Source organism: Daucus carota, chromosome 1 (genome assembly GCF_001625215.2).
Source record: "Daucus carota subsp. sativus chromosome 1, DH1 v3.0, whole genome shotgun sequence".
NCBI classification, from domain to species: Eukaryota; Viridiplantae; Streptophyta; class Magnoliopsida; order Apiales; family Apiaceae; genus Daucus; species Daucus carota.
The window spans coordinates 23,885,737-23,957,825 of NC_030381.2; the positions used below are offsets into that span (position 1 = coordinate 23,885,737).

A 72,089-nucleotide genomic window follows, 5' to 3' on the forward strand; every position below is an offset into this window, starting at 1 on the left:
CCTAATTTCCAACAATTAGCTATAATCCTTAGGGCTAATTTGCTGCCTAAACCCCAAGGCGATCAGTATTTCGACTTTATCGACTTAAAAATCATGTATCAACTAGTAACCAATAGGCTTGAATTTAACATGGTTTATGTGATTATACTGAACATGTTTCTTGCTTTTCAACTGGACTACATGCCTTACGGTTTACTGCTCACTGTTGTTTTTGACTTATTCAAAATTCCTACCCCACGTGTGTTTGCTCAACGTGTAGAATATTGTAGGGTAGAGAATTTAGTTGTTGAAAAAGTTCCCCTTAAGGATATAGTGCCTTATAAGTATGGTCCCCCTACCCCACCTATGGATTCTGCTAATCGGGATTATGCTAAAGAAAATGAAGTATTAAGAGCTGTTGTCAATGAGCTTAAGATTAAAAATGAGGATAATTTGCATGAGATTAAGGCTCTTAAAAATGAACTCTTAGAAGCTTCTTCTAAAGTTACAGATCTAGAAGGCAAAATGGGGATTGAGCATGTAGACAAAGGGAAAAAGCCTGTTATTGATTTAGATGTTGTTGATGACGTGGACTTTGAGAATGTGTGTGCTGGAAATATTTCTGTGACTGCTAATCTGCCGAATCTGACAGATTTCAATGCTGACTTGGGCTTCGTGGCTGCTGGACCGGTTGTTTGAACCGGTTGACTTTTTAAAACTGATGTTTTCTGTTATTTCAGGTTGTTTTTGTGTGGGGCCAGTAATGTCTGTTTCTACTGGTGTACAAAAATAAACTTGTTGTGGGTTTCTGTTCCAATATAATCAGTGAACCACACTGATTACTAGGAACATTTTGATTGTAATATAAAACCTACAATATTTCGGATACATTTGTCTCGTTTATTTTTCAGCAAACACGAGAACACACACTTTTATTTATTTCTCGATATTAATTTTGATAGATTATAATCTCAAAATTAATATTCCGAAAACAATATTTAATTCACGATCGAATGATTTAAAATCTCGACTTGAATAATATTAATATTATTAACGAGCAAAGATTTAAATACTGCTCTCGAATTATTTAAAAATTCAGCAAGGTAAAAATTAAAACTTGACTGCAATTGTTATATGAATCGATAATTCAATTCGATTTTACTGAAAAATTAAAGAATAATTCGAAAAATCGAGTTTAAATTCTCGACTTGAATCGAAATTGAGGACACTATTCAAAAAGAAAAATATGTTAAAATAAACTTTACATGGAAATCTTTTTGGTCTTTATCAACCAAAAGGGGAAGAAGAACGTTATATAATTTTAAGCGTTTACTCCAAAGAGAAAAACGTATGAATATTGACGGGAAGAAGACGTTATTATATAACGTACACAATTTAAAATTTTAAGACCTTCCCAAAATAAAATGCAAAAATCACTTTCTAACAATCTCTGGTCTATTTCAGGATCTCGGAAGGATTATGTGCTAAGTGCTTCGTGTGAGAAAATGTATTTTCTAAACTCATGCATACACGTAGGGGAAGCACACACATTTTAAAATTTAATTTTGTGTTTGTTTGACAAATACCAAAAAGGGGAAGATTGAAAGGATATCTTCGATATATAATTATTTATATATTTGTTTCGGTATTTGTGACAAACATTAAAATTAAATTCACCTAGTAATCCTCCCAAATAGGTCATTAATTTATTTGATTAATTAAAAGTGGAAAGTTATTTTTGGCAAGTAATTTTAATCTCTAAATCTTCCTTCACATCAAAATTCATTTATTTTAAAGGAAATTTTTCTGATTACGCAATAATGGCGCAGAGGCGTTTCGTGAGATTACGATTACCTCTTTCTTGCTACTGCAACATTAAATTACATGAAGCTCGAAAAAGGACTATCACTATTTGGTATTCTCTAGAGTACTCATGTTACATTATTTACAAAATTTATATTTAAAGTAATTTATTCCATATTTAAACATTTATTATCTCTCGGAATAAATTATTTTAAATCTTTCAAAAATTATTAAATCCTTCATTCCTCAAGATTTATTTTATTCAAGGAAGGATTTATTTTCTCCATATTAATATTTGTCTCTAAAAATATTAATATCATGTTTATACCTCTTCTGGAATATTTTCTCCCGGTCTCTCAAATTCAGTATTTTTCGGAGAAAAATATTCGCAATACTTAGAAAGTTCTTTCAACGTATCAAAATCATGATTCATCATGAACAATATTTTTCTAAGTATTTTGGTATCAAAACCTTCGTCAAGTATCCTTCTCTGTTTTCCCAAAGACGAAGTGTTTCGGTTTTTCATAAAACGGCTTTTGTCTTTGAAAATCGGTTTAAATACCTTAAGATTATTCCCGTCCCTCAAGAGTATTTTATCTTTATGGGAATATATTTTAAGTATTTATTCAAGTTTTAAGTTTGGCCATAAACCCTCTCTGATAATTTCGAAAGAATTATCGTATTTTATTTGAAACCCGAAAACTTGATTTATCGTTTTAAATTCAAATAAAATACTTCCACTTGCCAAAATGACTTGAAACTTGAGATTAGCCAATTAAATATTATTCTTAGTGCATGGTTAAATTTTCGTAATTTTCCGAGAACTTTCTTTTCGGAGCGTTTTCTATCTGCCGACCCGATCACTCGCTGAACGTTTGACCAAGCTAGGGTTGACCAAAAATTACCAAAATTTCCAGAATGCCATTTTCTAATATTCTAAGATTTATCATATTTTTTCCGTAATTTATTTCGCACGTTCGAAATATCACGTTTTTAATGTAACGGTTTTTATCGGCATCTCGTAAAGCGTGTCTGTCTTCTAGTGCATTAAATGCCCTGAATTTTTAGTCCAAGATGCTGGTCAAGAACACCTTTTTAGGTGTGGGGGACAAGGGGACAAAGTGGAGTAGTGGCCAAGGTTTGCTAAATTACCATTTGCATTTTTACTTCTACTTTTCTTACATTTACCCCACCCATTCTTGCCTATAAATACACCCCTCCACCCATTCATATTTCCTAAGCTAATAGCCAAATATATGCTGAGATTTTAGAGAAGAAACACTCTCCCAAAGTTCATTCAAGTGCCCACTTCTTCTACTTCATCTTTAAAACCTTCGATTCTTCATATATTCCGATATATACAAGGTTTTAAACCCCGAAGCTTCGTTCCACCCAACCAAGCTCCGCTCATCTTAGCATTTTCATAAACCACTCTTTTCAACCTCCCGAAGGGCTGCCCAAATTCGTTCGTGTGCTTAAAGTCGTATCGAACCTCCGACGAATTTCTCCGGCGAACTTTCGTGCATTAATCGTGTAAGTGGTTTCTTTTAGCTTCAATTATCCGAGTCTTAATCGACCATTTTCAAAGGGCTTTTTAAACAAATTTCTCTTCATCTTAAGCTCTCTTGATTTCAAAATACTCGAGTTGGCCACTCGTTATTATCGGGAATATTGTGCACTAACCTTACTTGCTCACTAACTCATATTTGTGCTCCCATTCCCATCACTCCCTTACCCTTCTTGTTTTAGTGAGAAACCCATTTTTCAGCCATGTGCTCGGTGGGGATATCATTAAGATAAGATACGTGGTATTACGTGTTTATTTTCCAAACGTGTGTGCCGAGTGTGATATTACTTGTTTCGGTGGTAAACCCCGTTTGGGCCTTCTCGCTATCGCGGGGTGTTATCCGAACAAGCTACTTGGTTCAAAATCCGTTAGTGTGAGTGTGCGATATATCTTGCTCGACTTCGACTCCGTCTTTTCAAAACTCACTCATCACTCGATCTTATTAAAATCAACAACTTATATTTCTCCGCGCGATATAATTTGTTAAAATTGAACCAACGACTTAACCACCATACTAAAACGTAATAATCGACTAATTTCAACGTGGTTAAAATTGGACTAAAACTTGCGGAACCAAAACTTTTATAAAACAAGGATATATTTGTTTGTGGATATTGTGTTTAAACTTTTGCAGTGAGGTGAAGTGAAGTGAGGTGATCTTCGTTCTAAGACCCAAGTCTTTGACGTATTGACGGGGAGTTGATAGTCATCGCACCGTGAAGAAGAGGAAAGACCCAAGATCTAATACCTAAGACCCAAGACCGGCGAAAGGTTTAGAAGTACAAAGACCACTGGAGGTGCAACGACTTTGAGGAAGTAACAAGGATAGTTACGTTCCGAGACAAGTCTTGTTGTTTACATTTATAGTGAGGAGGTAACGAAGAGTTACGCTCCAAGAAATATATTTGTAAAGGCTTCTCCGCCTACTGTAAAGGAGTTCTTTATAGTAGAGAAAATCTCGAGTCCGGGGAGGAGCTCGGGGACTGGACTAGGGGTGAGTGGACTCCAAGGGTTGAGTTAGCCACCGCGAACCAGGATAAAATCGCTCGTGTGATATTTTCCTTTTCTTTTCTTACACTTCCGCACGTAACTGCCAATACTCTCGAGACAAGTTCTAAAGAAGGGGTGAAAACTTTTTAAAAACGACATAAATATTTTTAATTGGTGATTAAGCTATTCAACCCCCCTTCTAGCTTAATTAAACCATCTATCGGGATCTAACACAATGTCTGTAGCACAGACACGGTATGACTTCTTGAAGTCATGCTGAGAAAGTCTAAAACAATGACACGGTATGACATTCTCTGAGAATGTCATGCCGAGTCATTTACTCAATAAAACCTTTATATTTAATTGAATAAATACTCAATAATCACTCACTTAATTATATTAATTATATAAATTCATAAATTAAATTAATTCGAAGGTGAATTAATTTAATAAATAAATTATACAACTAATTTAATTATTTTGATAAGTGAAATAATTAAAGAAATATTTATTAAATTATATTTCTTCAACAGCAGGGACTAGGGGTGTTAACGAAACGAATTCGAAACGAATACTATAGTTTTTGTATTTGTATTCGGTTTAAATATACATATTCGGATTTGTATTCGTTTATTATCCGAATAGTTATTTGTATTCGTATTCGTATTCGGTTAAGTTCACGAACTATTCATATTCGTTTAAGGCACTCATTTAAAAGAAAATGAAAAAAATAATTAAACTGCTGACACGTGACAAAAGTTATAAACTCCCATACTTCACCAATTCAAGCAAACTATAAAAAGTACTAATAATACAGACTACAGTCATCCAACTCAAATAATATAAAAAAAGTTCAAATTACTGATTGAACAAACCAGAAGGTATAAACCAGAAGGTGTGACATTTTGTTTCTTATTTGCCGGTCTGTGGCTATAACTAGAAGAGCTCCCCTTACCTGTACATAATCTTATTAAATAAAAATATAATATTTTTCTATATAATATAAAATAATATATATATATATATAATTTAATTTCCGAATAATTAAGCGAATAGCGAATACGAATATTTATCTATTCGAATTTGTATTCGTTAACAAACCGAATATTTTTTAAGATTTGAATTCGTATTTGTATTTGCTAACAAACGAATACGAATAATGTTAAACGAATTCGAATACCGAATATTTCATTAAATATTCGTTTCGTTAACAGCCCTAGCAGGGACTCCAGGCTTTGATGAACGTTGTAGATCTTCGTCTTGATTGAACGGCCACTTATAGTTGATGCAGAACACTTAATTTGAGTAGCTGACACACAAATGTACTGTCTGGTTCATCTGTATCTAGCTGAATTAAATATTCTTTATCAAATAAACATTTGAGATGTGACTTGTTCGTCGAGTCTTTGTCTTCGTAGTTCTTCTTCATTAGTAACAATAGTATGGAATCTTCTGAATAAATAAAGTATTAAAACTTTATACCTTCTGGACTTCTAGACGTGCTACAAAAGATTATTTGTACACTGAGGCTTGAACATATTAATGAACTTCTTCCAGTGGTGTGCAGCAGCATCCTGAAATTCTTCAGACATATAATTTCAATAAATCACTTGACGTTCTTCGTATGGATTCCTTCAACAGTACTTGCTATTTACCTTGCTTTCTTATCAGAGTTGAGTTGGTACCTCTTTAATTACAAATAGGCCAAACATATGCCTTTCAAGAATTTTATGATAGTATTTAAATTGGCTTCCTTATTTGTGCATGGATAGTCATTTTGTAAATTCGCTTATTTATTATAATGAACACTAATTTTGCAAATTTAAATGTAAACAGTTTTGATTATATATATATATATATATATATATATATATATATATATATATATATATATATAGTTCGTCTCCAATAGAAACCAAATTAGCCTAAAAACTAAAAACCAGTTTCTGGACAGTTTTTTTATCACTATTTTTAACTAAACATATCACTAATTTATATATAGTATATCTCGCGGATATAAATATATATATATATACACATATATGCAACGTATATGACCATCATCTTCACCCAAATCGTAATAATAGACCTCTAACCACCATTACCAGACGTTTCCATGACTTGCCACCTTTGTCTATTATCAGCAATAGTCACATACACTTGTCATCATAACTTACAAAACTAACGACTACTTACCATCATCATACAACTTCTCTTGCGGCTTCTTACCTTCAAGAACCTTCCTACGGATGAAATTGATCATCTATAATCGATTATCAATAGTTTAGATAAGTAGATTTTCTCAATTTTGATAATAAAAATCGCTGTTTACATACTGTATAAAAACAGTTATTAGTGCAGTATTAATTAGTGATACCCGTAGTTATAAATAGTGGTAGGGAAACTGGTTTCTAGTTTTTATTTTAAAATTGGTTTCTATTTGATTATGAGCCTATATATATATATATAACATCAATAAAAATTCGATTAAATATGAGTAAAAGTTGGGTAAAACATGGGTGAAAATCGCGTAAAACTTGAAATTGGTAAAAATATGGGTAAAAGTAGATTGCTTCAACAGCAATCATTAAGAATATATAGAATATAGATATAAGTCCCTTTTTAGTTGTCACATTTCTATTTTTGTCGGTCAAATTGACTAATTGTTGATCAAAGATTATAAGTCAATTTGTTGGTCAAATTGACTGTTGTTCATTATTTGCTATGAAAATTTTTTCACAGCAAAGAAAACCCCGTGGTTTGATTTTTTGGGACCACAGGTATATTTTCAATCGTTGTCTCATGACTGTTGTGTGAATGCGAATTTCTTGTAGTGGTTATTTACGGTGACATATTTTTTTTTTATTTTTTCACTTGATAAAATATTAATAAATTTCAGTTAAAGTTTGGTCAATTTGACCGGCACAAACCCAAAGGTGACAACTAAAAAGGGACGGAAGGGACGGAGGGAGTATATAGATATATAGATATAGATTAGTAAATATATCAATATACCTCTTTTTAACATATTAATTACAATAACACTGTCACCTTAAAAAAACTTGTAGATTTACGTTTATTTTTAAAAGCCTACCTTTGGTTTGCAAATATACGGTACTTTCTCTCCCCCTCTTCTCATTCTTTACGCCTCTCTCCTCTCTCTCCCCGCCCCTCTCCTCACTCTCTCTCACTTTATGAAATGAATTAGGCTCTATTTTCTCTACCTCTCTCCCTTCACTCTCTCTAAATCAGTAAGATGAATTGGGTTTTAGATTCTCGAGAAATCAAAAATTGATTAAAACTCAATTAAAGGTGACCGTACTATGTGTATGATTGTAGGTGTGATCATGTTGTTGGTGGTTGATGGGTGTATGTATTTCTGGGGTTGATTGTTGACGGTGGTTCCTTGTTTGTTGGGGTGCGTCAATGTTGATGGGCCGTTGGAGTTTGGCAAAGTGACAGGGTCAAGACGAAGGAGGCGAGAAAGGAGATTGAGAAAGAGAAAGAGAGAAGCATAGAGATATAAATAACTGTAAGTATTGGTTGGTGATGGTTGCTTGGAGTTGATTTTTGAGTTGTTATAGTTGATTTTTTGTTTTTGAATTGTGATATTATTATTAGCCCCTGCAGGGGTGCAGGGGTGCTCATCAGACCTTTGCAACCAGTTAGCAACTTATTTTGTGATTAATTGTAATCTAAACAGTTTTTTCTAAAAGTTATATTTATGGTTGTTCTTAGTTGCAGATACGGTTGCATATGCAAAATCGTTTTTTTTTTTTTTTTGCAATTTTTTTTGAAAGTACGTATTTTTCCAATTTTTCTTTGGAAACGATGGTATTTTTGCAGCAAAAACTTTATAGACTTGAGTATTTTATGAAAAAGTGTCATAAACATTATATATATATATATTTAAAGTTATATATATATATATATATATATATATATATATATATATATATGAAAACTATATATAAAATCATGCATGTGTCAGAAATTTCTAGTTTCACAATTAATATTTATGATTGATATTATTTGTAATATTTTTTATTATTGTTATACGTGCGTGCGTGTTAAATTACATATTCAATAAATTAAATAAGAAGCTGTAAATGTGTCAAACATTTATAAATTTTATCACAATTAATATTTATGACTAGAATTATTTTCTGTAATGCAACATCGGGAATGACGATTCTCTTTATGATTTTTTATCATCGTTATGGGTTGAATCTATTGAAATATATAATTGGACCAGAAATACAAATTATATTGTAATTATGATTTTTTTTCACATTGAATAAAATAAGTTTCATAAAATTTAGTAAGTATTATTATTTCATCTTATATCTTTGTAGAAATAGGTTTTTTTTTTTTATAAAGAACTATAAATATCAAAGTGAGCAAAATCAATACTATGAGAAGTAAGTAAATAATTAATATTTTATGAAGTTAATATCACCTAAATTGAGTATGTCAAAGAATTTTAAAATCTAAAAATAAGCATAAATTGAAATAGATTAAAATATAATTTAATATGTTTTTATTAGATAAATTTAACAATTTACTTATGAGAGAAATCTATGTCACTTACATCAATTGGATTTTTTGTTAGCTATTAAAACTTTATCATTTTGTAGTCATGAATATAATTTTTTTTTATTTTGATTGATAATTATATAAATACCTATATAACACATCGATAAAAAATAAAATAAACATTATTGTTAGTGGTTGAACATTTATATTTTTAAGATTTACTAATTTTCAGTTTAATAATTTTTAATAATAAAAACGAACGTATCATGTTTTTTTTGATATAGTTAGTTAAATAATTTTTTTATAATGTTTGATATTAGTTAGATATTAATTTTTGATACAATAATAATCAATAATGGCATAATATATAATAATAATAATAATAATTTTTTAAGTAATATTAATTAATAACTTAATTTTTTTAAATTTAATATATTGATTTGAGCACATAACCAAACACATAATTAGGGCTGTCAAAAAAGTCCGAAAAATCCGATATCCGTCCAAAAAATCCGCATTTGTATCCGAGATAAAGCGGATATTATCCGCATCCGAATCCGACAATTCCGGATACGGATACGGATATAGGCATATTCGTATCTGATAATATCCGAATCCGAAATTAAATATATATGATATTAAATATTATATATTATTATTATTATTATTCAATAACTCTATAATGTGTGTATTTATATATTTATACATAAAATAATATATTTATTTAAATTTTGTATAATTTTAAAATATTATAGACATATATCATAATTTTATTTGAATTTAATATTTTAAAGTTAACAAATTTATATTGAAAGATAAATAAGAATTAATTTTTTAATTAATATAAACCTTCTTTAATGATTTTAATTTTTTTACTCAGTTTTTAAAAATTAATTTTTAATTTTTACTATTTTTTATGATTTTTTAGAAATTTTAATAGAAAAATAAAAATTTCGATTAAAAATCAGATCCGGATCCGAATATTATCCGAATCCAGATAGTATCCGTCGGATCCGGATTCGGATATCATCCTTTAAAAAGTTTCGGATTCGAATACGGATACAGATATGAATTTTCGGATTCGGATCCGGATACTGGCAAATCTGTATCCGAATTATCCGTTTTACACCCCTACACATAATATCACGTATGATATCCTAAACCATACCACCTCAACCCGATTTCTCATTTTAACCTCGTACCCCTCCACTAACAAAAGACCCCTTTAATGATACTCTCTGTGTTTTACAGGGCTTTCTTGATCTCAAAAAAGTTGGGTCTTTCCTTGTGTGCATTATCAACATCTTTTGCCGATGCAACTACAACCACGACCCCGTTATCTTTTATTGACTTCATTCTTTCCGCAAATTCCTTGAAGTCAGCCAAGCTTCACAAGATGATATATATAAAACCACAACTGTTAGGTCACACAATTTCCTGGAGGAATTAGGTAATTGGACATTTTGCAAATGAAATAGAGTGAAATTATAGAAAGATCTTATTTATCCCCCAAAGCCTAAAGGGAATATAATAACAGGGACTTGAGGAAAAAACAGGTACACTCCTAATAGCAACCATGAAAGGGACTCACTTGAAAAAGCTAGGAACAAAAAAAAAACCTTTGTACATTATTGGAAAAAGTAGTTACCTTGTTGATAGTATTTCTTCCCGTCTTTTTTGTCTTTCTTCTTCTTCGATGCCCATTAAGTATCGCACTAAACTGGAAAATCATAGAAATCATCAACTATGATGCAAACAAATAAAAAAATACAAGCATATGCTATCAAAGAGCTCTTGATATGTGGAAAGTAACAGTTCATCTTAATTTTCAGAACAGTGAAATATCTCTTCTTTTATATGTCCCCTGGGTGAAATATAAGTTTAAGTATAGTAATAAAATACTCCCTCTTTTCCATTTTAATAGTCTTATTGGCAAATTTCACACATATTAAGATATATCAAATGTGATGTTTTATTATTGTTGTCATCACTAAAGTCGCATTAATTGCATATGAATGACCAAGTTTTCATCCATACTACAAGAATTACATAGTTCTTTGCTTGAAAAGTTTTGAAAGTTGTTTGAGTTAATTATAGTGAATGTTGAAAATAGTATAAAGTTGCATTTAACAAAGAAGAGGATAGATATCATGGGAAAGTTTATTTTGACAAACAAGACTATTAAAATGGGAAGGAGGGAGTATCCGAAGTTATCTGTTTCGCACAAAGATCATACCATGAGACCAAATAAAAGGTGAAGAAGATCGAAGGGAAAAGGGATCTAATTAGAATAAAGGAATTACGAAAAAAAGTAAACAATCAAAAGGAACAAAAGATTTGACATTTTATAGTAAAGAATATTTAGTTTGGAACTCCAAAAAGACTGTTGAGATTGTAATAAATAACAAGTAAAAACTCCAGCTCACCTACTATAACCTTTAACATCAGGTAAGTGGTAGGAATCTTCATCTCCGATAGTCCCAATAATTGCTTTAGTAAGAGCATCATCATCCATTTCTAACTCCCGCAGAAAATCACTGGTCCCGTCATACACATTTAGTGTCTTTAACAAATTCGGATCGCAATGAGACATGAATGAAAAGACTCCTGCACAAAAAATTTCAAGGAGCAATATATTGGAGTAGGGAGCTCATATTACGCGTACACATGAGAGGGGCAAAGTACCTGAATGATCGTCAAAGTCACAGTATCCTTCATAAGCCCCGCCACTAACTCGTACACGATCCCATAACCATGTATTGCTTATATGCTTAGAAATGACATGCGCACTCCCGTTAAATTCATATCCAGTTTCATAGAGGTTCACCGCTTTTCCTACATAATTTACCTGCTTAGAAATTGGTTTTAGCTTCCCAACAAATGCATTCAATAGGGAAGAAAATACTCATTCAAAGCTATTTTTTACTTAACCTGGGTTGGGATCACAATAGCTTCACTAGTTGAAGGAAGTTGAGCATTCCAGATTTCTGATTTGGCCGAGGAAGATGTTGGAAGCAAATCAAGAAACTTGCCAACATGCTTCTCTGAGTTTGTGAGGTTCTTCCCATCAGCCGTAAGATTTATTAAGCAGCCTGATTTTGTAAATAAGGTTCTGCGTATCTCTTCCAATGATGATGAAATCTCATTCCAGTTCAGATTAACTTTCTCTTCAAGAGATTGTAAAAATTCTAGATAGCTATAAATGTACACAAGATAAAAACTACATTAAGCCCCGCTCTGATCATCTACAATGCTATATAGGTCTCAGATCAGTGAATGTATGAAATTATAATACAAAAAATGGAACTGTACAATAGAAGCTATATACGTGCAGCCAAAATAATTATTAACGGGGACCTGAGTAAATTGAAAAGACCTCAATGAATTTACATAAACTTGTAACCAAAAAACTATAAAAACTGTTTACCGGCATTACAAAGACCTCAAGGTGCTGCGAGGTGGGAAAATTTGGATCATATGTTATGTTTAATGGTTCCCCTTTCGAGGAGTGGATCACTAATTTTTATCCTTAATGTCCAGACTGTATAACTGAGGCAAATGGCGGTAGAAGGTTTAAAACTGATGATATAATTATATACATGACTGAATCATATATTACATATAACATGAATCTGAAAGGATCCCAACTGAAGTCAGCATAAATAATATGTTATTTGCGAGCCTTTTTAATCTGATACATTTGTCCTATTTAGGCGTTAAAAACTAAACTAGTACACTAAGCACTACAGCATACTCTGTTTCTCGCTTTCAATGAAAAATTAATAAACCATCACTAAATCATCTCAAATTACTATTCATTGTGTATGTCATCTCTCATATTTGTCTAAACCAAGCTCAAAGGTGCTCTTACTAAGTTTTTAAATAAGCAGGTGAAAAGCCGACATTCTGTTGGAAGTTAGAGGCTTTTAGTTCTTTATTTGGTTATATATACCAATTTATGTCATTCCGCAAGAAAAACTAATCAGCAGATAAGGTATATAGGCAAGTTCATATGATATCTTGTATCAAAATAGAGAAACACAGAACCGATATGTTCTGCAGTCTGCACAATCTTCTTTATTAGGTTCTGAAAAATTTGTTGCTGCAGTTATATATTCTTATCAGAAAGTTTTTTTAAGAACCCTTTCATGTTTCCCTAACAGGAACTGTTTCCTCCAGTTTTCCATCTAAAGTGTCTCCAATTGACCCTACTCATATGTATATCAATATTTACCTTACACCACCCATTTGTTCGCCTATCCACCCTGCAACATTCAACTTCGCTTCAATCCTTGCAGCCGCAATTTTATGACCACTGGCTTGGAGTTGGTACTGAAACACATCAAATTTGATTATACAAAAAATCACGGAAAGAGTACCACCCGTAATATCATAACAACAAATACCTCCATTCGAGCTTTGCTCATGGAAATGAATCGCTTGAAACGCTTCTGGTCTGTAAACTGAACGCCTTGGATAATGTGGTTGATCTACAGTAAATATGTTCACTGAATCACTTTTGCTGTATAGGAATTCTCAGAAACGAAAGTCACTTATTACAGTCATTACAGTAAGACGTCTTTAAATTTTAACTTCAGTGGTTAACAATATAGCACGTTACATGAAACATTGCCGCAATTTTACCAGATACATGCTCAAAGATTGTAGGATTTAGGGCCAACGTAATCATAATTGTTTTATTTCTTAACCAAACTGGAACAGACTTTAGCCTCAGCAAATGTGCTAGCATATATGGTCAATCATGGAAACCCTGATGAAGAAGAAATCGGTGTTGATTCTATTAAGAAACGAAAGAGCATAGTTGTCTGCAACTACAACATCATATGTAGTCCAATTTACTGTGCACTTCATTATGAGAGCCAAAAAAACATGGAAACAACTAATGTATAGGGGGTAGAAAAATCGATTTAGTCCTATATCTATTTGGCATAAATTAAAATAGCTCATGGCTACATTTATTTTTTTTTGGAAACAATTTTGGCTATATGTTAGTTTGTGTATTTAATAAATCCAAAAAAATATTATGAATAGCTTTATTTCTTTTAATCATATGTGCATATATCATTAATGATTAAAGCAACACATTTTCAAGCATTACAACTAATTTCCTAGGCTCTGTTAATTTCTGAAGTTCAAAGGGAATATACAGTTTTTCTTACAGTAAACCAGAGATGCATACATTAAAAAGACTCTTGAAGGATCTGGAACACACAGGAACTAGTTTGCTTACCAATATGACACTAAATCAGGGAGAACAACCAGCATCCATAGTCACTAATTTACACACACAGAAATATGCAGCTAAGTTCTTCAATAATATTTTCTGCAACACCCATTACTGATTGCCCTACACGTTTCTTACAGTGAATCAAAAATATATACATCAAAAGACTCTTGAAGGATTGGCAATATGAACTAGTTTGCCTACCAAAATGACACTAAATTATGGAGAACAACCAGCTTCCAAGTCCCTAATGTGTGCGTGCACACTGTTCCTACATTATATTACACGGAAATATACAGCTACCAATGACCTCTTGGTTCAATGGTAACTCTTTCGCTCCCTTTATAGGATGTCGAGGGTGCGAACATTGTCAAAGACAAGGGGGTGCGTGAGTGTGTTAATCATCAAAATAAAATAATAAATCTATACAACTAACTTCTTAAATATATCTTGTCAAAACAAAACTTCTTATAAAATATTTTCTGCATCAGGTATTAGACAATAAACTTGATGCCAGAGAGTGGATACACAAACAAACCACATAAATTCTAGAAATCTATCTCTTCAATAATGTGAGATTAGATGAAAATTCCTCATAAATTAAATAATATGAGAGCTTAGTGAAGCAAAATTAAAATTTTCAACACAGTTAAAGAAAAGGAATACCTAGAATTCGGTGTTTGAAGAAATTAAAATAAATGACTAGACTTGATGGATTTAAATTTGTGATATAAAATTGTATGTTTAATCTTTTAATTTATCATGCAATATAATTCTGAAAGAGCAAAAACATAATAAATATTTAGTTATTATAAAAAATATGTAGTTATTATAATTTTTATCTGTGATAGATCCTCCATATCCTCAATCCAAATATAAATTTAAAACACACCAATAAGAGCATGGCTTGATTTACCATTCGTGCCTAAGTATTAGAATATATAAACACCCTAAGATTAAAAAGGAAGCAGACAAACAGTTGTGTAACACACCCACTACTGAAATGGCAAGAATAATAAGGTAAACGATGGAAACTGTATTCACTAGAACAATCAAAAGAACAAGGATAATCTGGCAATTTGAGAGGCCAGTCTCTCCCTAGCTATTACAATACTCAATTCTCAGATCCCTAATAACGTTCCCTTCCTTCTCTTTTATCCCAACCCTATCTTCTTCTGTGCTTTTACTCTAATGCCCCTGGACACCTGTCAACTGCTCAGCTGTAGAATCTATGCTCCTTTTACTGATTTGCCCCTGCTTATGCTTCTTTTTCCTTGTGTACACTAACGATCCTTTAGTTGTCACAGAGTGTATCACATTACTCCGCCCCCAAAAACTCACCTTGTCCTCAAGGTGGAAGTCCGGAAATTGGTTAGCTATCAGTTCTGCTTCTTCCCAACTGGCTTCGTATTCAGACAACCCCTTCCACTTGATCAAAACCCCCAGGACCCCTGCATCTCCCTTTGTTAACTGTCGCACCTCAAACAACTCTTCAGGCACCACCACTAGCTCCAGTTCTGCAGTCAACTGAGGGGGTAACAGAGGCGAAGTCACAGCTGCGCCTACTGCTCATTTAAGTTGAGAAACATGAAAAACCGGATGTATTTTATTGTCCTCCGGTAATGCCAGTTTATACGCCACTTCACCGACTCGCTGAAGCACCTGAAATGGTCCATAATAACGAGGAGCGAGTTTATCAAACGGCCTCCTTGCTAAGGACTGTTGTCGGTATGATAAGCCCAGCTGGGGCTTGCTGTGACTGCTTGTTACGCTGGTATACTTCGCAGGCCTGCACATATTTCATAACATCCTTACGCATTTCTTTCCAGAACCAGTCCTGGGCAAGGCGAAAATAGGTTTTAGTTTCACCCGCATGTCCTCCAGTTAATGAATCATGGTACTCTTTCAACAAAATAGGTACAAATTCTGACGTTTGAGGGATCATGTAATGCCCTTTGTACAGCAACTTACCATCACTGCAACTAAACCAACTTCCCAGTTGATTTCCCTTAATCGATCCTGAATGGCTTGTATATCTGGGTCTGCTGCAATTTCATGCTCCAGACGAGACCAATTCACCCCGTGAGTTGAAATCAAAGAGCTGAGCACCACTTCACCTACCTCCTTTCTCGACAAGGCATTAGCCACCCTATTGGCCGCCCCCGGTTAGAACTGAATTTCGAAATCAAACCCAAGGAGCTTAGTCATCAACCTTTGATACTCCGGATTAATTTCACGTTGCTGTGTTAAGAACCGTAAACTTTCCTAGTCAGAACGAATCACAAAGTGTCTCCCTAGCAGATAATGCCTCCATTTCTGTACGGCCAATACAATTGCAATCAACTCTTTCTCATACACTGACTTTTGTTGGCCTCTGGCTCCAAGCAACTTAGCACAGGGGGTTGGACCAATGTCTGTTTTAACTGTTGAAACGCCTTGGTGGCCTCGGGTCCCCACCCGAAATTATCTTTCCTCAGTTGCTCTGTCAAAGGCTGAGCTATTTGTGCGTAACGATACACAAACTTCCTATAGTAGCCTGTCATACCTAGGAATCCCCTTAACTCCTTAAATTTGCTGGTATCGGCGACTCCAAAATTGCTTGAACCTTGTCCTTATCGACTTGCACCCCTTCTTTTCTTATGACATGGCCCAGATAACCAATAGACTCTTTTCCAAATTCACTCTTTTTTCGGTTAGCATACAGCTCATGTTCTGCTAGCTTTTCCAAGACCAGACAAAGGTGTTCTTTGTGATGTTCTTTATCAGAGCTATACACCAATATATCGTCGAAGAAGACGAGTACAAATCTCCTCAAAAAAGGCCGGAATATGTCATTCATCAAAGATTGAAAGGTGGCCGACGCGTTCATCAAGCCAAACGGCATGACCAAGAACTCGTAGTGACCGTCATGAGTTCTAAATGCAGTCTTGTGTGTATCTTCCTCATTCACTCGAATCTGATGATACCCTGCCCTCAAGTTTAACTTGGAAAACATCGTTGCGCCATTCAATTCGTCCAATAACTCATCTATCACTGGAATTGGGTACTTGTCCGGCACCGGCACCTTGTTCAAGGCTCTGTAATCAACGCAAAATCTCCATGAGCCGTCCTTTTTTTTCACCAACAAGACAGGACTCGAGAAAGGGCTGGTCGAGGGCTTAATTATTTACTGCTGTGAGCATCTCCTGAATAAGTCTCTCGATCTCGTCTTTTTGAGACTGTGGGTATCGGTAAGGTCTCACACTTACCGGGTCACTTCCCTCTTTAAGCACAATGGCATGCTCGTGTTGCCTCTGTCTTGGCAGGCCTTGTGGTTTGTCAAAAACTCAAGTAGCGGCCTGAATAGTACTGTGGAGAAACTCTGGAATATCTGCCACACTGCCTTGGTCCTCTGTAGGCGCTACTACCATGCGATTGCACTCTACTAAGTAGCCCCCTTCTTCCTTACGAATTAATTTACGCATTGCTCTTAAAGAGGCTTGAGAGCGAACCAAAGATGGGTCTCCCACCAACGTAACAGGTTCTCCTCTGAATTCATACTTCATGATCTGTTTCTGCCAATCAGTTGTTACAATCCCCAATGTCTGAAGCCACTGCACTCCTAGAATCACATCTGAACTTCCCAAACCCAGTGGAAGAAAATCAGAAACAATTTCCACTCCATTTTCCAGCTTCAGAGTCACACTCCTACACATTCCTTCCCCTCTAACAGCGTCTCCATTCCCCAATGAGACCCCAAAGCTGCCTGTATTCTCGACCTTCAACCCAGCTGCCCGAACAACCTCCAAGGACACGAAATTGTGAGTTGCCCTGGGGTCAATCATGACTATGACCTCGTGATCCCCAATAACCCCTCTCAGCTTCATGGTCTGTGGGCTAGACAATCCAATCACAGAGTTTAAGGAGACCTCTGTCAAGACTTCCATAGCTGTGTCGGGTGAATTGTCGCCCTCTTTTCCCTCGGCGCCTTCATCCTCTTCCTCAATCAACAGGACACTCAGTTCTTTGTTTCGACAACGGTGCCCCACCATCCATTTGGCATCACACCTATAGCATAAGCCTTTCGCACGCTTGTCCTGTAGCTCCTTTTTCATGAGATGCTTAATCTCGCCTGTATAGGCAGCGGCCTTTGGAGATTGGACAGAACCTTGTGACTCTCTTGGGCTCACACTCCACCCTCTCGAGACAGGCGGACTAGTAGATGTTCCATAAGATAAGCCAGACAACGTAGATGGATTTCTGCTGAAATTACCCAAAACCCCCGTACGGACAGTCCCAATACCCTGCTTCCTCAGTCCGATAGCACAATGCTTTTCCTCAACACGAATGGCCAGTTCCATGGCTTGTTCCAAACTAATAGGGTTAAGTAAGCGTACCTCCATTTTAACTTCTTCCTTGAGCCCATTAACAAACTGACCCAACAACATCTCTTCAGAATTCCGTTCTAGAGGGGACACCGTCTCAATAAACTTGCGCCGGTACTCATGCACTGTAGTGGTCTGCGTGGTTGACAGCCACTGTTCGTAAAGAGAACCCCCACTTACTGGACGGAATTGTCGGAGCAAGAACAACTTAAGATCCTCCCACCTCCGAATCGGATGCCGTTTGTTCTCCCACTGGTACCACCTGAGGGCATCGCCTTCTAACGCAACTGCAACGGCATCTAACATCTATTCTTCCGAGAGTCGGTCAGAGGTGAAATAGCGTCCCACTCACATCACCCAACCATCTGGGTCACTGCCATCAAAGACCGGCATATCCAGCTTCCTGAATCTCCAATTACCCATACCACCGCCCATGCCAGTACTGCCCGGCCCATCGCCATCAAGGCGTCGGCCCCCACCGCCAAGGCCAGAACCGCCTAAAGGAATATGCCCCGTCTGATTGAAACTAGACTCACCCCTTTCGTGCAGACTCGCCGGAAAAGACTGAAATTCCAACATAGTCTTATGCATCTCAGATTGGAACTTCGTCTGTTCATTTTGAAGCGAGTTGATGAGAGATTCGTGGTATTCACGACTGTGGTGGCCCCATCGGAAAGAGGCTCTGATACCACTTTGTAACACACCCACTACTGAAATGGCAAGAATAATAAGAAGGTAAACGATGGAAACTGTATTCACTTGAACAATCAAAAGAACAAGGATAATCTGGCAATTCGAGAGGCCGGTCTCTCCATAGCTATTATAATACTCAATTCTCAGATCCCTAATAACGTTCCCTTCCTTCTCTTTTATCCCAACCCTATCTTCTTCTGTGCTTTTACTCTAATGCCCCTGGACACCTGTCAACTGCTCAGTTGTAGAATCTATGCTCCTTTTACTGATTTGCCCCTGCTTATGCTTTTTTTCCTTGTGTACACTAATGGTCATTTAGCTGTCACAGAGTGTATTACAAGTTCATTCAAGTTGTTTGAATACAACTTGCTTATAAACATTATCTGCTTAGTTTTATCCAACGGCTTTGATTAACTGTTTATCTGATTATTTCTTTTTAATTTTAGGGTGTTTATATAATCTAATAATTAGGCACGGATGGTAAACCAAGATCGCCATGCTCTTATTGGTGTGGTTAAATTTAGATTTGGATTGAGGATATGGAGGATTTATCACAAATAAAAAATTATAATAAATAAATACTTATATATGTTTGCTCTTTCAGAATCTAGTTTATCCTTTAAGCCTAGTCATTTTTTTTTTGAAAATTTTCTACAAACACCGAATTCTATGTGTTCCTTTTCTTTAACACTGTTAAAAATTTTATTCCAAATTTATAATAAACAACCGTCAAACATCACTTATAATTTATATATAAAACCAACAAAACTGGTTCAGAATCAACATTTTTGTTATCATATATATGCAACTAGAGATGCTTGATGCTCAATATAAAGTCAAACAAATCATACATAACAATCTTCTTTTAACTTCCCTTTTGGGTAGTTCATCAACGATAAAAGTATGTACATTGTATAGTAGTATAAACATAAGCATGCATCTATTACTAAGTTCTATAAATATTTATTTGAGCTCTAGAAACACAAGTCTTGCATGTTTAATTAAAACAACTCATTTTAACACGCCCAAAATCAAAATTTAAAAAGTAAAAAAAATAGTTCAACAACAAATCCAGGAGCATATATAAAAATGTTAGCAAATAATACATGTTTTTAAACTTTTAGTTTAAAAAGGAAAGTATACCAGGTTAAAGAGATCTTCTGTGTGCCCAGACATTGCTTTTCCTCGAACAATCATATGGCTGCATGGATCAGCTTTGCCTCTTACTGATGAGGTGAACGGATATACTGATATTCCTCCGGTTTTTCTTCCAATCAACTGATTAAGTTGTACAAAATCCATGTCTTTCGTACCCGTTCCCATCAGTGACTGACTGTCAACAATTTCACCACACTGGATTCAGAATATCCATATATTCATGTACCAATGAGAATACATAGGTGACCAACTCATGCCCCCCCCCCCCCCCACACACACCCCCGGCTTCCCCTCCTTTCCAAGGCTATCAGGTAATGCAATCTAAATTATGTAAAAGAGACACAGCAAGCATAACTCAACACATACTATTTCACTTCCCTAATTAAATGTCATGGATTAGAAAGTCTAATTCCTTTTTTAACACTCCAATGAAAAACTCTTTCTGGTCAACGGGGTCATATAACAGTACAAGAAAACAAGTTTCAAGGTGCATTCTAAGGAGCTGGTAAAACTTAAAAAAGGTACCAAGACTGGTGAAACACAACATAAAAAAAGGCCGCACTCAGCACTAAGCACACAATTCATTACATATATGATAGTATATAATTACAGAGCAAATAAACATTTGCAACTCACCAGAACAAAGGTACCAGAGGAACAAGCTCTTGCTTTAGTGAACTCATGTCAAACACAACTTCACTGTATAACACATCATTAGTGAATAGGTCATGCTGCAATACCTTTACCCCATTAATATCCCCGATCTGCTATTCCCGAAGTTTGTAAGACCATCTGAACATAATTACATTTTGGATTGACAAAGAAAGATATATATGCAACTACAGCTACCTTAATTGGGATCTGTATAGGTTTTTTAGGTATGTCTTGAAGAGATAGGCTTGGCACACTCTTCAAGGCTTCCGGCGGGTCAGGGGTTTCCTGCCTCAATCGTAGCTGCCGAGTAGCATGATCCAGTTTAGCAAGATCCGCTTCAGTCATATTTGCCTTTAGTTCATCCAAAAATGTTTTCTCCGATGCTTCATCACAAGAAGCCTTCTCTGCATCGGGCTGACAAGAATACCAGATGTTATAATTCAACAATTCCAATTTAATGTGCTTTATACCTATAATAATAATTTTGCCTTTAAGTTACCTGCATCTCAATTGTTACACGATGAGGATTATTCAAAATATATTTCTCTATCAATGGTGAAAAAACAGCCTTGTTGCCTTCCTCAGCTATCCTAGCTTTTAGAGCCAACAATGGTTTTTGATATTTCAAAGGTTCAAATGGATCCATGTCATATATCCATTTCCCCTAAAACACAAATTCTATATAAGAATTCATTCCACAATCTAGGTGGAAAAGAAGTAGACCTGGCTTCTTAAACAAGAGCTCAATACAGTAGCATTCTTACAATGGACTGAAGCATCAAGGCCAAACCACGAGGAAACGACCCAGTGTTGTTTTCCCTCAAAGAGAACTCTACTGTATTCATAGATGCCTCCACAGCATCTGTGTCAAAACCTGTCTCGGCCAAAGATTTTATAGTATCCATTACCAAATCCTCAACCCTTTTAATATTCTCTTTGGAAACACACCATCCTATGCTAAATTGGGTCTGAAGTAATTCATACTCTGCCCCTCCTCCAACATTGCACTCTCCCGAATTAAGGCTTCCCAACAATAGATGGTCCAGGAAAAGAAGGGCAAGCTTAGATTCCATGTCAAGTGGTTCATCAGAGATCAGCCAATTAAGGCAAACCATGTGCTTCTTTTTCAAAACGCCACCTTCAGTGACAGGATATTTCTTGACTATCCTTACTGGCTTTAGAAATAGCTTCTGGAGTTTAACTATTGATTCTTCGGGAGCTGTACTCACATCAAACATATCTAGATACTCTGCAATTGAAAATGAAAAGTATCAAACCATGTTAAAGTGATGGCCATAAGAGTTACTTTCAATGTAAGCGGATAACAAGATAGTTATACATACATATGTAAAAATAAAGCATAGGGGAGGAAGGTTTTTTTTACCAATAATACTGCATATCTATACTAAACTATAATAACCAAACGTAGGAATAATTTGAAGTAGTTTGGTTAGATATGTTTGGTCATCTCTTAATTAACCTTTCCTCAACCTTTTCTGAAAAAACAAACAGAAAATATTATATAAATAATGAGAGAAGGACCAACATGTTTCTTCCTATTGTAACGTGTTCTAGTTTCGAACTCTGACATGTTATACTCCATGACAAACATGACGCCAACACATGATAAACAATATTGTTTTCCTCACAAATGAATAAACAAAAAATAGGATTTAAAATTATAAAAAAAACACAATAACACATATTAATATTAAGAAAACATTTACAAATATATGATAAAAATGTTTATTATTTGTAATACCCAACTACAATATGAAAAAAACACATATTGTAAAAGCCAAATCTGTGAGAGAAAATATAATCAATAGGTTAATAACATTTAATCAAACTTCAATACATTATCATAGAACTCCTCGCGCAAAAAAAAAGTGGGTATCCAACAATACTAAACCACTAATAAAGTGACAATAAAAATTAAATTATAATTAATAAATTTCAAATTATGAACTCGTTCGTGTTTCACACGGGCTTAAGGCTAGTATACATAAAAGCTGCAAAAGAATATGCAAATCGATATTCGTACATAAAGAATAAGTGAGGGGCGTTAAGGTGGCGCCTCTCAAATAGCTCTAATCTGTTTTTCTGATTTTCTTGAATTTTTGAAATTTAAATATGAAAAATAAAAACTACCTTTTTAGTTTCGAATATGTTGGAAGGTTATTTGTGATAAGTTGGAAAGATCATATTAAAAAAATTAAAACTATCCTTTTTCAGTTTTGATTTGATGGAAAGGAAGTTTCCAAATGATAGAAAAGACAAGAATAAAATATCTATTGGAAGAAAGTTTCTAAATTTTAAGAAAAAAATTCACAAACAAATGATATCATACTATATAGATTAGTCAAACTATAATATTACAATTTTGATCATTATACGAATATCTTATTTTATTTCATATAGTTTAAATTATTGATATATTTATACCGAATAATTTCACACATTGTTCTTCTTTAATATAAGAGATTAGTTGGTAATGCAGTCGAATCTAAATAAATCAAACTCGCACAAAATATTGTATGACTAATACTTAAAATAAAATATTAAAATTATTTATTATTTTACTTTAAAAGGTTTTGTTCCATAGTTTTTATTGTTAACTTATCGTGGACTTAATATATATCACCATATATATCACCATATATATATATATATGGGTGGCGCTCAAAAGAGAACCAATGCTTAAAATAGAACCATAGAACCACCAAGGTTCTGCTGTAGAACCCTATATTTTTCATTGATTTTCAGGATCTAAATTTAAATGCATGTTTTTTTTGCATCGTTGTGTGTGTTCAAAAGTAATTTCAAAATATAATACATGAATAAGACATTTTTTCATGTGCAGTTCTACTGCAAGGTTCTACTGCAGAACCCTAACTAATACTAGAAATAAGGTTGTGGTTCTAAGGGTTCTCTCCCTAATGGTCTCTTTGGAACATGACTCATATATATATATATATATATATATATATATATATATATATATATTCCTTGAAATTCAAATATCTATTTATCTTTAATATATATAAATATAAATTAAAATTAAAATACAAATATTAAATTCTAGATGGTAACGCGCATAAGTCGACATCTTATTAAACACATTTTTCCAAAAAAAATACACGTTCATAATTTATCATATTTCATGATAAGAACTTCAACAAACTTTATTGTTTATTTAACTTATTTTAAGATAGTATAAAATTTCTTTTATAAATTTTAATGAGTCCATGTAATTTGAGTCAATTTTTGAATATTTCCAACCAATTAGAAATTTCTTCCAAAAAAATTTGAAAGAAATAAAAGTAGTTTTGATTTTTCAAACTTATTTTTCTAACAATTTAGAAACTTCCTTGCAGTAGTTATTTTTAGTATTTTCTTTTTTAACATTTAGATTTTTCAACATAGGTTTCCAGTTTATTGAAAACTCCTTCTTAACATATTTGAATGTAAAAATGTGGTTTTTATTTTTTAAAATTTAAAATTCATGATTGCAAGACATTTCCTCACACAAAAAAATTATGAAAGTCAAAGGGTAATTTTGATTTTTCAATATAATATATCCAACCAATTAGAAATTTCCTTCCAAAAAATTGAAAGGGAAAAAAAGTAGTTTTGATTTTTTTTTAAACTATTTTTTTTACAATTTAGAAACTTTCTTTCAAAAGATACTTTTAGTGTTGTCTTTTCTACCATTTAGAAACTTCCTTTCAATAAGAAACTAAAAAAGGATAGTTTGGATTTTTCAATACGATCTTTTTAACTCATTTCAAACTTCCTTCCAACATATATTCGAAACTAAAAAAGCAGTTTTTATTTATCATATTTAAAATTCTAAAATTCAAGAAAATTAGAAAAATAGATCATACTTTATCATATCTTACAAAATAAGTAAACTTTATTGTTTGTTTCACTTATTTTAAGATATTATAAAATTTCTTCTATACACTTTAAAAATTCCATGTAATTTGAGTCACTTTATCAATATTATCCAACCAATGAAAAATTTCCTTCGAATAAAATTGAAAAAAAAAAGTAGTTTTGATTTTTCAAAATTATTTATATTACAGTTTAGAAACTTCCTTCTTGTAGATATTTTTAGTATTTTTTTCCTATCATTTAGATTTTTGAACATGGGTTGCCGGTGTATTGAAAACTCCATTTCAACATACTTGAAACTAAAAATGTGGTTTTTATTTTTTGATATTTAGAATTCATGATTGCAAGACTTTTCCTCACAAAAAAAATATATATGAATCTCAAAAGGGTAAATCTAATTTTCCAATAAATATATCCAACCAACTACAAATTTTCTTCCAAAAAAAGTGAAAGAAAAAAATGGTAGTTTTAAGTTCTTAAAATTATTTTTCTTACAATTTAGAAAGTTTCTTCCAATAGATATTTTATTATTGTCTTTTCTATCATTTAGAAATTCCTTCCCATCAAATTTTTTATGGTGTCATTAGCTTTCAAACAGCATGGCACAATGGACTTAGAGGTGACATACACGAAATGGTCATTTGGAAGAGTGCAAGATTTATGGTTATATGGTGTAGTTGGCTTCAGAGAGGTTGTTTATATATGGGTCACGTTTGGAGCATGATGCAAGCCTGACACTTGTATGCATGACCAAGTTTAAGGTATACATACCCTTATATATATTAGGTACAAATACAAATATCATATACAAGAAAGAGTATGATATGGAATATTATAATTGATAGGAAAGGGCCTATAATCTAACTTAGGGAAAAAGTCAAGAGCATGAATGATTGATCACGTGGTGAGAAAATATGTATATCTTGTCAAGTATATGACTCAGTATTATATTTTCATAGGAGGATAGTTAAGAGAGATGACATGTTCTTGGCATATCTTATCAAAGGATAAAAGTTAAAATGGGCAAGCCTATGCAAGCTCATGAGCTAAATATACACCAAGGAGCTTGCCTTTTATTTCATTAGTCATTAAAGGAAACCATCATATATGGATAGTACTAAATAGTTGTACGAGATGAGCAAACAACTTTTAAGTTTAAAAACTTGAGAAAACCATGAATTATCAGTGTCTCTGTATTCTGATACAAATTATGTTGTAGAGGTCCGAGAACTAATTGGTCAGGCTTAATGAAAGGAAATAGTTAGTATCCACGCATTATCCTCTTGTTACAATAACATTATAGGAGTTATTTATGAATTAGATTATGTGAGATACCAGTGGTTGCCACAATTATGGTTGTTTTACTTGAGTTTGATGGATATATTTTTCACAAGTATGACAAAATTTTGAAAAATATTCAGATGTATAAGTGCTAAATTTTAGGGGCATGGATATTCGATTATGTACCTTTAGGGTTGATACGTGTAATAGGCCAAGTTTTAAAGGCTAAAATAATATTGATAAAAAAAATGTTGCTTAATAGTAGGCAGTAGGCACGTGATATTTATAAGAAACTGCTTTGGTTACCCTAGATGCAGAAGTGCTTGGCAAACCCTACTAAATCTGTAGCAAGGATCCTAAGGGATAAGTAATTAGGCCTCTGACAGTCCTATAAACATGGCATTATTTCTACCTTTGAATTTGACATTAATCTTGAGCAAATAAACTACTACTCTTAATAGACATACAGCTACAAGCAATAAGTTGACATAGTAAATACCACTTAAGATACGTAGGCGCTCTATTGGATCATCATCTCCATAGAACCATATCCTCGCATTACTGGGATGGTAAAATTTAAGATGAAATTCCTGTTATGTATATTGAATAGTATCAAAATTAATCCATTAGACCAAAGATATAGCTTACATATGGCGTGTACTCAAACTAAAGTCATATAAAAGTTAACAATGTACACAAACTAAGGTCATATTAAAGTAAACCATCTTTTCTGGGTAAACAGACTTATTAAACTAAAAAAATGAAATAAAAACTGGTTTCAAGATACATAACGCCAAATGTATGCTGGTGCAACAGGCAATCCTAAACATATTGATGTCCCCATCACTGCATAATATTGATGTGATTCTAATATTTCTTCTATTTAAATGCAAGCTGCAATTGAATTAATCACAACATGCAACTTCGATACACCTTCAACAGTGGACAAGAAAACATGTGACAGACCTTAAATTCAGCAAATGTGAGTTTGGGAATATCTAGTGGATCACCACCACAATCAAAGCCGTAGGTATTGTCTGGAAAAACAGCCTGGGCAGAGGTGCGACAATCAATAACATTGCCCAACCAACTACTTGAGATTCAATAATCATAGATGCAATTCTAATTTAACCACCACAAATTAGTACATACAAGAACAAGATGAACCAACCATGAAAATGAAAGTTCCGAGACTTCAAGATCGATTTGCAGTAACAAATATTTTGTATCTGTATAATTTAGAAGCAACGCATAAAGGACTGCGAGTCTATTGCAGTAAGACCACCTCTATATCTATTTACTTTTAGAAAAGAACTACCAGTTTACACACAATGTTTTCTTTTTTGCATTGAGAGGTTTTAATAATTGTTTAAGTGTCTTATTAAGACAATGGAGTTTCAGGAAAAACCATGTTATCCCGTCGATATTATTGCTAAGAACACTGCTACAGATATAAATCACCAATCAGTACCTGTTTGGTATATATGACAGCAGGAAGTTTGGAAAACAAGAAAATAGTGGGGAGATGTCTTATGAGAGACACACATTACAAGTATAAAGTGTGTGTATATCAAAAGTAGTGTAGGGGCCATTTATATAGGACCTGTAAACCAACACTGCGGTGTTTAAGGAAGGAAACAACCTGGCTTCCTTTAAATTGAAAAAAAAAAAAACATTTAGTTTAAAAGAATACAGATACAATTACCAAAGAGTCTAAACAATGCAGAACATTTAAAGTTCATGTAAAACGAAATTACTAGAATAATTTAAGCATGCTTGAAAGAATCGTGAAAAATGAAATTATGAAATCAATTGAAGAGTATAATGTTAAACTTGCCTGTTGAGCGCTTTTGCTTAATATGTCATGTGGCTGAGAATAGACCCCCTTCATTTCATTGAATACAACACCTGAGATATGCACAGGAAGAAGCTACAAGATGAAGCCATATAGTTATGAAGCTAAGATTGTAACTGCAACTGTGTTCTTTCATATGGAAAAAAAGTTTAAAATGGCCACACAAAATATAAAACCTTTATATGTTATGTCCTCTGAAGGGTCGTTTAGCTCATGATGCCAACCCTCTTGTTGAAAAGTCTGAATGTCCTCCACACACTTAGGAAAGAAGACGGCATCCAGATAGACATCAACCAGATTATAGAAATCCTATTTGAAAGATAGAATTAGATACTATATGAAAAATCCTAGCAACATTCATGACAAAATAATCTTGGTATATCTTTGCGACCTTTGCATTTGTAGAAGCAACAGTATAGAAGGTCCTATCTGGATGTGTGAAAGCACCCAAAAAAGTATGCAAACTCCCTTTCAGTAGTTGAACAAAGGGATCTTTTAGGGGGTACTTTCGTGAACCACACAGCACGCTGTGCTCCAATATGTGTGGGATTCCAGTTGAATCTTTTCTGCATTAACAATTGCATGCAGTGATAGGATGTTAGGATGTTGACCAACAAGATACCAAAGTACAGGACGAAGCTCAAGTAGTGATATACGTATGTTAGCGAAATATAGAACTCAATTATTTCAGCTAAGATCATATAAACACGAGAGGATTCCCTTTTTGAGTAGTTGAAACTAATTTTGTAAGATGCCGCAGCAAAGTTTAATATAAATCTCAGTTTTACAGAACAGTTTTACATTTACAAGGCCATGGATTTATCACCATTGTCAAAGTGTACACCTTTATCAGTAATTACCCAAGCCAGACCCAAGAATTAGCTTTTAACCATCTCTCTCACATTATTATAATCAATTTCATGACATCCAAATTATTTGTAGACAATTAGAATTCACTTTAACAAGTCAATAACAACACAAACATCAAAGAAGAATGCATCAATACTTACGGAGGAGTTCGAAAAACAATACCAAAAACCTTATTCTCATCGTCATTGGAAACAGACATAACTTGAGCACCCGTCTTTTTATGCTTAAACAAAACCAATGTCGACTTGCACTCTTCGATGAACTGCTCCGAAACTTTGTCAAACCCGAGCTTCTCCGGAGCATCATAAACATCTAAAACCACAAGAAATTAACCAAATCGAAGAAAACAACGAACTCAAATAAAAAATAAAGATGAAAGAATAATTGACCTGGAGAAGATTGAGGGGCAGAAGTTGCAACAGAGCGAGTAAAGAGAGGGCGAAAATGTGCATTTAATGGAGGAGGTTCAGCTGTTGGGATGAGTCTCGGATGTTGCCGGAGAAACGATCGCCGGTGAGAATGTAGTCTTGCCGGAAGGGAAGACCGGCGAAGGGCGGCTCTCAACATTTGTCAGTTGTAGCGGGAGTCTGACATAAGAATAAGAGGAAATGAGGGTTTCGGCCCCAAATAATCAATTTTAGGCTTAAAAAAAAGCCCCAAATAACCAAATACCCTAAACATGGCCCTTACTGACCAGTAGAGACGCTACTGAAGTAGCGTTTTTGTTAAAACACCAAAACGCTACATCGTGTAGCGTCTCGGTTAATTAATTTTTTTTAAAAACCTTAAACGCTACACGTAATAGCGTTTCCATTATTTAAATTTTTGTAAATGTTAAAACGCTACTAGTAGTAGTGTCTTTATTTTTTTTCAGTTTTGTTTTCAGTTCTTTAGCATACTGGCGTTTTAAACTACAACGCTACTTAGTATAGCGTTTTCCTTTATTATTTTTTTTATGAACCAGTAAAACGCTAGACGAAGAAGCGTTTATGTGTGAAGGTGAACTTAAAACGCTACTTAGTGTAGCGTTTTTACCTGTTTCTTGTGCCAGGCAGAAGGCTACTGCCTTATTGCCACTAAAAAACCAAAATTACAACCACAACTTAAAAACCAAAACTTTAAAATACCAATTCAATGTAAATTGCATGGACAATATAAACTAATTCATAACAACATAAAATTTAATTTATATCATAAATCATTCATACAATTTTCGCGAAATTCAAACAACCATATCAAATTGTACTTGAACCATAGTACTACAACAATAAAAACAACTAGAGAATCAACTGTCTCTCGATGAAGTCCCTCCATGCTTTCCCCGGCTCTGGAAATCCATCTCGTTCTTGTACCTCGTTGCTTTTCTTCGCCCCTTCTTCTTCTCCATATCGGGGTCATGCACAACTCTCGGGAAAGCAAGCTCTGTAGGATATCGAGGATCACCCTTGTTTGGAATTGGCTCAAAGATACCATTATAAATCTTTGACTGGTTCTCTAACTTGTACCAATCTCCAATAAACGCATGGAAGTTCATCTTCACATGTGAACAACATGCAATTACATGGGAGCAAGGGATTCTATAAGTTTGTAATTTTCCACAAGTACAACTAGACTCCATAAGACGAACCGTGTGTGTGTTTCCCTCTTTCAACCCATCCTTCCTTGTAACTACTTGGAATAACCAAGTCCCCCGATCAAATATCTTCACACTATGACCCGTGGAACGTCTTACAGCACGGTTCAAGAGATGGGATGCATATTTGGTGAAAATTTGACCTTTCGATACTTGTGTTGCAATCTCAAGACGACGTTGATCAAAGTACTCAACCGTCTTATGGAATAGTACTCGCACCGATGAAGTAAGCGGGAGCCTCTAAGCGTCGATAATTGCTTTGTTCCAACTCTCAGCATGGTTGGTAGTCATGATGCCAAAACGATGATGCTCGTAATCATGTGTCAGTGACCAGTTCCTTACTGGTTTGTCCTCAAACCATGCAAGTGCTCGGGGCTCTAGTGCCAACAACTCCCCCCATAGTAGTTCAAATTTCTTAGGCTGGACCTGATATGCCAACTCAACCAATCTATCCTTCAATCCAGCTTTCTTGAATTTGGTGGCAAAGTTTGTGGCAAAATGTCTCACACAGTACCGATGATGATTAAGTGGCTCACACCATCCCTCCTTCTGCATAGCTTCCATGATCCCTAAATGTTTATCAGAAATGATACATATCCCGTGCCTCCGACCAACCACCAAGCTCCTCAACCTATCCATGAACCAATCCCAGCCAGAGTTGTTCTCCGACTCCACTATAGCAAACGCCAACGGTAGAATGTGACTAAACCCATCTACAGCTGTTTCACTCAGAAGAACACCCGGATATGGTCCATACAAATGAGTCCCGTCTATCAGTATGACGGGTCTGCAATACTCGAAGCCATCAATGCATGGCTTAAAAGCCCAGAACAATCTCATGAATGTCACTTCCTGTTCCAAATAAATAACAAACATTACATTAGAAAATGAATAACGGCGTCCAAATACTTAATGAAAATGAATTAAATTACACGGTGATAGAACATACCTCTAGTTGCTCTGCATCATCCTCCCTAAAGCACCAATCCACCTTCGTGCCCACATTGAAGGACTGAAGAGCTTCCATCAAATGTGGCAAGTCCTCGTATGATCCTTCCCACGAGCCATGAATATCCTCCATTGCAATCTTCTTTGCATTCCTAATCTTCTTTCGTCCCGGCTCATATTCAAACTTATCTTTAGCAGTGGCTAACAACACCTTCTCCTTAATTGTCGGATCAGCAACAATTTGAGATTTAATCACTCCAGCAATCTCCGAGGCTGTCAAGTTGGGATGCTCTCGTGTGATGATAGTGCTCAAGCAACTATGTGGTCCTACACTCTCCATGATTTGAAATTTACCATGTGAAGTCCTCTTTCTAGCTTTCAACTTCCAAATGCAACCATCATTTCTATATTTGCAAGCAACATACCAACTACTCGGATCTGATCGTATCACTCCAATCTCTAAGTGATTCTGAATGTGGTATTGCTTCACCACATGCATCAAATCCTCTTTCGTGCTAAATAACCTCCCCTCCTTCAACTCCAACGGGACCTCATTATTTTCAACCTCGACATCGTCGAATGAGGTCATCCTCTCTAAATGGGAAGTATCGACAGACATATAGCTATCACCCACATCCTGGTCATGTCTAAAATGACTACCACCCGAATCACGCCCACTACTCTTCTCCCCCACACTCGAACTACTCCTTACCAAATTCCCATCACAAGACAATTTCTCTACATAAATTTCAACAAAAAATGGCATCCCTTTTGACACCACAACACCAAACATTAATTCTACATCATCATCATCCTCAATAGGTATAATCCCGAATTTCAAATTATCGGGATTTTTACACCTATAAAATAGCCTCAACCTACTACTACTATCAATCTTCAACTTGGAATGTAACAAAGCACATAAACTAGCATAATTCATAGACAAATCTAGCCTAACATGCTTTGAAACAGGTTTATCATAAATAAAACCTTCTAATTGAGATTCGATAATATTACCGTCATTGTATATCCATCCAACAACCGTATTCCCAGCTTTCGAACCCGAACCCGAACCCGAACCGGAAACCATGATTGTATCTATAGAATGTTTGAAATATGAATTAGGGCAGATTTTGGGTGAATTAGGGCACAACAATATTTGGGTGAATGGTATGGCAGTGTGTATAGGTTTGGCAGTGTGTATGGGCTACTGGGTTGGTTCTGGGGTAATATAAAAAAAACAAAAACGCTAGACGCAATAGCGTCTAGCTAATATGTAAAATATATTTTAAAACCTAAACGCTAGACGCAATAGCGTCTAGCTAGTATACTAAATTTGAACTAAATCAAAACGCTAGACGCATTAGCGTCTAGCTAATAGATAAAATATATTTTAAAGCAAAACGCTACTGCCTGTAGCGTTTTCATCTAATTATTCTTTTTAAAAAAAATATTTAAAACGCTGATTTGAATAGGCATAAAATATATTTTAAAGCAAAACGCTACTGCCTGTAGCGTTTTCATCTAATTATTCTTTTTTAAAAAATATTTAAAACGCTGATTTGAAGACGCATATTAAATTTCTTTTAATTTTAAAACGCATTTGTTTGAATTAAAAATGATTTGTAAAATGTATATTGAATTTGTAAAATGTATATTAAATTAAAAATGTATATTAAAAATGATTTGTAAAGATATCAAATCTTTTTTGATGGAAATTTGAATTAAAACCTTGCGTTAATTTAAGTTAAATTAAAGTATAAAATTATCATTCCGCCGGCGTCTCGGCTTCAGGGCCTTCGGCCCTTCAGCCTCGCTTAATTAGGGTTTAGGCTCGAGGGAGTAGGGCCTACCGGCCCTACACCCTCCATCCTAAACCCTAGCCGTCGGCCAATTTATATACAGTATGAATTAATCTTTCTAAAACCCAAACCTAAACCCTAAATGTTAACGGTTATAAAATTATCATTCCGCCGGCGTCTCGGCTTCAGGGCCTTCGGCCCTTCAGCCTCGCTTAATTAGGGTTTAGGCTCGAGAGAGTAGGGCCTACCGGCCCTACACCCTCAATCCTAAACCCTAACCGTCGGCTAATTTATATATAGTATGAATTAATCTTTCTAAAACCCAAACCTAAACCCTAAATGTTAACGGGTTATAAAATTATCATTCCGCCGGCGTCTCGGCTTCAGGGCCTTCGGCCCTTCAGCCTCGCTTAATTAGGGTTTAGGCTCGAGGGAGTAGGGCCTACCGGCCCTACACCCTCAATCCTAAACCCTAACCGTCGGCCAATTTATATACAGTATAAATTAATCTTTCTAAAACCCAAAGCTAAACCCTAAATGTTAACGGTTATGAAATTATCATTCCGCCGGCGTCTCGGCTTCAGGGCCTTCGGCCCTTCAGCCTCGCTTAATTAGGGTTTAGGCTCGAGGGAGTAGGGCCTACCGGCCCTACACCCTCAATCCTAAACCCTAACCGTCGGCCAATTTAATTATTAAAACATTAACACTATACTAAAACAGAAACATAAGACATGAAATTAAAATATTTACAAGATCCGTGCTATCATATATCACAAGTTCAGCATCCTATAACTAGAATGTCATCAAAAACCTACAAATATCATCATCCCCTATGTGAACCAGTACCACAGTCAGGAACCTTCTTATCCCTCTTTGACCGGCGAACATAAAAGACCTCAGGATCAGCCCGATCAACTCTAACTGAACTCCTCTGCGTACCAGGCTGACTAGGCTGCGTAGACTGTGTAGACTGTGAGCTGCCCAAGTCAAAAGGGGGTACCTCTGGTGTACCATGCCAAGGCCGAAGTCGATGCTGACGCTGTACAACAGGAGGAGGCTGCTCTGTACTGGTATCAACCATGTGAGAAGTCTGCTGCTCAGGTAATGGCTGTGAAGGCCAGCTTAGGCCTAGAGAAAAACTAGGAAACCAGTCACCGGCACCAGTAGTTGTAGCTGCAGCGGCAGCAGCAGGGGGAGTAGAAGCCTCGGCTACAGTAGCAGTAGCTGTGGCAGCAGCAGAAGCATCAGCAACAGTAGCTGTAGCAGCAGTAGCAGAAGACTCTGGGCCTCGATCCTCGCCTGTACCTAAATGATCCGCATGATCAGCATCATCATCTGGCTCATCAACTAATCGTCCACCGCCTCGGCCTCCATTACCACGAGCACGGCCTCCTCTGCCACGAGCACGGCCTCTCCCGGCACCACCACGGCCTCTCCTGCCACCACCACGGCCTCCTTTATCACCTGCATCCTCCCCTCCCCCGTCCTGTCTAGCATCCTGCTCCTCAACTTGACGTGGATCAAACTTGTATGCATTCCGATCTCGGAGATGGTGCAGACTCTGAGTGGCTAGTTGGGACATATCCGGGAGGACGTCTACTGTCCTGGCTGCTATAGTCTCTAGCACAACTCCCTGAAATACAACGAATACAAATGCAATATCAACTACTAGAACCCATCAAATAAAGCATGACGACTAATACAACTAATACCCCAACTACAAATAAGGAAAACACACGACACATATCACAGAAAGTGCAGATATAATAGTCAAAAAATACTTACCAGGTGGGTATGCAGTGCACCCAACTGACTAATGAACCTCACAGTCCGAGGCAAGTACCAATCCATGTACTCTGGGACTGTAGCATGACCATCAATCAAGTCATCAGTCCAAATATGCTCTAGACGATGCTGCCAGTGTATCATACTCGGCTGATGTACGACTGCATAATCCAAGACCTTCTGGCCCCTCAGCGTCATAACGTGATGCTCGTGGGAGTAGTGTGGCTGATCCGGAATACGCTGTATCATGCCAAACTGTCTAGCAACTCTGTCCGGCTGATGTGGCTCGACTATGTAAACACATATCATGGGGCCGCGAAAGCGCCAGAGATGACGGCCGGCTAAACAATAGTCTGGCAGTGTATCAAGAATCCCAGCATAAGGCTCCCAAATAAACTCATGTGGAGCAAGCGCATCCAATGCCGCCCGAGACGTAGTCACAGTGCTTCCATCACTCTCAACGAATGAATGTCCAACAAGCCACCTATAGACATCATAGGAATACAAAAAAACACATTAGTCAATTTAAAAAGACAATTCACAACTTGAAATGTACAAACCAGTAAAAACACAGCTACTATGTACCTGGCTCCATGTGGTCCTGGAAGCTGATGCTCCCAAAAAGCAACATCCTCTAATGGAACAGTGGTCCGAACAGGGGCAAGAGTGGGCAACCTCTCCCATGCCCATAGCTGCAGTAAGAGAAGGCATCCAGCTACCTCCTTAATACTCGCTTTGCAACCATTGCAAAGCTCCCTGTATAGACGAGCTAGAACAGCTGGACCCCATGCATAGCCTCCGAGCGCCTCCAGGTCACGAACAAAATGAACCCACGAGGAGTGTATAAGTCCACTAGAATGGTCGGTGAACAGTGACCCCCAAACAACTGTAGCAAGTAACACTTGGCGTGAAGCCTGATCTCCTCAACGCCTGCATCATCATGTAATCTCGCTGGAGTGAGACTCTCTACCCATGTGAGCCGTAGCCTCGAGTTATTGAAAGCCTCGGGTGGAGGAATCTGTCCAAATATCTCACCAACGATGGTCTCCCATCTCTGTCCAGGTGGAGGGCCTACAGGACACATAACGGGCTCTCCGTCAATGGGTAACCCGAGCAAGACACCAACATCCTGCTGTGTAATAGTACACTCTCCCATCGGCAGGTGGAATGAATGTGTCTCTGGTCGCCATTTCTCTACCAGAGCACCAAGCAAACTCCAATCAAGCTGAAGAGTGGATACACGAGCTACCCCATAAAAACCGGCTGCCTGCAGAATGGGGATCAATCGAACATCAATGTTCAAATCAGACTGGTTGGCATCACGACGCCTGAAATACTGCAAGGGCGCAGCACCAGTTCTCCAAACAGAACGAGACCTATGAGTGGCCTGTAGGTGAAGAAGGCTAGGATCACGAGGTCCCTGGTCTCTAATAATAGCCTGTGAACAAAAACAAGGAAATACAAAGTCAGCACATCATACTAACTTTAGAGAGAAACTAACTAAATTAACACAATACAAATACCACGATTCCCGCAGAATGGTATATAATAGTATCATGTAAATCCAATAACCAATAATATGATAAAATAGCATGTATATTATTCACCGATAAATCATGTCTTAATATGCTAATGTCAATTCTCATAATTAATTAGCCATCCAAAGACATATAATAATACATAATAAAGAGATAGTCATATCCTATCAATATTAATCATGCTAATAACAAAAGCAATGTATGTGTGCGCGGAAATAAGTTCTCAACACTTTCAAGTAGTGTAACGCTAGCTAGGTCATTAAAAATCCTTTTGTTTTACTTCTGGTGCATTAGATCAAGAAGCCTTTTGTTTATAAGCAGCTGCAGCCTGCAAGGGTACAGTACAAAATAATAATCGGCAGAGTTTAAAAATCGGTATATTGGTCGGTCATGACAATATTTACTCATCTGCCTCCAAAAATCTAAAAAATTGTCATGAATTAAACTTCTGTGATCTAAAGAAACAGATAATTAAACTTCTGTGATCTAAAGAAACATAAACAGTGCATGGAATGCCCCTCTACAACCGCCTAGAATTCGTGAAAAAAATGACTATATTCGCTTATCCTGTTTGCGTTCTACTCCAACTTTCCAGGCTAACTACTAAGCTTTCCAGGTTCGCTACTATAGTTGAACTCGGGTTTCCCTACAAAGTCTTTCTTAATTGGCCCTTACCTGCCCTGCCCGTACTATAAACTAGATTGAGCACCAGAACCGAACTAAGGCTCGTTCCATTCTAATTTTATCCTAAAGCTTGAAAGCAATGCTGATTAGCACAGAAAGCCAGGCAGGAAGTATTTTATTTGAAGAATTGAACAAAACTCCAATTGATGTAAATCATTAAAACGTTTCATAACATAAGTACTGATGCAATACTTATAATTAAAACTGTATACAAGTAGAGCAATGAAGCTAGGAGCAATGAAGCTAGGAGCACTTGGTGTTCCCAGCTTATCGGACCTATTCATTGAAAGAGCTCGAGGATGCAACTAATAACTGAAATGGAACTGGCAATCATATGAAACCTTAAAAATACACATCCATAAACAATTAATCTAGCCTATGTGAGCTGAAAGTCAGAGTAACTAACACTCCAGTTTAACACAGGAATTTAATCAAGCACATAGCAAGCATATCAAAACAGTGAAGATTAACACAACTATGACATTAAAATCGCCCAAAGATTAAAGAACATACATTGAAATCCATGGGTAGTTGCTTTAACTCGTTGAATAATCTCGCCTCACTCAATGGTATATATCAGCTGCTTCACCTCTGTATAAACTGGAGATACACTCGATGGTTAGCCGTTGAGGTTAAAGTGCAGTATATATATAAAGGGAAGACGCTACAGCGTGTAGCGTTTTCATCTTTATTAAAAAAGAATAAAACGCTACACGACGTAGCGTCTTACTACTAAACTTAAACGCTACTTAGGCTGCATCTCTAATGGTTATTATGGGCCATTTTATCAAATTCGGTTATTATGGGCATTAACACTAAAAATATGGTTATTGAGGGCCTTTTTTCAGGAAATGATTATTATATTTTTTTTATAATAGAAATTATTATTATATTAAATTAAAAGCGGACCAGCAAGAGAGAACAGTTTCTTAAGAGCAGGTCCAACTAGGGCTGGCAATATCAGACACGATCCGAACCCGACCCGAACCCGCAACCCGGTTTACTGAGACAAAACTCGAAAGTGACCCGAAACTCACCCGGTTTGACATGAAATTACCCGAAATTAGAATTTCGTTTTTAATAACTTCAATTTTCAATTTTATTCAGTTTTAAGTGATTTTAACTTGACCCGAAATCGACTCGAAATCGACCTGATGGCTGATACGAACACGACCCGTTACCCAAAACTGCCACCCCTAGGTCCAATGTGGGCCTAAATCCGCTGATATGGACAAAACTGTCTGGCCGCTTTTCATTTTTCCCACTGCATGATTTTGATTTAGTTGGTCAGGCCCGAGAAGGTGGGCTAACCAACTCTGCTCCCTTCTGCACTTTTTAGATTACTTTTTAATTATCAAGTTGGTCACTTAATTAATTTGGTTTAATTAAGTGAGGTCTACTAAAAGGGACTTGGGTTGTGTGCGCAGATTAGCCGGTTTTTTAAACAACCCACCTTTTGGTGAGTTGACCTGTCCACTGGACTTGCTCTAAGACTTGCAAAAGAGCTTTTTCGAGATTATTTTTTTTTTTACTCGTCCTCCATACATTTTGATTTAAAAGCTAAGTCTTTTGAAGATACTCTGAGTAGGTTTCAATATTCAATTAAACAGATATTATTTAAATTATAATTTTATTCTATGTAAATAATATTTTTAACTATATAGTAATAATTTTTTAATATCTAAAATTATAATTTATTATTTATAACAAACTTGGTTGAAAGTACTAATATTACTATAAATATCAGTGTCTCGGAATTTGCCAGAAAATATTCAAAATCATTTGTATTCAAGTCAGAATTAATGAATTGGTGTTCAACATCAAATGTGATATTCTCGTGTCAGGATCATTTAGTAGCTTGAAATTTGAAAATATGGCAGAAGTGGTGTAAAACATGGAAAAAGAGATCCCTGGTAAAAAAATTCCTAATACCTCACTCAGCTGCTGGGTGGGGGACTCGATTTCTTCTTGTTTGAAGCATAAAAGTGAATACTCATATTTTTCGACAAAATGGACACTCCAGCTCCAAAGAATACATTCTACAACAGGGGGGATGGGGGAGGTCAAGTATCCTACAATGTCATTTTGCTGGTATACAGTTTCGCCGCAAAACTTTAAGAAGGGACTCATTGGTTGAATGGGTATACAGTGTTAATCTGTTGGGAGATGATTTGTCTTTTACAGGGCTTTCTTGATCTCAAAGAAGTTAGGTCTTTCCTTGTTTGCATTATCAACATCATCTGCCGATGCAACTGCAACCACGACCCCGTTGTCTTTCACTAAATTCATTCTTTCCGCAAATTCCTTGAAGTCAGCCAAGCTTCACAAGATGATATACATAAAAACACAAGTTAGGTCACATAATTTCCTGGAGGAATTCTGTAATTAGACATTTTGCAAATGAAATTTGATGAAATAGAGTAAAATTATAGAAAGATCTTATTTATCCCCCAGAGCCTAAAGGGAATATAAGAACAGGGACTTGAGGAACAACAGTTACACTCTAATAGCAAATGTGTATAGTACCATGAAAGGGACTCACTTGAAAAAGCTAGGAACAAAAAAACCTTTGTTCATTATTGGAAAAAGTAGTTACCTTGTCGATAGTATTTCTTCACGTCTCTTTTGTCTTTCTTCTTCTTCAATGCCCAGTAAGTATCGCACTAAACTGGAAATATCGTAGAAAATCATTAACTATGATGCAAACAAATAAAAAATACAAGCATATGCTATCAAAGAGTCCTGATACATGGAAAGTAACAGTTCATTTTAATTTACAGAACAGTGAAATATCTCTTCTTTTATATGTCCCCTGGGTGAAATTTAAGTTTAACTATAGTTATAAAATACTCCCTCCTTTCCATTTTAATAGTCTTCTATGTAAATTTCACACATATTAAGATATATTATATGTGATGTTTTATTTTTATTGTCATCACTAAAATCGCATTAATCACATATGAATATCACCAAGTTTTCATACATTCTACTAGAATTACATAGTTATTTGCTTAAAAAGTTTTAAAAGTTGTTTGAGTTAATTATAGTCAATGTTGAAAATAGTATAAAGTTGCATTGAACAAAGAAGAGGACGAATATTATGGGAAATTTTATTTTACAAACAAGACTATTACAATGGAAAGGAGGGAGTATTTTATAACTGGTAGAAATAGCAGTATTACAATGGAAAAAGGGATCTTATTAGAATAATGGAATTATGAAAAAGAGTAAACAATAAAAAGGAACAGAAGATTTGACATATGGTAGTTAGAATAACGGAATTATGAAAAAGAGTAAACATATGATTTGAGATTGTAATAAATAACAAGTAAAAACTCCAGCTTACCTACTATAACCTTTAACATCAGGTAACTGGTAGGAATCTACATCTCCAATAGTCCCAATAATTGCTTTAGTAAGAGCACCATCATCCATTTCCAACTCCCGCAGAAAATCACTGGTCCCGTCATACACATTTAGTGTCTTTAACAAATTGGGATCCCGATAAGACATGAACGAAAAGACTCCTGCACAAAAAGTTTCACGGAGTAATATACTGAAGTAGGAAGCTCATATGACGCCTCATATGACGCATACACATGAGAGGGGCAAGTACCTGAATGAGTGTCAAAGTCACAGTATCCTCCATAAGCCCCGCCACTAACACGTACACGATCCCATAACCATGTATTGCTAATATGCTTAGAAATGACATGTGCACTCCCATTAAATTCATATCCAGTTTCATAGAGGTTTGCCGCTTTTCCGACATAATTTACCTTTTTAGAAATTTATTTTAGCTTCCAACCAAAAGCATTCAATAGGGAAAAAAAAACTCATTCAAAGCTATATATTACTGAACCTGGGTTGGAATCACAATAGCTTCACTAATTGTAGGAAGTCGAGCCTTCCAGATTTTTGATTCGGCGGAGGAAGATGATGGAAGCAAATCAAGAAACTTGCCAACATGCTTCTCTGAGTTTGTGAGGTTCTTCGCGTCAGCCGTAAGATTTATTAAGCAGCCTGATTTTGTAAATAAGGTTCTGCGTATCTCCTCCAATGATGACGAGATCTCATTCCAGTGTAGATCAACTTTTTCTTCAAGAGATTGTAAAAATTCTAGATAACTGTAAATGTACACAAGATAAAAACTACATTAAGCCCCGCTCTGATCATCTACAATGCTATATAGGTCTCAGATACAGTGAATGTATGGAATTATAATACAAAATTTGGGACTGTACAATAGAAGCTATATACGTGCAACCAAAATAATTATTAACCGGAACCTGAGTAAACTGGCAAGACCCCAAGGAATTTACACTTGTAACCAAGAAACTATATAAATTGATTACCAGCATTACAAAAACCTCAAGGTGCTACGAGGTGGGCAAATCTGAATCATATGTTATGTTTAATGGTCCCCCATTTGAGAAGTAGATCAATAATATATAAACTTGATGTCCAGACTATATAACTGAGGCAAATGGCGGTAGAAGGTTCAAAACTGATGTTTTAATTATATACATGATTAAATCATATATTACATATAACATGAATTCAAAAGGATCCCAACTGAAGTCAGCATAAATAATATGTTATTTTCGAACCTTTTTAATCTGATATATTTGTCCTATTTAGGCTTTAAAAACTAAACTAGTACACTAAGTACTGCAGGATACTCTGTTTCTCACTTTCAATGAAAAAATTAATAAACCGTCCCTAAATCATCTCAAATTACTATTCATTTTTATTTCATCTCTCATCTTTGTCTAAACCAAGCTCAAAGGTGCTCTTACTAAGTTTTTAAAAAGGCAGGTGAAAAGCCGACACTCTGCAGGAATTTAGAGGCTTTTAGTTATTCTGCAAGAAAAAACTAACCAGCAGATAAAGTATATAGGAAAGTTCATATGAGATCTAGTATTAAATAGAGAAACGCAGAACCGATATTTTCTACAGTCTGCACAATCTTCTTTATTAGGTTCTGAAAAGTTTGTTGCGGCAGTTATATATTCTTCTCAGAAAGTTTTTTTTTTTAAGAACCCTTGCATCTTTCCGTAACAGGAACTGTTTTCTCCAGCTTTCCATTTAAAGGGTCTGCAATTAACCCTACTCATATGTATATCAAGATTTACCTTACACCACCCATTTGTTCGCCTATCCACCCTGCAACATTCAACTTTGCTTCCATCCTTGCAGCTGCAATGTTATGACCACTGCCTTGGAGTTGGTCCTGAAACACATCAAATTTGATCATACAAAAAGCATGGAGAGAGTACCACCCATAATATCATAACAACAAATACCTCCATTCGAGCTTTGCCCTGGGAAATGAATTGCTTGAAACGCTTCTGGTCTGTAAACTGAACATCTTGAATAATGTGGTTGATCTACAGTAAATATGTTCACTGAATCAGTTTTGCTGTATAGGAATTCTCAGAAATGATAGTCACTTATTACAGTCATTACACTGTTACAGTAAGACGTCTTTTAATTTTAACCTCAATGGTTAACAATATAGCATGTTACATGAAACATTGCCACAATATTACCAGATATATGCTCAAAAATTATAAGATTTACAGTCAACTTAATCATAAATTTTTTTATTTCTTAACCAAATTGGAACACAGACTTTAGCCTCAGTACATGTGCTGGCATCTAAGGTCATTTATGGAAACCCTGATGAAGAAGCAATTGGTGTTGATTCATTTAAGAAACGAAAGAGCATAGCGGTCTGCAACTACGAAATCATATATAGTCTAATTTACTGTGCAGTTCATTATGAGAGCCAAACAAAACATGTAAACAACTAATGTATAGGGGGTAGAAAAATCGATTTAGGTGCTGTTTGGGGTTGCTGTTGCAGACAACAACAGCAGCTTTTTGCTGAAAAGCAGGTGAAAAACTGTTTGGTAAATCTAAAAGCAGCTTTTCCGAACAGCAGCTTTTAGCTGAAAAGCTGCTGTTGGAAAAAGCAGGTCCTCCCATGCTTTTGGAAAAAGCTGCTTTTCAGCTTTTGTAGAATGCTGTTATAGATTTCATTATAAAACCTCACCAAAAACATTTTTTTTTTAATATTATAACTCAAAATAAATAAATATCAAAAAATTACCAAACAGTTATCTGATTTCTACAACAGCACTTATTTTACCAGCACTTTTTCTAATAGCACAGCAATTTTTAACAGCACTCCCAAACAGACCCTTAGACTAATATCTATTTGGCACTATTTATAATAGCTCTTGGCTATATTTAAAATCCGGCAATACTAATATTGATTTAAAACTCAATTAACTTGAAACATATGAACCAACACACTCCTACTACGCTATTACACCAACTTATACCAACAAAAAATCACTCAATCAACTGGAAAATTGAAAGACACAAGTGGCATCCACTTTTTCGTCGAACACAAAATCATAACCCAAAAATCACAAAATAAATACATGCAAGCTCGAAATCGAACGATTTATGCATTCATAACTTCAAAACATGAGAATAATTTACCAAAATGAAACCCTTAATTAGGTCAAAATTGAAAATTTACCCAAATCGCTTTTTGTTGATGAAATCAGATAAAGGGTTTCACAACGATCGATTTGGTTACATAAGCTCTGAATTTGAACTCCAAATTTATATTCAAATTCGAGTTTGATCTTCAAGAACACTTGAGAAATTTTTTAAAATACGGGTCGGTTATGGGTTTATCGTTCTTTAGACAAAATTAACAGAATGGTTTAAAATTAAAATGAAATGTAACGTTAGTGTCTAAAAATATAAAATATTTAGTTCGGTAGTAGGTTTCTAAAGAAATAAATAGTTGAGTGATAAAAAAATTAATTTTCCCAAAAAATTAATCATATGTGTATATATCATTAATGACTTAAGCAACACATTTTCCCTAGCCTCTGTTAATTTCTGGAGGGAATATACACTTTTTCTTACATTAAAACAGAGATGGATACATTAGAAAGACTCTTGAAGGATATGCAACACACCATAGTTGTTAAGACGTCGCCTAGGCGCCGCCTAGGCGGCAAGGCGGTAAAAAATGTCAAGGCGTCCGACCCGTCTTGATTTTTAGTGGGTAGGCGACGCCCAGGGCCGCCTAGGCGGATAAGACGACGCCTTTCTCGCCTTTTCTCGTCTAATTCGTCTTAGTTTCTGACCCGGTCCAGCCCAATTATCCAGGCCCAGCCCAACACGTGTATCTTATAACTTATATGTTATAACAGCAGCCGTCATAACCCTAATTTTCAACGAACTAGAGAGAGAAACACGAGACTACGGGATAGAAATTAATCAATCAGGTATTCTTTCTTCTTTAATTCTTCTTCTTTTCTCTTACACACACACACTATTCTTTTTTGGCTTAATGACCTTTTAACCCTTGAAGTATGGGTGGATGTTCCGATGCGGCCTCGAAGTTTAAAAACGTACTTTTCGACCCTCAAAGTATGTTTGTCGTACCTTTTAGCCCTTTTTAAAAATACCGGTATAAATCGGGGGATAAACTTGACAATTCATATTCGGGGTAAAGTTTGGGCGTACCTTTTAACCCTTAAAGTATACATCTCGTTCCTTTTAACCCCTAAAGAATACATTAAAATACATTAGATGTTCCTTTTAACCCTTAATGTTTAATGCCCATTTTAACCCTTACGTGTTAAATGTCAACTTTGTCCACCCCGTTATATACCGGTATACGCCATAAGGGCTAAAAGGTACGACACAGATACTTTGAGGGTCGAAAGGTACGTTTTTAAACTTCGAGGCCGCATCGAAACATTCACCCATACTTCGAGGGCTAAAAGGTCATTAAGCCTTCTTTTTTTCCTTGTTCTCTTACATATATATAGATATATATGTATATACCTGTGTGTATATATATGTATTATATTTATGAGATATGTATGTAGAAACATATATGTGTGTACATAAGTATACATTTACAACACATAATTATATACATATCATACACTTGTATATATAACACATAAAGCATGTCTATTTTTGATAGTGTTTGTAATGGCTGAATCCGGAAAGAGTAATGAAGTAATTGATCCCAAAACTGATCCTAAACATAAGGCTAAGTCAACTGATCCCGGATGGAAGTATGGATATTGGCCTGATCCAGAAGTGAAAGGCTGTATTGAATGTATTCTTTGTGGAAAACAAGTAAAACAGGGGATCAATAGACTCAAGCAACACTTGACTGGTAATTATGCTGATATAAGCAACATTTATTTATAGGCATGGTCGTCTTCATAATGCAATGAAGGTTAAAACAGGAGGCAGAGAACTTGTGAGACCTGGAGCGACTAGATTTGCCACATCTTTTCTCACACTGCAGTGTTTATTCAAATTCCAAGATGCATTGAGGCAGCTCTTTGTAAGTGAGGACTGGAGCAGGTCAAGTTTGGCTAAAACAGAGGCTGGAAAACAGGTTTATGACTTGATTATGTCAACTGCACTATGGAATAATATTGCAAATTGTATCAGGGCTGCACAACCGCTTCTTGTTGCCTTGAGAGTAGTCGATGCTGATGAACAACCAGCAAGCCAGAACTTGTTGTTGCTATGGAACATGCCAAGAAAACTATCAAAGATTCTTTTGAAAACAATGCATCACTTTGCAAATTTGTTATTGACATCATTGAGAAACGCTGGGATACGCAGATGGGGGTTCAAATACATGCTGCTGGTTTGTTTTTAAATCCTGGAAAGTTCTTTGACATACAAGAGAAAGACTATCGTAATGCTTGCAAACTCCGGGAAGATTTCAATGATGTTTTGGAGAAGATGGTGCCTGATATTGAGACTAGGAATTTGGTAAGTAACCAAACTGATAACTACGAGCATACGAGAGAGAACTTTGCAAGACAAATGGCAATTGATCAAAGAAAAACGAAGAGTCCTCGTAAGTAAACCTAGTACTTCAGTATTCCATTTAATATAACTATGAGCAAGTCACTTAATTTTTTATATATCGAATATGTTAGTTGACTGGTGGAGTGCTTTTGGGGGTTGCGCACCTGACCTAGCAATGATAGCGAAACGGATTGTTGGCCTTTGCTGCTCTTCATCAGGCTGTGAGCGAAACTGGAGCACCTTTGAGTTTGTAAGAACATTCATTTTACATTTTAGAAATTAGTTGCTTAGCACCAGTTGGAGATTTACGATTTATACCATTTTATTTCTTTGCATATTGTATAGATTCACACTAAAAGAAGAAATCGCTTGGAACATAAGAGGCTGAATGATCTCGTGTATATCCAGTACAATGAAAAGATTGCAGAGCGATTCCAAAAGCGCCGTGAGCTTGGAGATAAGTTCGATCCAATTGCGCTCGAAGACTTTAACTGGAGTGGTGAATGGGTAGGTAATGCAGATGGTGATTCTGTTCATCCTGGAGAAGATCTGCTATGGGAACATGTTGTTATAGCTGCTGGTCCGGCAAGTGCAGTGCGTAATCTTCGTAATAGAAATCGTGATAAAGGTGGCGAAACTAATACAAACACCAGGGAGATTTTAACATATAATCGACATCGTAATGGTGCAGGTTCTTCTCGTGCGCACACTTCACGTACTTTTCACTTGCACGATTCTGAAAGTGAAGAAGAAGTCCAGGACAATGGCATATTGTCAAATGAAAATGATGACGAAGATATTGATGATGATTACGGGGAAATACCGAGTGCAACTCAAAGTCGACCCGGAAATGAAGAACAGCCTTTTCTTGATGATTTTATCATCTAGTTTATCATAGTTTTCTTGTAGAAATTACTAGATTTGTATGTTTTAGACCTGTTCCTCTTAACTTTATATAATATTTACTTTTGGTATTTAATTATAGTTAATCTATGCTATTTTATTATAACATATAAATATATGTATATAAAAAATATAATCAATATATTGTTAAACGTATAATCCGTCTAATTACCGCCTAGGCGCTCGCCTAACCGCCTAGGCAGTTAGGCGGTGGACTATCGTCTAGCCTCGCCTTTACGCCTTAACAAGTATGCAACACACAAGAACTAGTTTGCTTACCAATATGATACTAAATCAGGGAGAACCAGCTTCCATAGTCCCTAATTACACATAGTTCCTACATTTATATCACAGAGAAATATACAGCTAAGTTCTTCAATAATATTTTCTGCAATACCCATTATTGGTTGCCCTACATGTTTCCTACAGTAAATCAGAAATATATACATCAAAAGACTCTTGAAGGATCGGCAATACGAACTACTTTGCCTACCAAACTGACACCCAATTATGGAACAGCCAGCTTCCAAGTCCCTAATGTGCACACACCGATCCTACATTATATTAAACGAAAATTTATAGCTACCAATACCTCTTGGTTCAATGGTAACTCTCTCGCTCCCTTTACATGATGTCAAGGGTTCGAACATTGTCAAAGACAAGGAGGGTGCGTTAGGGTGTTAATCATCAAAATAAAAAATAAAAATATACAGCTAACTTCTTAAACAATAACTTGTCAAAAAATACTTTTTAAATGATAATTTCGGCAATCATATATTGCAATAAACTTAATGCTAGAGAGTGTAGATACCACAAACAAAGCACACAAAATTATCACCCTCTAAATTTACCTGGAAAAGAAGCCACGGAAATTCTATTAGTTCTATCTCTTGAATAATGTGAGAGATTAAATGAAAATTCCTAATAAATTAAATAATGTGAGACCTTAGTGAAGCAAAATTAAAATTTTCAACAGAGTTAAAGAGAAGGAACACCTAAAATTCGGTGTTTGAAGAAATTAAAATAAATGAGTAGAATTGATGGATAAACTAGATTTTAATTTGTGATATAAAATTATTTTTAATCTTTTTCATTATTATGCAATATAATTCTGAAAGAACAAACAAATAATAAATATTTAGTTATTATAATTTTTATATGTGATAGATCCTCCATATCCTCAATCCAAATTACAAACACACCAATAAGAGCATGGCGATTTTGGTTTACCATCCGTGTCTAAGTATTAGAATATATAACACCCTAAGATTAAAAAGAAAGCACACAAACAGTTCATTCAAGCCAATGGATACAACTTGCTTATAAACATAATTATCTGCTAGTTGTATCCAACGGCTTTGAATTAATTGCTTGTCTGCTTTCTTTTGAATCTTAGGTTGTTTATATAACCTACTTAGGCACGGATAGTAAAGCAAAATCTCCATGCTCTCTCTTATTGGTGTGCTTTAAATTTAGATTGAGGACATAGAGGATCTATCATAGATTGCACTTTCAGAATTATATTGCATAATAAATGAAAGAGATTAAACATAGAATTTTATATCACAAACTACGATCATCTTTATCCACAAGTCTAGTCATTTATTTTAATTTCTTCAAACATCGAATTCTAGGTGTTCCTTTTCTTTAACTTTGTTGAAAATTTTAATGTTGCTTCGCTAAGCTCTCACATTATTTAATTTAGGGAAAATTAAATTATAGGTCCCTGAACTATTGACGTTTTATTGTCTAGGTCCCTGAACTAAAGATTCTGTATTTTAGGTAACTTAACTTTTCCGTTTCTGATCTAAGTCCTTCCGTCAAAAAGATTCTAACGGTGTTAACCAGGGTTCTTGAGTTTCATACAAATCAAAGAAATTTTGAAGGTGTTAGTGATATCCAAACTCAAAGTTCAAGTGGTCAAATTGAAGCTTGAATCATTAGCGACACTCATATGACAACAATTTTCACAAATTAGATTCAATTTAAAAAACCCAAATTGGACCATAAATTTAAGGTCCTTTATCGAATTTAGGGACCTAAATTTATAAATTTTTGATTTGGACCTAGTTTGTGAAAATTGATATCATATGAGTGTCCTTAGCAACACAAGCATCAATTTGACTACTTGATCTTTGAGTTTGAATATCAGTAACACCTTCAAAATTGCTTTGATCTGTATGAAACTCAAGAACCCTAGTTAACACCATTAGAATCTTTTTGACTGAAGGACTTAGATCAGAAAAACGGAAAAGTTGAGTCACCTAAAATACGAAATCTTTAGTTAAGGGACCTAGACAATAAAATGTCAATAGTTCAGCGACCTAAAATTTAATTTTCCCTTTAATTTATGAGGAATTTCCATCTATATCTTCACTAAGCTAGTCTCTTGCTTATTTATTCAACAACTCAATACCTAAAGTAATCTAGCACTATCTCCTTCGCAATCTTACATGACTACATTAAAAAGAGCCCCATTATAGATTTTTTAACTAATAAAATTCCAAATTTATAATAAACAATCGTCAAACATCACTTATGATTTATATACAAAACCAGCAAAACTGGTTCGGAATCAACATTTTTGTTATCATATATATGCAACTTGAGATGCTTGATGCTCAATATAAAGTCAAACAAAATCATACATGTCAATTTTCTTTGAACTTCCCTTTTGGGTTGGTCATCAACGATAAAAGAGTGTACATAGTATAGTAGTATAAACATAAACATGCATCTATTACTGACTTTTGGAAAAATATATATTTGAGCTCTAGAAACACAAGTCTTGCATGTTCAATTAAAACAACTCAACAAAATCAAAATTTTTAAAGTAAAAAAAAAAAAAATCAACAACAAATCTAGGAGCATATATAAAAACGTTAGCGAATAATACATGCTTTTTAGTATAAAAAACGAAAGTATACCAGGTTAAAGAGATCTTCTATGCGCCCAGACATTGCTTTGCCTCGAACAATCATGTGGCTGCATGGATCAGCTTTGCCTCTTACTGATGATATGAATGGATATACTGATATTCCTCCGGTTTTTCTTCCAATCAACTGATTGAGTTGTACAAAGTCCATGTCTTTTGTACCCATCTCCATCAGTGACTGACTGTCAACAATTTCACCACACTAGATTCAGAATATTTATATATTCATGTACAAATGAGAATACGTAGGTGACCAACTCATGTATAATAATTTTAACTTCCCAAAAATTAAAGTTACACACTTTGAAACACACTTTGCTAATAGCAACGATTTTTCTTGTTCTAACATATATGACAAACCTTTTTCAACCCCCCCCCCCCTCTCTCTCCTCTCCTTTCCAAGGCTATTAGGTACTGCAATCTAAACTATGTAAAAGAGTCAGAGCAAGTATAACTCAAACACATATTGTTTCACTCCCCTAATTGAATGTCATGGATTAGAAAGTATAGTTCCTTGTTAAACACTCCAATGATACATTTTTTCTAGTCAACGGGGTCATAAAACAGTACAAGAAAACAGGTTTCAAGGTGCATTCTGAGGAGCTGGTAAAACTTAAAAAAGTTACAAAGACTAGTGAAACACAAACATTAGAAACGACAGCACTCAGTATAAAGCACACAATTCATTACGTAACTTGTATGATAGTATATAATTACAGAGCAAATAAACATTTGCAACTCACCAGAACAAAGGCACCAGAGGAACAAGCTCTTGCTTAAGTGAACTCATGTCAAACACAACTTCACTGTATAAAACATCATTAGTGAATAGGTCATGATGCAATACCTTTACCCCATTAATATCCCCGATCTGCTATTTCCGAAGTTCGTAAGACCGACTGAACATAATTATATTATGGATTGACAAAGAAAGATATATATGCAACAACAGCTACCTTAATTGGGATTTGTACAGGTTTCTTAGGTATGTCTTGAAGAGATAGGCTTGGCACGCTCTTCAAAACTTCAGGGGGGTCGGGGGTTTCTTGCCTCAATCGTAGCTCCCGAGTAGCACGAGCCAGTTTAGAAAGATCCGCTTCGGTCATACTTGCCTTTTTTTCATCCAAGAGTTTTTTCTCTGCTGCTTCATCACAAGAAGCCTTCTCTGCATCAGGCTGACAAGAATAGCAGAAGTTATAATTTAACAATTTCAATTTAATGTGCTTTATACATATTAGAGACATTTCTGCCTTTAAGTTACCTGCATCTCAATTGTTACACGATGAGGATTGTTCAAAATATATTTCTCTATCAATGGTGAAAAAACAGCCTTGTTGCCTTCCTCAGCAATCCTAGCTTTTAGAGCCATCAGTGGTTTTTGATATTTCAAAGGTTCAAATGGATCCATGTCATATATCCATTTCCCCTAAAAACACAAATTTTATGTAAGAATTCATTCCAAAACCAAGGTGGAAAAGAAGTAGACTCTGGCTTCTTAAACAAGAGCTCAATACATTAGCATTCTTACAATGGACTGAAGCATCAAGGCCAAACCACGAGGAAATGACCCAGTGTTGTTTTCCCTCAAAGAGAACTCTACCGTATTCATAGATGCCTCCACGGCATCTGTGTCAAAACCTGTCTCGGCCAAGGATTTCAGAGTATCCATTACTAAATCCTCAACCTTTTTAATATCCTCTTTAGAAACACCTTTCAATCCTACGCTAAATTGGGCCTGAAGTAATTCATCCTCAACCCCTCCTCCAACTATCGCCTCTCCCAAACTACTTTCAAGTAGGATTTTTCTTAAAGGAGAAGCAGGGGTTCCCAACAACAGATCGTCCAGGAAACCAAGGGCAAGCTCAGTTTCCGAGTCAAGTGGTTCATCAGAGATCAACCAATTAAGGCAAAGCATGTGCTTCTTTTTCAAATCACCACCTTCAGTGGCAGGATATTTCTTGACTATCCTTACTGGCTTTAGAAATAGCTTCTGCGATTTGACTATTGATTCTTCAGGAGCTGTACTCACATCAAACATATCTAGATACTCTGCAATTGAAATTGAGAAGTGTCAAACCATGTTCCATAAGAGTTACTTTCAATATAACCGCATAACAAGATAGTTATACATACATAAGTAAAAATAAAGAATAGGGGAGTAAGGTTTTTCTACCAATAATACTGCATATCTATACTAAACTATAATAACCAAACATAAGGATAATTTGTAGTAGTTTGGTTAGATATTTTTGGTCATCCCTAAATTAACCTTTCCTCTACCTTTTCTAAAAAACAAACTAATTGTAACGTGTTCTACTTCAAGACAAACACGAACCATTATGTAAACTCTTTTTACCTCTGACGTGTTCTACTGTCTTGAAGCCAACACAAGGTTAAATAATATCGTTAAGGTGGCGGCTACTCCAAGATATTCTTATATAAAGGACAAGCGAGGGGCGTTAAGGTGGAAACTCTTAGATAACTGTGATCTATTTTTCTGGTTTTCTTGGATTTTTTAATTTTAAATATGAAGAATAAAACTACCTTTTCTAACTTCGAATATGTCAAAAGGATTTTTGTGATAAGTTGGAAAGATCGTATTAAAACATCAAAACTATTATTTTCAGTTTTGAATTGATTGGAAGGAAGTTTCTAAATGACAGAAAAGACAATGACAAAAATATCTATTGGAAGAAAGTTTCCAAATTGTAAGAAAATAACTTAAAAAATAAAACTACTGTTTTTTTTCTCTCAATTTTTTTGGAAGGAAATTTCTAATTGGTTGGATATATTGTATTGAAAAATTAAAATTGCCCTTTTGAGTTTCAGATATATTTTTGTGAGGAAATGTCTTGCAATCATGAATTTTAAACATCAAAAATAAAAACCACATTTTTAGTTTCATATATGTTGAAAGTGAGTTTTCAATAGACTAGAAACCCATGTTGAAAAATCTAAACAATAGAATCCAGAATAGAATCCAGAATAGAATATATATATATATATATATATATATATATATATATATATATATACATATATATGTACATACAGGGGAGGGTTCTGGTACAAACTTACAAACTTTTTTTATTTTTTTTTATTTTTCATATGTGTTAATTATTAGTTATACAAGGTATTTGTGCTGAAAATAATTGAAAATTCATCACTATTCGAATAGAAAACATATAAATAAACTATGTGTTTCAACACATATATAATTTGAGTCCAACATTTTTTTAACATATTTTGTTGAACATGGTTAAAATTAAATTGGAGAAGTACATAAACTAAGTTTTTAATATAAGAACTAAGTTAAACGTATTATATAACCAATATTTATATTTATATTTCTAGACCCTACCAAAATCTCAGACGTATAGTTTAATCATCTCTATAAATTTATTCAACAAAATGATAATTAGGGTTCTACACCCGATGTTTAACCCCAGTTACAAATGTGTTGAATGCACGATTTATTTATGCGTTATTATTAAAAATTGTGATGTTTTTTCAATAATTTTCAACATGTATATTTTCTATAACCAAGGATTAACACATATCGAGAATAAAAAAAATTAAAAAAAAAAGTTTGTAAATTTGTAACTTAGAAAAGTTTTTGTTTGATCCTATCCCTACACACACACACACACACACACACATATATATATATATATATATATATATATATATTGCACGATGATTTTACATAGAACATGTTATTTTTATTCCTTATTTATTATTAAACATATTAGATACTATTACTATTTATAATGTAAGGTTAATTAGCTTAATATTAAAACTAAAATTTAATTCAAATTTTGGATGCGATTTTACATTCGATTCTAAATGTTCTTCTTTGTTCTTTTTTTAAGAGTATTTTTCTTTGAACAATGATATATATATATATATATATATATATATTTATGATTTGTAGCCTGAAGATAATATATATCTTTGATTTTTTTATTCTAGGCACCTCATTTTGATGAAGCAGGCACATCGCCTTAGCGCCTCGCATTTCATAACATCTGGCACCATCGGTGCCGAGACTTGAGCTATACATGTGTAAAGTACCATTATCATTCATTGGGTATCATTTAACCAATATATATGCTCAGTAACAACTTTTTCGCGTACCAATATTTTGTAGAGGATTTATGTGAGAAGTGTTTCAATAATTCTCCAATGTTGTCCATGTTTTGGGAACTTGAAATGCATTAAGTTTCTTTATGTCAGGAACACCCCAGTATTAGTAATAATCATAATATAGTATTAATAGTAGTGGTACTGATGATAAGTCGGGGCTATTGTAGTCTTTTGCTAGTAGCTGTATAAATACCATCAGCAAATGTAATGGGAACTTATGTTCAATTTGAATACAGAAAATTAAATACAGTTCCACCAACTCCCTCCCTCCCTCCCTCCCTCTCTGCAAATCCACCTTTCTTTATATGAATTCTATATGTTCTTAGCTTAAAAATATCATGTCTTACTTGTTTCACTTAGAATTATCTCTTAAATTATAAACAGAAAATACAAGTCGGGACTTCACTGATTCCCGACACTTCATATATTTATTGTGTATGTTTTAGTTACTGGACAAGGGGGATGACTCAAACATAAGCTTTATATTGCATTCAATAATTATTGGACTTTGAAAAATTGGCATATTGTTTTTGAAGCACTAATTAGCGTCAAATTTCACAATAATGATCCCCCAGTTCCCCTTAGTGAAGTTCAAGCCTGGCTAAGTGTTTAGCAGCCCCTAAAATACGATTGGCAACACAAAGCAATTCAACCAGAAAGACACACCAGCTATTTAAAGGGTTCGCCACCCTTTTTATCACCTCAAAAAGGAGTTTAACATGATGTCTTACAACTATGGTTGTCTGTCTACCTACTAGGTTTTAGCTCTTTTCAAGAAAAGTACTTAGAAATATTCCTTACACCATGGAACCATGACGCTTGTTGGTTACCGTGACATCTTATACATTGGCCCATGATTGCATAATGCACCTACCCAAAGCACACATGATTCTGGAGGAGACAGGAGACAAACAGCATGGCCATGATCATGTCCAGACAAACAAAGCATGGCACAAGGGACATATATTTGGTATGACATAAAAGTTCACTTGAAAGAGCGGAACGTTAATGTTTCTATGGTGTCATTAGCTTCCAAATGGCATGGCACAATGGATATAGAGGTGACATGCACGAAATGGTCATTTGGAAGAGTGCAAGATTCATGGTTATATGGTGCAGTTGGCTTTGGAGAAGTTGTTTACATATAGGTCAGGTTTGGAGCATGATGCAAGCATGACCCTTGTATGCATCACCAAGTTTAAGGTATACATACCCTTATAAATATTATGTACAAATATAAATATAATATACAAGAAAGAGTAAGATATAGAATATTACAACTGATGGGGACAAGGAATTTAATCTAACTTAGAGAAAAAGTCAAGAGGATGATTGATTGATCATGTGGTGAGAAAATATGTACATCTTTTCAAGTATATGACTCATCAGTATTATATTTTCGTAGAAGCATTGTTAAGAGGGATGACAAATTCTTGATATATAGGATAAAAGTTTGGATGGGCAAGCCTATCCAAGCTCTTAAGCTACATGTACACAAAGGAGCTAGCTATATTCTCTTTTATTTCATTAGTCATTAATGGAAACCATCATCTATGAATAGTACAGAGTTGTAAGAAATGAGCAAACAACTTTTAAGTTCTAGAAACTTGAGAAAACTGTAAATTCTCGGTGTCTCTGTATTCTGTTGCAAATTATATTATAGGGGTCCAAGAAACAATTGGTCAGGCTTCAAGAAAGGAAATAATTAGTATCCATGCATTATCCTCTTGTTGTTACAATAACATTATAGGAGTTAATTATGATTTAGACTATGTGGGATACCAGTGGTTGCCACCATTATGGTTGTTAATGGTTGTTTTACTTAGGATAGATGGATATGTTTTCCACGAGTATGACAAAATTATGTACCATTAGTGTTAATGTGTGAATTAGGCCAAGTTACCCTAGAAGCAGCAGTGCTTGGCAAACCCTACTAACTCTGTAGCAAGCATCCTAAGGGATAAGTAATTAGGCCTTTGACAGTCCTGTAAAATTGCACTATTTCTACCATTGAATTTGACATTAATCTTAAGCACATAAACTACTACTGCTAAAATATATAATGCTACAAGCAGTAAGTTGACATAGTAAATACCACTTAAGATACGTAGGCGCTCCATTGGATCATCATCTCCATAAAACCATATCCTCGCATTACTGGGATGGTAAAATTTAAGATGAAATTCCTGTTATGTATATAAGAGTAGTATCAAAATTAATTTATTAGACCAAAGATATAGCTTACATATAGCATGCACCAAAACTAAGGTCATATAAAAGTTAACAATGTACACAAACTAAGGTCATATTAAAGTTAACCATCTTTTCTGGGTAAACAGACTAATTACACTAAAAATGAAATAAGAACAGGTTTAAAGATACATAGGGACAAATGCATGCTGGTGCAACAGGAAATCCTAAACATATTGATGTCCCCATCACTGCATAATATTGATGTGATTCTAATATTTCTCCTATAGTCCTATTTAAATGCAAGCTGGAACTGAATTAATTACAACAAGGAACTTCGATACACCTTCAACAGTGAACATAAAAACATGTGACAAACCTTGAATTCAGCAAATGTGAGTTTGGGAATATCTAGTGGATCACCACCACTATCAACGCCATAGGTATTGTCTGGAAAAACAGCCTGGGCAGAAGTGCGACATTCAGTAACATTGCACAACCAACTACTTGAGATTTAATAATCATGGATGCAGTTTTAATTTAACCACCACAAATCAGTACATATAAGAACAATGAACCAACCATGAAAATGAAAGTTCCGAGACTTCAAGATCGATTTGCAGTAACAAATATTTTTTATCTGTATAATTTAAAAACAGCACATAAAGGACTGTGAGTCTATTGCAGTAAGACTACCTCTATATTTATTTATTTTTAGAAAAGATCCATCAGTTTACACACAATTTTTTTTGCACTCGGAGGTTTTAATATTTGTTGAAATGTCATAATAAGACAATGGAGTTTCAGGAAAAACCATGTTATCCAGTCGATTTCAAGTCTAAAAACACTGTTACAGTTATAAATCACCAATCAGTACCTGCTTGGTATAAATAACAGCAGGAAGTTTGGAAAACAAGAAAATTGTGGACAATTGAGATGTCTTATGAGTTGCACACATTACAATTATTAAGTGTATGTATATAGAAAGTAGTGCAGAGGCCGTTTATATAGGACTTGTAAACCAACACTGCGGTGTTTAAGGAAAGAAACAACCTGGCTTCCTTTAAATTTAAAAAAAGTAACATTTGGTTTAAAAGAATACAAGTAAAATTACCAAAGAGTCTAAACAATGCAGAACATTTAAAGTTCATGTAAAACGAAATTACTAGAATAATTTAAGCATGCTTGAAAGAATTATGAAACAATGAAATTATGATATCAATTGAAGAGTATAATTTTAAGCTTGCCTGTTGAGAGCTTCTGCCTAATATGTTATCTGGCTGAGAATAGACCCCCTTCATTTCATTGAATACAACACCTGAGATATGCACAGGAAGAAGAAGCTACAAGATGAATCCATACAGTTCTGATGCTAAGATTGCAACTGCAACTGCAACTGTGTTCTTTCATATGGAAAAAAGTTTAAAATGGTCACACAAAATATAAAACCTTTATATGTTATGTCCTCTGAAGGGTCATTTAGCTCATGATGCCAACCCTCTTGTTGAAAAGTCTGAATGTCCTCCACACACTTGGGAAAGAAGACGGCATCCAGATAGACATCAACCAGATTATAGAAATCCTATTTCAAAGATAGAATTAGATATTATATGAAAAATCCTAGTCAACATTCATGTCAAAATAATCTTGGTATATCTTTGCGACCTTTGCATTTGTGGAAGCAACAGGATAGCAGGTCCTATCTGGATATGTGAAAGCATTCAAAAAAGTATGCAAACTCCCTTTCAATAGTTCAACAAAGGGTTCTTTTAGGGGGTACTTTCGTGAACCGCAAAGCACGCTGTGCTCCAATATGTGTGGGATTCCAGTTGAATCTTTTCTGCATTAAAAATTACATCTAGTTTCTGCATTAGATGCTGCGGCAAATTTTACTAATATAAATCTCAGTTTTACAGAACATATTTACATTTACAAGGCCATGGAGTTATCACCATTGTCAAAGTGTACATCAATTATCGAAGTTAGACCCAAAAACTAACTTTTAACCATCTCTCTCACATTATTATAATCAGTTTCACGACATCCAAATTATTTGTAGACAATTAGAATTTACTTTAACAAGTCAATAACAACACAACATGAAAAATGAATGCATCAATACTTACGGAGGAGTTCGAAAAACAACACCGAAAACCTTATTCTCATCGTCATTGGAAAGGGACATAACTTGAGCTCCAGTTTTTTTATGCTTAAACAAAACTGCTTTCGACTTGCACTCTTCGATGAACTGCTCCGAAAGTTTCTCAAACCCGAGCTTCTCCGGAGCATCATAAACATCTAAAACGACCACAAATTAACCAAATCAAACAACAAAACCAACTCAAATAAAAAATAAAAATGAAAGAATAATTGACCTGGAGAAGATTGAGGGGAAGAAGTTGCAACCGAGCGAGTAAAGAGAGGGCGAAAATGTGCATTGAATGGAGGAGGTTTAGCTGTTGGGATGAGTTTCAGATGTTGCCGGAGAAACGATCGCCGGCGAGGGTGTGGTCTTGACGGAAGGGAAGACAGGCGGCGGGAGGAGGCTCGTGCACATAGTGGTGAAGTTGTGTTTGATTTAGACCGGCGAAGTACGGCTCTCAACATTCAGGTATTAGTTAAGGTTTAAGGTTTTCGCTACCCTGGGGTTCTGTAGTTGGTATAATCGTCAATGATGATATAAAAATTTAAGAATGTATTTAATTAAAAAAGTATTTATGAAATTTGTGTCTATTTGAATTTGAATTTTAAAGGATGTATCAAAATCTTGATATATTCAATTAAGATTTCAAATTATGTTATAAAATCTAACGGTATTCGATCAAGCTTTTAAACTATGCTTAAAAAACTCAATGATATTCAATTGAGATTATTTAAAATATATAAAATATGATGGTACTCAAATGGTATCCAAATGAAATTGTTTAAGATACATTAAATTAAAATATGATGATATACTAATGCTAATGGACTTTTTTGGATTTCTTAAAATGAGGATTTTGTGATATTGTTCAATGTTTTTGAAATCCACTAAAATTCATGAGATTTTGAAGTATTATGCTTAAAACCTAGATACTTTATATCAACTCTTCAAAATTTTATCTAGAAACCACATAAAATCAAAATCGGATACAATTCATATAATTCATAAATCATATATAATCCATTAAAGTCCTAGTTGAATACACCCACATAGTGGTTGTGTTTACATTTCGAGTCCCCGGAACGAAAAATACACGAACACGAATACAAGATCGAGATGTAGTGTCGATTTTGTGTTTATCCCTCAGGTACACAAGATACACGAAATAAATAAATAAATAAATAATATATATTATAATTCGAAATTCGGTATTCAATTTTTATAACATGTTTTATATTAAAAAAATATAATTTATTATTTTCAAAAAATAACCTCATAAAGTATGATGTGTGTAAGTGTGAATCTTATTACAGTCAAATATCAATATTCTTAACAATATATTAAAAAAGCACAGAACTGCATGATAGAGGTGTTAATTTTTGACACAAGACGAATGTACACGATATAAATATATTTTTAAAGATATAAGATGTTTTCATTTGGAAAAACATATATACACATATGATATGCATATATACATGTACAAATTTGTACACAATCGTAAGCAAATATAAAGATTTCATAAAATAAGACATAAAAATGTATTTTTTTTAGTATATATTAATTAAATTTTATTATTATACATATATTAAATGTACACGAAATGTTTCGAAATGGATATGGATTTGTATTAGGTACACGAATTTTAGACTTATTTTTATTTCCTTTTTGTATAAATATTTAAATATTAATTTTATTTAGAAGGAAAAAAAGTTTAATAATATGTAAAACTATTATATACTTATATATAATAAGCGTAAGGGAGATAATTTGGTCGCATGGTCCTCTGGTCCAAAAGCTTATCATTCGTTGGATCTTATATTGAACAAATAAGCACCGTTAGATTAGAACAAAATTAAATTCTAGAAGACAACTGATATCTACTTGCATGTTTATAATTCCTTTTCTGAATCCAAAACAAATTCTGTCTTTCACATGTATATGATTTTTTTAATCCTAAATAAATATTTCCTACCAGTTTTATTCGTAGAATCATATAAATCTCACCGTCACAATTTTTTTATAATATATTTTAAAATTAATAAGCCGGATTTATGTGAGGAACAAATACAAAAACTTTTTCTTAATCCAAAATAGATTCTACCTTCTTATTGCATATTTATGATTCCTTTTCTTAATTCAAAACAAATTATGTTTATCAATTTTAATTTAGAACCATATAAATTTTTTGAAAAATATTTAAATCACATTATAATAATTTTAATATAAAATACATTTATTAATATAATCTAATAGGAGTTGGCATAACGTATTCCACTCAAAATATATTAAAATTTGATAGATAGAATTTAATACTTTGGCATGATACATACGAGAAAAGGAATTGCTTGATTAAAATAATTTATTTGAAACCATTAATGGCCGTGATGATGTATTTACCAAAGTTCTAACTTACAAACAAATCATAATTTCGAATTTTATTTTATTGAAAATTTTAATTTATTATTTATGAATTAATTTTTTTCACACCATTTAAAATATATTTAAAAAGTTTATAAATAATTAAAAAGCTCCCGTGCCTTGCACGGGCTATAAGCTAGTATTTTATAAGAGCCTTAAAACATGTGTTAAGTTCGGGTTCAGGAAATGCTATTCCCGAACTAGTCCTGAACCCTGAATGGGGATTTTTTCCTCCCCGATTCCCGCCCCGAACGGGGAACGAGGATCCCTGCGGTGATTCAGGGAATTTTATTTCCTAAGCAACAAAAATAACTTCATAATATAATATAGTTTTTGATAAAAACAATCTATTAACTCGTAGTCATGCTTATTACGGCGCCAAGTCGAGCCTCGACGTCCGGATACCTTGGAATCGACTAGGCGACAATTTGCCCGACTAGTCGAAAAAACTCGTCAAGTCGTGACATATATATAGGCTGGTGTTAGAGCATATTTTGATGACAGATGATGTCGACACTTGAACATTTGCTAGATGTCATGACATGACGACAGGGGAAAACGTGTGCATATGCTGACAGGGAAGGCGTCAAGATTAGGCAGAAGAAGAACTGAATGGATAAGTGTTGAATGAGTCCTATGCGGAGCAGTTACATGGGATAAACCTCATCGGCATGTGGAGTTAAAATAGGACATATAGTTAGAGACTACTTGTATAAATAGGGCACGACTTAGACTAGAAAAGCAGTTGGTACACGATTTAGAAAATAGCTCAAACTGTACTCAATCTTTTACATAGTGAAACATATTTTCTGGTAGGGTTCTACCCTCCCGCGGTTTTTACCTAACAAGGGTTTTCCGCGTCAACAATCTCCGTCTCTTTACTTTACTGTTTCTGCTTTATTTCTTTAGCATTTAACCCCCCAAAATCCAGCACGAACAATTGGCGCCGACTGTGGGGAACTTGCTAAAGATTCTACGAGGAAACACATGACGACGGCTGATCAACAACAACACGGCTCTACGAGCCAGGGAGACAATCCCACAATACAACAGCTGATGGAGACAATCCGCAAGATGCAGGATGATATGAGTTCACAACAGGAGGCTTGGAGGACCGAGATGGAGACACTACAGAAAGAACTTACGACGGCCAGGTCGAAGTCCAATCCTACGTCAAGGGGAGTCTTGAACAGTGTCGCCAGACGTTTGAACATGGACGATGAAGAGGAAGAGGAGTACGACGAAGAGATTGAGATGGAGAACCCTGAACAAGAGGTCCCAACCGCCAATAACGCCGGTGAGAATTTAAACGGCTCTGGACGACAAAGCGAAGGCAAGGGAGGTGACAAGGGAAACAAGAAGAAGAAGAAGACATACAGCAAGTCCTCCAAGTCACGAAGCCACGACACGATGCGAAAGGAATTGCAAGCTCTGAAGGAGTTGGTGCAGCGCATTCCGGGAGTACCAAAGCCCCTAGAAAAAGCCACACCCCTGAGCTACGCAGACTCGCCATTCTGTGACAGCATAGCAATGGTCGAGACCCCGAAGCGCTTCGCAGTACCAGCCATGAAAGCCTATGACGGCACGACTGACCCACAGGAACACGTCGCGTAGTACAAACAAAGAATGTTCACTGTGCCTATCACGAAGGAACTCAGAGAAGCATGCATGTGCAAGGGCTTCGGCTCAACACTCACAGGACCAGCCCTACAGTGGTACGTAAGTCTGCCCAACGGGAGTATTGAGACATTTGCTGATCTGGTAGACGCCTTCAACCTCCAGTTCGCAAGCAGTCGAGTGTTCGAGAAAACTACAAGTGACTTATACAAGATCGTTCAGAGGTACAGGGAGCCGTTGAGAGATTACTTGACAAGATTCAACAAAGAAAAGGTGACGATCATGAATTGCGACATCCCGACGGCCATAGAGGCCTTCAGACGTGGACTGGAGAGGGATTCACCGTTGTATGATGAGCTGATGAAGTACCCCTGTAAGACGATGGAGGACGTGCAGGCCAAGGCTATGGCACATGTAAGATTGGAGGAAGACGACGAGGAGTACTACCGTCCAAGTAGAAAGATCACGACGGCCAGAATAAGAGATTACAAACCATACGACAGGACATCATCTAGTGTTGAAGGCGGTTCAAAACACCATGGACGCGACAACAACTGACACCTGCAAAGGCCCTGATCTTATAGACGTAGTGGTTGGTCATGGAGCTTATCAATTGTCTACAATGGACGGGTCGCAAGTACCAAGGAGCTGGAATGCTTTTCATTTGAAGGCATATCACGTGTAATGTTCCTTGCTATCTTTTCCTCTTTATTCTAGATGTCGTGTTTCAGTAAGTAAGTTAGGAGAATTGTTTTTGCTTGGCCTTTCGCCACCTAGAATTTGCTTGATGTTTGCTATAACTACCATGCTCCGGTTGGTTTTGATCAATAAGATATGCTCGTACCTTCGCCCATGAAAACTTATATGCTTGCATGATGTTCACGTGCCCATACTCTTCTGCCATCTATGTGTTATGTTTATATTTATGTGTTTACCTTCTTAGACAATTTATACTTTTGTTAAATTAAATTGCTTCTACATAAAAATCTAAAGGGCTGATCACCCTCCACAATCAATTGACATTTTTATAACTCGAAAAATAACATGTCAACACATACGTCAAGATAATATCATCCGCGACAAATAAAAACACTTGATTACTCTCGACTTATACAACTTCGATTACGTGCTAAGTTTCAAGAGGGCAAGGCCTCTTAACTAGCCTACGAATGCATGCATCAACGTTTGAAAATAAAAAAATTTGTCGAATACATCAACATTTGAAAATTATATATTTGTCGAATACATATACCACTTGCATCAACGTTTAAAAATAAATTTGTCGATTACAATTACGCATATCACAAGTTTATATACATCGACGTATTTAACATATAATGAAGACGAAAGCTCCACGAAATTACACTAGTCATGACCCTTGGTCAGACACATTACACATGAATTACGACATACATTTCTACATGTCATCACTTACACGTGTCATGACAGATTGCATCGACTACATGTCACACATTATAATTACAAGTGACATATATAGTTCCAAACAACATATCACGTTATAATGACAAGATACACATCATGTCTACAAGTTACATATGAAGGACGAAAAACATGCTACAAAACACTTTGCATGTTGATATTCCTATCCATTATGTTACAATCATTCCAAATCAAGAGGTCACATTAACCAATTTCAAGCCATGGACACATAGGAATATGCAGACGACAATGACAAGATTATTTATAGCATCTTGCACATGTCAGAAATATCTATAAGGGGCTTTACAAATATAATGCAAAGCAACGTCACAACTTAATTGACATGTTAATACTATGGGGCTGTCCGAGGGGTTGGCTCAACTGAAAGAACACGTCGCTCAACACATATAATGGATGTCTAAGCCGACACCTTCAATCTACAACACGTGATAGTTTGAGAAGATGATGACTTACATGTATCACATCGTTTAGAGGAACACAAAAACTTTGAGAGGGTACTTGTCAAGATAACCTCAAGCGAACGGGCAAGCGGAGTCAAGCGACAAGATCATCATTAATAATCTAAAGAAGGGGCTGACGACATGTAAGGGACGTTGAGCCGAGGAATTGCCATGGGTCATGTGGTCGACATGACAACACTGAAGATGTCGGCAAGACAAACATATAGTCTTGTCTATGAAACTGAAGATGTCCTGATGCCAGAAGTCATGACACCGACAACAAGTTATGGGTTGCAAACATATGATGATGCACTAGCACATGACACTGACGTTGTAGATGAACTAAGAGAAATGGCAAAGATACAGATGAAGTCATGCCGACAGAGGGTAGCGAATGCCCACAACAAACATGTTCGTGTCAAGACATTTGACGTAGGCGACTTGGTCTTGCGGAAGGTATTTCAGAATACTATGGACATGAAGGCCGACAAGTTTGCTGACACATGGGAGAAGACCTACCTTGTTGACGCTATAGTTGGAGGCAGAGCATATCAGTTGTCAATCTTGGACGGAATTCAGATACACTCGCTAACGTCAGACAAGGAAACACTTCGTATGATTGGGAGTATCAAGGCAGCATACTCCCAAATGAGGATAATGATTTCATCAAATAAAATATTTATTAGATAAAATCAGGGGCTAATTGTTAGAGCATATTTTGATGACAGATGATGTCGACACTTGAACATTTGCTAGATGTCATGACATGACGACAGGGGAAAACGTGTGCATATGCTGACATGGAAGGCGTCAAGATTAGGTGGAAGAAGTCAAACTGAATGGATAAGTGTTGAAGGAGTCCTATGCGGAGCAGTTACATGGGATAAACCTCATCGGCATGTGGAGTTAAAATAGGACATATAGTTAGAGACTACTTGTATAAATAGGGCACGACTTAGACTAGAAAAGCAGTTGGTACACGATTTAGAAAATAGCTCAAACTGTACTCAATCTTTTACATAGTGAAACATATTTTCTGGTAGGGTTCCACCCTCCCGCGGTTTTTACCTCACAAGGGTTTTCCGCGTCAACAATCTCCGTCTCTTTACTTTACTGTTTCTGCTTTATTTCTTTAGCATTTAACCCCCCAAAATCCAGCACGAACATCTGGTAATCAAATACAAACCAAATCTTAAATACAAACTAAAAACTTGTTTCAAAATAACTATTTGCAACTATAGGAATCAGTAGTTTATACTACACTTGGCACTGTTTTATATAGTATAATCTTCAATTTTTATTTTTCATAATTGAGAAAATCTACTTATTTTAACTGTGAGTTATCGATTATTATGATCAATTGTGGTAATAGGATGTCCATGATGATAGCAAGTGGTGAGAGGAGTGTAATGGTGGTAAGTAGTTGCTAAATATGGTAAGTTATGGTGGCAAGGGCAGTGGCTATTAGTGATGGAAATTGGTGGTGCCCGGTCATAAAAAGTGTTGGTAATGGTGCTAGGAGGTCCCTTATTGTAGTACAGGGGTGAAGATAATGGTTTTATATGTTGTATATATATGTATGTATATATTTATATTTGCTAGATATGCTATATATAAATTTGATTTGTGATGTACAAATTAGTGATTTCTGCAGTTAAAAATAGTGATTAAAAATTGATCAGATACTGGCATTTAGTTTGTAGACTAATTTGGTTTGTATTGGAGTAAGACACACACTCTCTCTCTCTCTCTCTCTCTATATATATATATATATATATATATATATATATATATATATATATAGAGTAATTTAGTAATTTAGTAAAGATCATATAATATAGATAAAAACACATCATTTCATATTTCAAATAAAAAGAAAGAGACAATAAGTTCAAATACCAAAAGTCAAGCATCCCTAAGTAAATAAAAATATAATAGATGAATAAAATCAGGGCTGTCAAAATAATTCGAAAAATCCGATATTCGTTCGAAATATTTGAATTTGTATTCCGAAAAAATCGGATATTATCCGTATTTGAATCTGAATATTTCAGATACAGATACGGATATAGGCACATCCGAATCTGCAAATATCTGAATCCGAAAAATAAATAAATAAATATTATATACAATATAATAATTTATTTGATTTAAAATATATTTATCATAAATATTTATATTATAAAATAAACTAAGCATGCACTTGTCTCATTAAATTTAATTCTAAATTCAACTTTAAAACGGTAAAATATTTCTTTTACTAATCAAAAGTATAACATATTGCTTAAAAAAATAAAAGAAAGTATGACATTATAATTTAATCAACAAAGCCATAAGGATTAAGGCCCATAACATCAACTAAAAAGACCCAGTATCGGTACCCTAGATCAAGACTCAAGAGTCCTTGGACTTCAAAACAAAAACAGTCATCTCAAAACTCAAACACAATCACCAAACCTTATCGCCACCACCGAACCACTTAGACGATCTCATCCTATCCCACGGGTCACGCCTGACAATAGTTCTAGATTTTAAAATCCTCCTATTTATAGAGCAAGCCAGTAAAGTTCGATTTTGATTTTTGGTTGTATAACAAAAAGAGGCTGTTTAACAAAAAGAGGGTGTTGCTAAATCTTGTGCAAAAAGGCATAGTCCAAGCTGTATATTGACCTTGAAGCTTTGCACGGATCTTGATTGTAGTAACAGAAGAAGATCGAAGGAGTACGTCAGTTAAAGCAAAAAAAACAATTAGAGTTTAGCTTTCATATGCCCGTTGATGGATGCTTTGGAAGATGGGTTCGGATTCGGATATTATCCGTATCCGGATAATATGCGCCGGACTCGGATACGGATTTTGTTTTCCCGGATAATTCTGGACTCGGATTCGAATCGGATAAGGTTTTAAATTTCTGGATTCGAATTCGGATATAGCTATATCCGTATCCTAAATATCCGTTTGACAGCCCTAAGTAAAATAAACTAATCTAGCATGAAGTCATGGAAATCTTCATCTCCTTCTTAAGTATTCTTCAAAGATGGATCAGGAGGTACACCATAGTCATCTTCCACATCCTCATCATCATTAGGAATATGGTCTTCATCTTCCACCCATCCATCATCATCATCATCGTCGTCGTCATCATCATCATCATGATGTAGTGTCGAACTAGTGGTACGTCGAGTGTGGGTACGCACATCACTAGTTGAACCACCTCTAGCTTTTCTTGGAAAAGTGCGTCCCTCAAGTCCTTGTGAGGCACCCGAAGCTATATCCACCGCACTCCAACACCTATCTTAAATAGCATTCATGATTCATCTAATCATTATTCCACTCCAAGTCTTCAAATATAAGTGGATTATATTTTTCTCCAAGTTCACTCATCTTTTTGAATCAGAAATCTATCTTCCGGTTGTATTGAACATACACCAAATCATTTAAACGTTGATGTTCCAGCCTATTTCTCTTCTTTGTATGTATCTAAATTAATCAAATATAAAAAATTTTAAGGTAGCAAGGATTAGTAGTTGTGAATTGACAATAATAGTAACAACAGCAACAACAACCAGCAATAATTTCTTGGATATGGATACTCATCTGCCAGTGAGTCAAAGTTGAAGGTTACGACCAGCAATAATTTCTTGGTGTATTGGTGTCTATTGCCTCCTAAATCGAAATTAATAATTTAAAGGGAAAATAGATTTTTTTGCCACCTAACTTATTATTTGTTTAGAAACCTACCACTGAACTATAATTTTTTTCTTTTTTGCCACTAATGTTAGGTTCGGATTTTTTTTTTGTCACTAACATTAGGTTCGGATTTGATTATTAACACTATGTTATTCTTTTTAGAGTTAATTGCATTTGGCACCCCTTTGATTTCAGCATGTTGCACATTGCACCTAATAGTTTTGGAATAAACACTATGCAGCCCCTTACTTTTAACCCGTAGACACTTTGCATCCTTTCCATTATCTTCTGCCGTTATCGTTAACTTTTGAAGAGGCATTTTGGGAAATTTTATTATATTTAATTAAAATCAGTCTTTTATTTAAATTTTCCGACCATCTAAACAATATTTTTCGAAAATCTATTTTTCAGTAGTCTGCAATATAATAGTGATCTGTGTCTATATCTTTATATGTAGTACTCCGTATGTGTCATAGGTAGTTTATCTTAGAGAACGAGAGTACGGATTTTTTTACTCTGAAAGGAAATCTCAAAATTAACTTATGGAACTATATTTATAAAAAGTGGGAACCTTAAAATACGTGATAAGTAGTGGTAAAGAACTATAAAGTAAGTGATACTATATATTTGTGGAGTCTTAAAATAATTCATAAAACTAAATTTTTTAGGTTCTTAAAATGCCTGTTAAACTCTCATACTTCAAGGTAAACTAGCTAAGGGTCATAAGATGACTGTATATAATGTTATGAACACATATCATATCACCATAATATTGCAGACTACCCACTATGTTTTTATAATGCTAAAAAAATAACATATTGTTAATAATCAAATCAAAACATAACGTTAGTGACAAAAAAAATCCAACGTTTTTTTAAGGAAAAAAAAAAAACCAACATTAAATTTTATTCAGAAAAAGTAAAATAAAATAATTTTTGAAATTTTTTGGAGTCTCAAAATGCGTGTCCAACTCTCGTCCTTCAAGGTAAACTACCTAGGACACTACATAAAGATATAAACACATATCAGATCGCCATTATATTGCATACTAACACTATATTTTAATAATACCAAAAAAATAACATAGTGTTAATAATCAAATCCGAACCTAACTTTAGTGACAAAAAAAAGTCCGAACCTAACATTAGTGACAAAAAAGAAAAAATTACAGTTCAGTGGTAGGTTTCTAAACAAATAATAAGTGAGCGGATCTATTTTCCCTAATTTAAACTAAAGTGTCTGGGGGTGCGTAAACGCGGCTACACCAACCGAGCCCACACTCGTGATTCCATCCGAGTCCAGTCCACCCAATCCAACGGCCACGATTCAAAGGAGGCGTAAAAACCAATGACAAAATTCGCATCCAACCAGATCCATTTCAATCCCCTCCCCCTCTCTCTACAATTCACCCCGCCCTAGAGAGAGAAATCCACCCTACCGGAAAATGATGTCATCAAACCCCGCCGCCGGAGAACTAACTCCACAGCAGCAGCAACAACAGCAACAGTGGCTGGCGATGCAGCAACAGTACCACCAACAATGGCTGGCGATGCAGCAGCATCAACAGTTGATGTACCAGCAGCAAGCGCCTCAGTTCATGCCTTATTATCAACAACAACAAGCGGCTCAGATTCAATCGTCGAGTGAGGAAAACAAGACTCTCTGGATCGGCGACTTGCAGACGTGGATGGACGAGCACTATCTCCACTCCTGCTTCGCTCCCTCCGGCGAGGTCTTTTTCGCTATTTTATTCTTTATCCAGATTATTATTTATGTGCCATTACTTTAATTTTAAGAAGAGGTTGGAATTTAGCTAGGTTTCGGAATAAGAATTACTTAGAATTGACTGCATAAATTAGAATTACTGGAAATTGACCGGATAAGTTTGACTATGTCTCGGATTGTATAAGCTTATGCTAATTAGAATTAGTGTCTGATATATTGTACATGATTACATGTTTATTATGTAATTTGTATGTTGGTTTCAAGTCATTTTCGACTTTTAAGTTAAAAAGTGTCTGTTTTAGAGTGTTTCTGTAACAAGTAAAGAGGTGACCTAAAGTTAAATATAAGTCAGAATTTGACTTAAAAGCGGGGTATTAGTAGGAAATACTTTTTTGAACAACTTATTTTATCTTAATGATTTTCCATGATAAAAGTTCATATCATCATTAATATGTATAAACAATCAAATTTATTTTATTATCACATTTATAATAACTCATAAGAGCAAGTCCAACAATGTCCTAGTTTAAGCCTTAAATATAATATAAAAATGACGTCTTAGTGATTTACGACATATTTAACTAACTTCAAGTCCAACAATGTCCTAGTTTAAGCCTTAAATATAATATAAAAATGACGTCTTAGTGATTTAGGACATATTTAACTAACTTCAACTCCAACAATGTGCCTTATCCTTAATATATTTTTAATATTTTATTATTAAAGATTTTCTTTCATCATCGAAGTACAATATAAAGTACAATATGAAGTATTTCTTGGACTTGCTCTAAGTTACTCATAATACAAAATTTCCCAAACAAACAAATTTTACCTTGCACTTATCACTATAAGCCACTTCAAGTCATAAGTTATTATTTAAAGTTCACCTAAACAGGCTCATATAATTCTGCCTCTAATTAAATGAGTTATGTATGTGTTTGAAAAATTCAGCCACCTAAATTTGAGCAAGTATATTATTTAACAGATCGAGTAGTGTTAAATTAAACTATGGTGAAAATTATGTATATATATCGTTCTGCTTGGTGCTCTATATCAAGAATAATGTCCCTAATTAACTTTTTGTTTGTTCATAAATGAATTGGAGTATTCATCTCATACCTTCCATGTGTTAATATGTTAAGGACTTAAGGTCATTCTTTTCTCCATTTTTTTCTCATCATACATACTGATTGCTGATAGAGATTGCATGCGAGGAATGTTTTCAGATCGGTTCGGGTTTCGTAAGATCCAAATCCGATCCGTTATGTCTCGGTTCGGTTTGGGTCCAGATATTAAAAATGAATGTCCAAATTTGATTCGTCGGGTTTTTTTGGATTTCGGTTTGGGTGTCATTCAGATCTTATAACAGTAATTAATTAAAAATAAATAAATCTATATTGTTGTAACAATATGACATGTAACACATTTTTTTAATGTTAAGAATACAAAAGTAGTAGCTAACAAAGGATGGTGCATTATTAAAGTTTTGGCTTTCCTAAATGTAGGTCAACGATGCAACTCACTCCTGGAGTGTAAGTTTGTTTAACTGAAAAAATAGTACTATATATATTTATTTATGTAGTAAAATATTAGCGTCAAATATATTAAATTTAATTATCAACAATTATCCAACTTATCGGTTATAACTTATAACCATTAGATTTAATTATTTGAAATATATAAGTCATGTATTATTGTTATAAAACTATGTAAGATATTAATTTTTTTAATAATTTATGATATATATGTATATGCTATCGGATTTTTTTGGACTTTGGGTTTGGATCGTGTTTGGGATGAATTTTGGGGATTCGGGTCGGGTATCGGTTCGATATGCTTAAGATCCAAATCCAGATACATACTCTTTCGGATCTGAAAAAAATCCGGATCCAAATCCAAATAATCGGGTTCGGAAATATTCAAACGGATCGGAACAGATCGGGTGTCTGTCGGGTTGAAATTGCCATCCCTATTCAGTTACATGGGTGTGGGGGTTAATTTGATGAATAGTACATTTTAACATTATGTCACTCATATGTCGATTATATGTTTTCACCTGATAGCATAGTAACCTTTCTATATTAAGGATATGTTGTTTGCAATACCTGAAATTAGCAGCCTACTGTTTGCCTTATAAGACTTTAATATATGTAAACTGAATTATGGTGCCTTCACAAAAGCAGGCTGTATCCGTAAAGCTCATTCGCAATAAGCAGACTGGTCAGTCGGAGAGATTTGGATTCATTGAGTTCCTTTCTCAT

The 72,089-nt window shown here is 35.0% G+C and overlaps 6 protein-coding genes across 11 annotated transcripts in view; 2 read left to right on the top strand and 4 right to left on the bottom strand.

Annotated features, from left to right (window-relative positions):
• Positions 1-10,010: 10,010 nt before the first annotated feature.
• Positions 10,011-29,521, bottom strand: LOC108204444 (presequence protease 1, chloroplastic/mitochondrial). Of its 3 annotated transcripts, none has more exons than XM_017373878.2 (19): positions 29,282-29,521; positions 29,033-29,204; positions 28,414-28,588; positions 28,199-28,331; positions 28,005-28,075; positions 27,134-27,217; positions 26,667-26,757; positions 21,754-22,238; positions 21,489-21,653; positions 21,185-21,403; positions 20,972-21,099; positions 20,321-20,510; positions 13,282-13,365; positions 13,110-13,207; positions 11,807-12,071; positions 11,561-11,723; positions 11,302-11,482; positions 10,524-10,595; positions 10,011-10,262 (listed from the first exon to the last, which is right to left on the bottom strand). In XM_017373878.2, exons 1-19 carry the CDS (start codon positions 29,457-29,459, stop codon positions 10,121-10,123), a joined length of 3,096 nt encoding a protein of 1,031 aa, XP_017229367.1. In that variant the 5' UTR covers positions 29,460-29,521; the 3' UTR covers positions 10,011-10,120. The 3 variants fall into 3 exon arrangements, with proteins under 3 accessions (XP_017229367.1, XP_017229368.1, XP_017229369.1); XM_017373880.2 differs by having other exon boundaries at positions 10,159-10,292; positions 29,282-29,511; XM_017373879.2 differs by lacking the exon at positions 27,134-27,217 and having other exon boundaries at positions 29,282-29,511.
• Positions 29,522-30,765: 1,244 nt separating this feature from the next.
• Positions 30,766-32,563, bottom strand: LOC135148456 (uncharacterized). Its single transcript, XM_064083695.1, has 2 exons — positions 31,475-32,563; positions 30,766-31,377 (listed from the first exon to the last, which is right to left on the bottom strand). The coding sequence occupies exons 1-2, from the start codon at positions 32,561-32,563 to the stop codon at positions 30,766-30,768; spliced, it is 1,701 nt and encodes a 566-aa protein (XP_063939765.1).
• A 1,535-nt stretch (positions 32,564-34,098) lies between these two features.
• LOC108219597 (protein MAIN-LIKE 1-like) lies at positions 34,099-37,807 on the bottom strand. The gene is made up of 5 exons (XM_064083727.1): positions 37,796-37,807; positions 35,963-36,498; positions 35,646-35,912; positions 35,061-35,544; positions 34,099-34,908 (listed from the first exon to the last, which is right to left on the bottom strand). Exons 1-5 carry the CDS (start codon positions 37,805-37,807, stop codon positions 34,099-34,101), a joined length of 2,109 nt encoding a protein of 702 aa, XP_063939797.1.
• Positions 37,808-39,168: 1,361 nt separating this feature from the next.
• Positions 39,169-58,994, bottom strand: LOC108204692 (presequence protease 1, chloroplastic/mitochondrial). Of its 2 annotated transcripts, none has more exons than XM_017374256.2 (19): positions 58,709-58,994; positions 58,460-58,631; positions 57,999-58,173; positions 57,783-57,915; positions 57,581-57,651; positions 56,713-56,796; positions 56,239-56,329; positions 51,526-52,046; positions 51,259-51,423; positions 50,954-51,172; positions 50,741-50,868; positions 49,990-50,179; positions 42,589-42,672; positions 42,418-42,515; positions 41,145-41,409; positions 40,899-41,061; positions 40,629-40,809; positions 39,879-39,950; positions 39,169-39,602 (listed from the first exon to the last, which is right to left on the bottom strand). In XM_017374256.2, exons 1-19 carry the CDS (start codon positions 58,938-58,940, stop codon positions 39,461-39,463), a joined length of 3,186 nt encoding a protein of 1,061 aa, XP_017229745.1. In that variant the 5' UTR covers positions 58,941-58,994; the 3' UTR covers positions 39,169-39,460. The 2 variants fall into 2 exon arrangements, with proteins under 2 accessions (XP_017229745.1, XP_063949480.1); XM_064093410.1 differs by having other exon boundaries at positions 39,345-39,602; positions 58,489-58,631; positions 58,709-58,918.
• LOC135152687 (uncharacterized) lies at positions 46,312-47,139 on the top strand. Its single transcript, XM_064093413.1, has 2 exons — positions 46,312-46,409; positions 46,505-47,139. Exons 1-2 carry the CDS (start codon positions 46,335-46,337, stop codon positions 47,045-47,047), a joined length of 618 nt encoding a protein of 205 aa, XP_063949483.1. The 5' UTR covers positions 46,312-46,334; the 3' UTR covers positions 47,048-47,139.
• Positions 58,995-69,361: 10,367 nt separating the features above from the next.
• Positions 69,362-72,089, top strand: part of LOC108204890 (polyadenylate-binding protein RBP47) — an 8,160-nt gene continuing 5,432 nt past the window's right edge. Inside the window, exons 1-2 of one of the 3 annotated variants that reach the window (XM_017374552.2) lie at positions 69,362-69,835; positions 72,012-72,089. The exon at positions 72,012-72,089 is cut by the window's right edge and continues 403 nt beyond it. In XM_017374552.2, the coding sequence (XP_017230041.1) occupies positions 69,548-69,835; positions 72,012-72,089 (366 nt within the window). In that variant the 5' untranslated portion in view covers positions 69,362-69,547. The remainder of the gene's footprint in view (positions 69,836-72,011) is intronic. The other 2 variants (XM_017374553.2, XM_017374551.2) reach the window with 2 other exon arrangements.

Bases quoted from the DNA above. Each gene is read 5' to 3' on its own strand.
- LOC108204444 (XM_017373878.2), bottom strand. From the start codon at position 29,459: ATGTTGAGAGCCGCCCTTCGCCGGTCTTCCCTTCCGGCAAGACTACAT. The intron at 28,076-28,198 runs GTTTTATATTTT...TGCATATCTCAG, and splicing joins AGAGGACATAACATATAAAG to GTGTTGTATTCAATGAAATG. The intron at 10,596-11,301 runs GTGAGCTGGAGT...ATGATTTTCCAG, and splicing joins GATGTTAAAGGTTATAGTAG to TTTAGTGCGATACTTAATGG.
- LOC135148456 (XM_064083695.1), bottom strand. From the start codon at position 32,563: ATGGTTTCCGGTTCGGGTTCGGGTTCGGGTTCGAAAGCTGGGAATACG. The intron at 31,378-31,474 runs GTATGTTCTATC...TATTTGGAACAG, and splicing joins ATGATGCAGAGCAACTAGAG to GAAGTGACATTCATGAGATT.
- LOC108219597 (XM_064083727.1), bottom strand. The intron at 35,913-35,962 runs GTGTTACTTGCT...CGACCATTCTAG, and splicing joins GAGATCAGGCTTCACGCCAA to TGGACTTATACACTCCTCGT. The intron at 34,909-35,060 runs GTAAGTATTTTT...GTTGTATTTCAG, and splicing joins GTGCACTGCATACCCACCTG to GGAGTTGTGCTAGAGACTAT.
- LOC135152687 (XM_064093413.1), top strand. From the start codon at position 46,335: ATGATAGCGAAACGGATTGTTGGCCTTTGCTGCTCTTCATCAGGCTGT. The intron at 46,410-46,504 runs GTAAGAACATTC...CATATTGTATAG, and splicing joins ACTGGAGCACCTTTGAGTTT to ATTCACACTAAAAGAAGAAA.
- LOC108204692 (XM_017374256.2), bottom strand. From the start codon at position 58,940: ATGTTGAGAGCCGTACTTCGCCGGTCTAAATCAAACACAACTTCACCA. The intron at 56,797-57,580 runs GCAAGCTTAAAA...ACTTCTGCCCAG, and splicing joins TAGGCAGAAGCTCTCAACAG to GCTGTTTTTCCAGACAATAC. The intron at 50,180-50,740 runs GTGAGTTGCAAA...AATTGTTGACAG, and splicing joins CCTCTGGTGCCTTTGTTCTG to TCAGTCACTGATGGAGATGG.